This window comes from Bidens hawaiensis, unplaced genomic scaffold, assembly GCF_021521415.1.
Source record: "Bidens hawaiensis isolate Kalapana, Puna unplaced genomic scaffold, B.hawaiensis_p1.1 tig00001206_1, whole genome shotgun sequence".
Lineage (NCBI taxonomy): Eukaryota > Viridiplantae > Streptophyta > Magnoliopsida > Asterales > Asteraceae > Bidens > Bidens hawaiensis.
Window position 1 is genome coordinate 4,502,739 of NW_027491069.1, and position 72,089 is coordinate 4,574,827.

The 72,089-nt window shown below is 37.1% G+C and overlaps 3 pseudogenes across 2 annotated transcripts; 1 reads left to right on the plus strand and 2 right to left on the minus strand.

Moving 5' to 3' along the window:
* Window positions 1-25,471: 25,471 nt before the first annotated feature.
* On the plus strand, window positions 25,472-26,538 carry LOC143565141 (zinc finger CCCH domain-containing protein 20 pseudogene; annotated as a pseudogene).
* Window positions 26,539-33,076: 6,538 nt separating this feature from the next.
* On the minus strand, window positions 33,077-34,596 carry LOC143565436 (small ribosomal subunit protein eS30z/eS30y/eS30x pseudogene; annotated as a pseudogene). Its single transcript, XR_013141073.1, has 2 exons — window positions 34,452-34,596; window positions 33,077-33,232 (listed from the first exon to the last, which is right to left on the minus strand). The product of XR_013141073.1 is annotated as a small ribosomal subunit protein eS30z/eS30y/eS30x pseudogene (transcript).
* Window positions 34,597-36,929: 2,333 nt separating this feature from the next.
* On the minus strand, window positions 36,930-50,592 carry LOC143565151 (uncharacterized; annotated as a pseudogene). The gene is made up of 2 exons (XR_013141009.1): window positions 49,971-50,592; window positions 36,930-37,649 (listed from the first exon to the last, which is right to left on the minus strand). The product of XR_013141009.1 is annotated as an uncharacterized LOC143565151 (transcript).
* Window positions 50,593-72,089: the final 21,497 nt, after the last annotated feature.

Sequence of the window (72,089 nt, forward strand, 5' to 3'; positions counted from 1 at the left end):
TGGCCAGCTGTGACTAGCTGATCACGTTGCTTTCCGTGTCCTATACACTTCCCTTTATGAGTCTCTTTGTGCTGGTTCTACTTAAGCAGTTAGTCAAATCAAACAATCAATTATTCCTATCCCTGCCGATCACATATCTTTTCTTTCTCATTAACATATATCATTTAATCATACACTTTACCTTTACTGATCTTGCTTAAGCGACACATGGCATTCTTGAACTGGCATCTTCTTTCCTTTCTTACTTAAATCCCATTCTCTGTTCGAGTCTAAGCATGTAGGATGCTTAAATCTCTCGAACTTTGCTCTGATACCAACTTGTAAGGCCCCGAACCCGGTAGCCCTACTTTCGCGTCGGATTTACTCATAAACACAGTTCTTACAAATCAGAGTTCATTAAAACTTTCGCGGAATATAAAAACTTTCATGAAACGTTACAGCAATCCAAAACTTGCCTTAATTAAACATTCTTGTCTTTCAAAATAAACGTCAATTACAATAAACATTTTGATTCTTCATATGCCAGTCTCCTATTCGCCCACCATGTTCTACTCACCTGCGTGCATACTAAAAGTCAGCTACGCTGAGTGAGTTCTAGTTAATCAAGCAACTTATCATACAACCACTACATGCATCATATACGTGTCCGAAGACACTTAACCCACTGTCTAACCCGCTACTTCTTAACCACTTAATTATCCCTACAGCTTAGCCAATTAATTACCCCTACAGCTTAACCATTGATGACACTTATGCCACTTTATGCCACTTGTGCCACTTTATGCCACTTGTGCCACTTTATGCCACTTGTGCCACTTTATGCCACTTGTGCCACTTTATGCCACGTTAATAACGAAGACACGCATAGACTCACTCTACCACGTGCTCACGTTATGCCCCTGACTCTATTACTAGACCCCTATCCACTTCTATCACACTATACTTCTACTTGTCTATAACCCACTTCCTATCAGCACATTATTTACGTAATAAACAAGTCACATCATAACATTCATACACACTATCAACCACTTGGAATTTACTATCCTTGGCGATGCGTGCAATATCCGAAGATCGTTCACGCACCAACAAGTATTATATAATAGCTACCTCGTATAACATCTATAGCATACACTTACCACTTAAGGTAAGTGTATTCACACTTCACATCGAGTATGCACACAGCCCCGAAAACATAACAAGGAAATGGGGTTAGAAACTCACCTGAACTCTGCTTCTTCTTTCGATAGTTGTAAATCCCTTCTTTAACTGAGCTCGGCTGACTGTATAAGTTACACGTATCAATACTCGTCTGATCTAATATGGCGGCCTAGTATTAGCTTACTTTTACTTATCGTTTATAATTTATTTTCTAATCGAACTTGGCTTTAGGCGAAGTTAAACCTTAGGCGAACTTAGCTTTAGGCGAAGTTAAACCTTAGGCGAACTTAGCTTTAGGCGAAGTTGTCGTCTGCAGCTACTGTTCGTTCTTAAATCCCTTAATCACCTTTGTTTCTTAACTAAATAACTCGATTTAGGTACCCACGGGATCGTTTGACCAGCGCCTTCAAACCCCAACCACTAAATCGACCTAACATCGATATTAAGGGGTGCGATTTAGGCATCTAGGTTACGGGTTCTTTTATCAATCGATTAACCCATCAAATCTTAACCATTTTCAGTAAGATTAGCTTTGTTGGATTCGTTTTTACCATACAAACTCAGATCTATCATTTCTCAAATCAACCCGAACCTACACGAACGATTTCTAACTATAAACGTACCTTGAACGAGTCGAACTACGAACACGGTTAAGCCTTGATGTTGTTTTGGTCCGTCACAACGTTCCAGCACCAACAAGCTCGGGTTTTCGCCTTCGGATCTTGGTTCGGGTCGTGTGTGTATGGAATATGTGTGAATGAGGATTAAATGGTGGTTAATGGTATTTATATTTAGGGATCATGGGCTTAAGCCCATGGACTCTCCTTCCTTCTTTCATAACCCAAGTCCATAACCCATATCCATTACCCAACACTAGCCCGACCCATACCAACTCCTACTCTATTTATTTATTTCCCGATAACCCGAGTAAACTTTCCCTCTATTATTAAGTAATATAATTAATATCATTTTGGAAATTTCGGGATGTTACACTAACAGTCTGCTGATTAGACCTCGAGTCTGCTGAACTGAATCAGACTTCAAGTCTGCTGATCAGACCTCGAGTCTCCTGAACTGAATCAGACTTCAAGTCTGCTGATCAGACCTCGAGTCTGCTAAAACTAAAACAGACTTAAAAGTCTGCTGAACAACACCAACTAGGTACTTATGCATACCTATTATGAATATAGGTTGATAGCATACTGAAGCTAAGGATTTTGATATTCCGACTGATATTATAAGGTGAACACGTTAACCTTTTACTGTCTGAACTGATTTTACTTTTGTAATAGACTGGTTGTTTATTACAAAGAGTCTGATAAATGTTTACATGAGATATAATCTCTAAAATCGTTATAATACAAAATAGATAATAAAAAGCAACTCAGACCGAATTCACATGTGTCTGGATCCAAACAAAACTGATAATTGGCATACAAAACCAAGTTAGTCATAACCAATTCTCCATAAGGGTTACATAGCGTAGGGGAAGGTTGTCTCCGAACAAGGGCTATGTACTCAGGGAACCTTTGAATTGTGTGTGTAGGGCAGTGGTACAAATCCCGGGAATGGACAGGCATTCCTGCTGAGTTTGTGAAACAGAAAACTATGTTTATATTTAACGACTGTTATAAATGTTTTATCGAGTCAACATTTCACCAGCATATAGCTGACGTGTTTTTCCCACCCTTGCAGGTAATTAGATGACAATAGATGGTATACAAGGATTGGAGTCATAGAAGATCGCTCGAGATGGCTCGTTTTTGAATATTATAAATCCTTGTATTATTAATATCACTGTTTTGTAAAACTGAAAATCGGGTGTTTAATTCCCGAGTAATTTTGATAATGTAAATTAATATTTTAATATTTAAAGACTTCCGCTAAAATGAACTCGCTACTCTGATAAATTTACAAAACAGGTACCAACTGTTGGTCACACCTCTAGGCCCTGGATCAGGGTGTGACACTTTGCACTCAGGTCCATTTGTATCGAGTGGAAAAGTGACCTCACATCCAAGTACGTTGGTAGCCCCAACTGGAAAGGACCTTCGTTTGTTCTTTACACTCAGGTCCATTGCATCGAGTGTAAAGAACCCGTATTTGCTTATTTCACAAGTTTCATGGAATTGTATGGTTTTTGTACGTATTATATCAAACTGTGGGAATCTCACCAGCTATGTTCTTACCTGACTTTATTTTATACATATGTTACAGGTGTAAGGATACGAGGATGAAAGTTAGAAGACACATAGCATGCTTATAGGATATTCAAAGAACAAATTATCATTTTGGTTATTTATTTGTTACAACTTGTATTATTTAATAAACTTGCGTACATGATGATTTAAATGAAATAATGTTATTATGGTCACCTAATAGTGTCACGTGTGTTTGAGCAATCTGTACGTCACACTCAGGTGTTTCCGCTTTAGCCAGGGTGTTACAATACATCTTTGTTACTAGACCAAGCTAGTGGTTGAAGATTACTACTACCTTTAATCATGGTTCATAAGTATATCGTTATCTTTTTCCATCTCCACTTTTGTGGGATGATCAAGGAGATTTTCCCTAAAGGTCATTGGTTCAACTCCTGAAAAAGAGAGTTTTATCAATACCTCTTACAGAATTAGAATTAGGGCGTGTTCGTTTCATAAAATGGAATGGAATTAGAATTAGAATTTGCATAGTATTTGGAATTGCAAGAAATTGGATTTGGAATATGAACATTCCAATAGAAATTGGAATTTGAAGGGATTAAAATCCAATTCCATTCTTGATGTATTCGTTTGACAAATGATTTGTAATCTATCACCACAAATGAATTGGAATTGTTTTTTAACAAGGATAACGTCAGAAACAATTTAGTTTTTTTTAGATTTTTTTTATATATATTTTGCGTTTTGATTTTTTGATTTTTTATTTTTTTGGATTTTTAAGGGTGGTCTATCAGGATCAAAAACCCCTAAAAAAATATTCAAATTGGTTCATCAATAGTGTTCGGCCAGAATCCCATCCTCAAATGGATCAGACAAGTATGTTTCACACAAAAATAGATCTTTTTAGCTGCCATATTCCCTATGTCTCTACTTTTTTTAGTGCTCTGCCAGAGAAAGCAGTTTGATCCAAAGTCGGTAGATTCATAATTTAATTGAATAGATGTATCTAGGGAGAATTCACTTTGAAGCGACTATTCCCTAGATACATACGTTGTGATATTTTATTTCACAATTGAATCAATTTAAAAAAGACCTGTTTTGGTTCAACTATCTTTTGCTTTAAAAGTTCTAGTTTGTATCTTTCCTATTAACTCAAAATATAAATGAAAAACAAAAAAAAGTTAAAAAAGTAAAATGTTTTATTCGTTGTCTTCGTTCAAAAAAAAACTCGAGAAAAGATTTCAATAAATTTACTTAAAATCCTTCACATTTTAGAAGGATTTAGAATCCCTTTATTTAAAGGAATTTGAAAGAATTGAATTTCAATTACAATTTTTTGACAACTGAACACACCAAAATGGAATTAAGATTCTAATTCCAATGAAACAAACACGTCATGCCATGGGATTTTAATTCCAATTCCTTTGAATTCCTGCGAATTTTGTGAAACAAACACGCTTTTAGAATTAGAATTGTTGGTTGCTAAAAAAAGTATATCTTTCTTTTATTTATATAACAAGACATTAGGATGGGCCAGATGAAAAAAATCATGATTCATGAATTGATTTAGACATCATTATTGATATTGGAGATCTATGATTTGAGGGTAAAAATGACTTCTTTGGCTTTTATAGTTATTTCAAAGATGTCATATATTAATTTATACGGTCTGATTTTTTACAAAGTAATCTTTACGCGTATATATACCAGGCGTTCAGATGAGACAGAGTAGGAGACGACATTTACATTCGCTAAATTACAAGTGGTTTTATACACATAATTATAGTTTGCTAAATCAAATATATTTATTTAAAAAGTAGAGATTACAAGTGGTATTCATACGTTAGAGCTGGACATTTTCGACTTGTTAGATGGATGGTTGTATTAGTTTAAATGCACCGTTGCAACTAGGTTAGACATATTGTTTTAATCACAATGTATCAATATTATTTTTTTTTTTTAAAATTGCTTTTAAAAAGGTATGACAATACTATAGCCAAGAATAAAAATCCCGACTTTAATTTTTTCTTTTTAATAAAATAGTGTATAAAGTTATTGGAATTTAAAAAAATTTAGACAAAACATCTAAACGAAAAGAAAAAAGAACCCAACAATAGAGATTATTTCATTTTGTACTTTCAGTTATTTTTTACTTCATATTATTTACAATCTTATTAGTTATTATTGTCAGCCACTATAATAATAATCAGTAGTCCAATGCACTTCATATGCTTTGTATTAAAGTACCACTAAAAGTGAGGGTGACTCGCAAGACAACAAAAACAAGCTAGAGCTTTAGGCCCACATTTAATTAAGGTCTTCAAATTTGAAAAAAAAAAAAATTATATATAAATATATTATAATGGGTAAAGTAAACTCGAAGTAATGTATTGGTGTGGTAGTAGGCTTGGTTATTACAAAAGTATCGGTTATGAGTTTAAAATTTGTAATAAGCAAGTTTTTTTCCTTAACAATTATCATGAAAAGGCCATAAAATCTTATTTCAATTTAGGCCTCCGTATTCATTGAGCCGGCCCTGTCTAAAGTATGCGATATTGGTTATATAGTTTGTAATGTCCCCAATGATCTTTCTGAAACGTGTTAAACCACTTTTTATTGAAGTATATGGATGAGCGCACGACATTTTGATTGAACAATTCAGAAAAATAATTCAAAAAAAATGAGAATGTATGTTTATGGTATAAAATTGTACCTGAAAAAGACTAAAGTGTCCGCTTTATAGTCCTAGAATCATCACAATAATTTGTTAAAACAGAATGCTTCGTTAGTTTGGCAGTTAAAACGGTTACTAATTAACCACACAGTTATTGGTAATCAATTAGTTACTGTTGATCAACGACTTCCTCCTAGAGGATCGATTCTCACTTCTACCACCTTTAACACCGTTAGGATACTTGTTGTGGCGGGCCTTAAAAGTCAAGTTAAAACGCCACATCACTGTCACGTAGATAGCGATACATTAACTAATACACTCATTTAACACTGGGTTGTGGTTTAAAGCTCCATAATAATAAAGAGAGTAAATCTCGGTAGATTTACTCTCTTTATTACGTTACATGTTAAAGCCCCACCATTATCTTGTTAAATAATTTGAGCCCCACTAGGTCACCATTTCCTTGTTAAAGACCCGTTACCACGTTAGCATTATCTTGTAACTCCACCTCTATCGATGCACGCCAAATATGCATTTAGTTATGTGTGTGGATTTGTTTTGAAGTGGGTTAACGGTGCTAATCAAGTGCTTTAGTCACATCTATAAACATCGTATTCAACTTTCTTTTTTTTCCATTACACGTGACATCAATTTGTAGATCCTACTTTATTTATTCAAGGTTTATTCTATTATTGTACTCTCAATCTACATTTTTTATATATAGCTACAAAATTCATAGTAGTAATTATCTTTACAGAATTATGTTTTAAATATCTAATATCGTTTTGATATGATACGATAAACAATCCCAAAAAACGAGTCAAATGATAAGACCAAAATGCGAAATTGTAAATAAAACCTTAATACACGTTATTTCTGACATAAAAATATACTTATTGTTAAAGCAGAGGCCATATCCGATCCTACATACTTGAGGTGGCAGCGATGGTGTAGTTAAGAAACCTGATCAAGAAGGCTTTACCCGAAGAACGATCCGACTACTTTTAGTTTTTTTTAGTGTAAAAAGGTGGGTCCACATGCACTTGATATTTTATTTATGTAGTTGTATTTAACACTAAATGCATTTTAATCGTTTCACGTGCATTTAATTGAACAAATTAACGCCCATCTGTTTCTAGGGACTATCCGTGTAACAAGTTACACTTTATAATAATATGAGACAATTTGTGTAATTTCTAAAGTTAAGGATCAAACTTGCAATATATGTATGCCACATGGACCATAGTGTGATTAATTTTAAACAATAAAGATATAATATAACATAAAGAAAGAGAATTTTTATATATATAACCAATTTAATGTAACACTTTAACAAATGCGAAATATTATGGACTTTAACAACATATGATGACAGAAAATAGACGTGAATTACATGGTTATATAAGTATTACACTTAGACTGATAGATGTTAATTAAGTCTTTTTAGTATATGGTTTTATTTTATGCATTAGGACTTGTACAATATTTCTGTATGTAGCCATCAAGATCAAGATATTCAAGTGATACATTAATGAGAGGGACCGATGTGTTGACTCCAGGCGTTTAAACAAACGGGACACTATTCACTAAGATAGTGAACTCATGGCACACGACCTCCATGCCGACATCCATGAGTGAACAACCTTCGGTAGTTCGGTTGTTTATGGTCTTATTCAGATGTACATTTCAAAATCCTAGTATTACTTTAATGATTTTAAAGTATGATACTTGGTTTTAATTTTATTGTCTGTTTGATATATACTAAATAAAAGTTTTCATCTTATTATCTGTTTGATACTAAATAAAGTACAATTGACCGTGTCAATTATATATATAAGCATCATTATTTAGTCATTTAGTTGCTTTCGGTTGTAACCCATTTCCCAAAAGAAAATCTTGAAAAGGCTGTAGGGTATGTTTGAGATTGAGTTTGAAAACTGTTTATTGGTATATTGGTGTTTTCAAAAAATCAATAAGTTAAAATGTGTTTGTCAATCACCAAAATTCTTTTTATTTTTGTTTTTTGAAATTATTAAAAAACAGTTTTCTAAAAACCTCAAATCCTAACTTTTCAAAATAGTTTTTTGAAAAAGCCAATAAACGAATAAACATTTTTCAAACTCAATTCCAAACATGCTCTTAGTCTCTTGAGTTATTTAAAGATGCCATTTGTAATTAAGATGTAAAATAACTCCTGAATTTGAGTCGTTTAATTTCTTACAAACCGTTAAAGACAAAACAAAAGCTATTCACACTTAATTTGTGAAAACGAACAAAAAGTGAGTTGTGATCATTGAGAAATAATCAAATATGCTATAGCATCAAAGATAGGAAACCCTTAAAAGGCCTTAAAATAGAAGCTTCAACTTATTTCTTTTTTCCTTGTATTCGACTTATTGTAACTTTAATGAGTCGAACAATGAGTGATCGAATTACAAAATGACGAAGCGTATGATTATTTTATTATAAGAAAAACTAAGGTAACTAGCCAGAAACAACTCTCTAATAAGACCATTCGTAGTTGAAGAGATTGAGAGGGCGAAGATGCCTTTAAGAAATGAGAGAAGGGGAGCAATCAAGAAATATGTCTTGGTCTAAAATGTGAGACCCACCTGACTTTTATTAATTTTTTATTCAAATCATTAAAATTGTGACACTTCTATCCCAATCTCCCTCGTCACTACACCTCTAAAATACAATCAATCTTCTTGCTGAGTGCCACTACGTGGCACACTTCTCTCGACATTCTCCCCATACTCATGGTCTAAGTGTCAAACTTAACTGCAGGAACTTGAAACTTGTGGCAGATTTGGATAACATCTTTAGTGATTGGTTGACTAGTGATGATGGAGACAGTGGAGTAAGGAACAAGTAATTGAAGTTGAAGGACACTACACTGGTTGTTCATTCGTGTGGAAAATACGTGGCCTGAATAATTGCACGCCACTTCCAAAATCACGGAGCGTAACTATTGCCAGGGTCCAATTTGGACACTAGTTCCAAAATCGTAAACCCACACGCAAGTTAGAAATATCAACCAAAGTACTAAAAATATTAAAAAGACAAATGAAAACTAAAAGTTGCAGGTAAGTTCCTATGGATAGTCAGGGCAGGTAATGCGACTTTGCGAATTGTGACGAAAGATCAGTAGACGTTTTGACACAGATTGAAGATGAAAAGAATTTTGTTTCGAGTCTTTCCGGTCATTGTCGGTTGAGAGCAAGTTGATAACGAACGAACCAATAGTGAATATGCCAAAATCATCATCATCGTACTCGGTATATCCCACTAATAGCAAAGCTATGGTAGGGTCTGATGAGGGTAAGATGTAGACAGCCTTACCTCTACCCCGTAAGAATAGAGAGGCTGCTTCTGCTGAGACTCCCGGGTCGATAGTAGTTTTACATCAAGCCTTGGACAAGGCACATAACACTCAATCATCGGGACACCGGCCGATTGGTGTATGTACCCTTGTCTTTCGACTATCAACGCCACCATATGATGCCTAATTAACCTTCCGCCACTTTTAACGTTATTTTCACGAGATTAGTAAAATAATGTCAAAATTAGTGTAATTTCAGTTTTACCCATCCGATGGTTCACATATATATACCCTATATGCGTGGACCGCAAGCAGGGCGCACATGCCTGGATTTTCACATTCTTTGTTATATATCACCTCGAGAGATGAATATGCCAGAATGTTTATTAGATATACTCTCGAGACATGTCTGGATTTTCACATTCTTTGTTCTCGATCTCTCACTGACAATAATGTTTATTGTGCGTAATTGCATATCACGGGACTAAAATCTTTCAAATGTAACATTGAATCCTTCATCTATGGTAGTGAGAACTTTATGTGTGAGTACATGTTGTGTGAAATACCAATTTAACAGTAGTGTACAATGAAGGTGATCTCGAAATTGTAATCGAAGATATGCACACAAATGTAAGCCGAGCGGAAATTTTTGCTAGAAAGGATGGTTCGAAAATAAAATTGACCACATATTCACATGCATGTTTTATTATTTCATATGTGCTGATGTGCACATGCAATGCAATATAAGAATTTCATGTGTGTAAACAATGCTCAAGCATTTGAAAGCCCATTGTGTCATAGTTTCTTTTAATTAATATTAATTTGTTTGCCTACTTTAATGAAGCTTGTAGTTTAATACATTACAACAATATTTGTATTATGTTGTGTGACATAAAAGTGTAATGTAGCACAATAAAACTCGTAACGCATTACAATGCCTATTAAAGGCGTAACGATAATTTAGTAGATGTATATTTAACATTAGATCTACAATGGGTTAAGCACAGTCAATATAGGTGAATCATAATTAGACATATATAGTTAATCTTCTTGATGAGTCGGATCAAAATTAAACATGGAGACGGACAACCTACAAGAATCAATTTGATCTTTTATAAGTTGTAATGAGCCATTATTGGCCTTATAATCCATAAGGTCAAATAAACCCGGAAAACTTCACTTTATTATTCCCAGACCAATTACTCTAAGTCAGATCAAATAAACTACAATTTGAAAAACAATAACAAGAACCAGATGCTCAAAATCAACACCATAAACATGATAATTTTACAATCAAGACTTTAAAGAACTAGGGATTCGACAAATGAGACGAAAATACCCTAAAAAAGACAAAGATGTCGGTTTTAGATGTAGAATATTTCATGTTACGGCACACAGTTACAAAACCTTATATGTATTTTAATTTGCAATGATTTCACAGGTGTTTATAATTTGCAAAACAAAAGGGGGCAACATGGGCGATTAGGAAACATAAATTATAAAAGATTATTTTTTTAGACTCGAAGTTGTATCACCATGACACATTCAAAAATTAAGCATACACGAACTTTAATACGTCGGTTCAAGATTCATCACAAATAGTTCTTTTATCATTCAACACCAAACACACATTTGGATAAGATTAAGCTTTTTAAAAGTTTAAATATAGTAAACAACAAAAGACTATTTTAACACTTACACGGGAAATATATATATAACTTAATTTTATTACTTCATGACCGGCCGTGAATATTATCATTATATAATAAAAGTAAGGTAAAACATGATATAGTATCTTGTTTTGTATAGTATCTTGTTTTGTATTAAAACATGATGACATTACATTATTTTCTTAATGTGAATTGTCATAGACACCATCAAACTTCACAAATAAGGTTTTTCATTAAATGTTGAAAAACTAAAAAAGAGAGAAAGCACGTCAATTAATTACTGCTTCTAAGTGTAGAAGCATAAAGACAAGTGTTGCAAGAGCTTTCTAATAAAAAAATATGAATTATGTAAGTTCTACGATTTTGTTAAACGCATTCTTGTTCAACTATCACTCGTTGTATTAATTGGCAATGGATACATCAATGTGATTTGAACTTAAATAAGTTATATGATCATATCTATCATTGTTCGTTAATTTTCATGTATATCCAACCATTGAACCGACGTTCTTCATCTACAAACTGACATTTATTTTATCGTTAACATTCAAAGGAATATTTTTTGTACCGAGAAAATGATTTTTATATTAAATATATTTTACTATAAAGTTACTCTATAGATTGTTTTTTAGGTAAGATTAATATCGTGGACACTATGTGCACAACTGCACATGCATTTACCGGCGACAAAGCAAACACTTATTTGCTTTTTTTTTTTCTTATGATTTTTTATGTGTTGATTCTTTTCAAATATAATATAGCATTCTCAGTCCGTACACTGAAAATATGTGAGGGAGATTTGTAAATTATATGGTATGATTATGAATGGTTGTGATTAGAGAAGAGAGAAAATGTTATAGGGGAAAGTTAAATTTGAGGTTTCACTGTTCATACCATATAATTTCTTAATAGTTTCTAAAAGTTGTTGTAGGTGAAAGAAAGAGAAAAGATAATAATAAAAGTATAAAAAGTATTATTAATTGAACAGCAAAGAGAAAATACAGTGATTTTTAGTGTAATTATATGATATATGTGAATATATGGTCGGGAATAGGCTGAGAAATAGGCTGAGAATGCTCTAACAAAACTAAAATTAAAATTCTACACAGATTTAATAAAAATAAGCAGCATCGAGGTGAAATAATCTAATAATATATGGTCCGTTGTTGTTCACAACTCGTAACAATTTTTGCATGCTATCATCAATATTCAATAAGGGTAACTTCCATAGCAGGAGCTCAGTTGTTTGTTACCTGCACACAATTAATATTGTGTCAACCAGTCGAGTACAAGACCGAAGAAAGGTGTTGACTTTTGACAGATCACCACATCGATATGGTGTCTAAAAGCTTGACTCTGGTTAGGAAGACGCAGCTAGAGCAAGGTGTTGTAACTTCTAGCATGGGTGGTCCGACGTAGGTGACATAGGGGATATAGGTGAAAGAGTACATAAAGAGGAAGGGGACGTGCTTATAATTTCATTTTATTATTTTCAAGTATATTTCAAGTATAAAAGGTACAATAGGTAACTTCATAATAAAAACTTACTAGAACTCTTTACTAACGGTGAGTTAATATATATTTTTTTAACGACACATCAATGTGATCATAGGGGTATATCTATTGGCAAAAAGCTGCTCACGTTCGCAATCGTAGACAACACTGGTAAGTGATAACCTAGCCTGTCATCAATTCTAAGGAAACCCATCATTCAAAGATCTACTGCTGGTAAAACCTTTAACTTGCGTATGACATTTTATCAAGAACAAGATTCAAACCGACGACTTTACATAAGGAAAGCCATAAGGTTACCAATAGAACCAATTGATCTTTGGTTTGTTAAGAACAGTATAATGTTACCTTAGAGTGCAATACAATAGGTGTCCTTTAAAATTTTTAACAATAATACTATCATAGTAGTATTATTATAACTAAATAAAAAAACACGTATTAGCTTAAAGTAGACAACACGGTACCCTACAGATCGGAGGAATCCACAAAAATGCATAAAGAAATTGTTTGCTTTATTTAGTAAATAAACCTAGGCTCGAGTATCTATGAAACAAGTTCTAGATACGCCCATCACATGCTGATGCCAATCTTTAATGCCCAAAAAAGCATTAACCCACACGTGTCCCCTGCTCTCCATCACAGGATCATCCATTTATGGTATCGTACCCATAATCTTGTCCAATAGGGACGCCTGGCATGCCACCACATCACAATTTTTTACTTATTGCACATGCATCCCTTTTGTTTTCGGTCGGTGGATAATAACCACTGAAATTAAATCGCTGTTATAAAAATATTTGTCTATTCTGATTCACATTAAAGCTTGTTGGTTTAATTTGACTTTTGAGCCGTTCTGTAATTCGGTTGGTCAAACCGTAGTTCTTCAGCAATTGGTTGTTTGACAGAGTAAACTATAGTATATCAATTTAATAGTATTTGTTGGGGGGGGGGGGGGGGGGGGGGGGGGGGAAATTGACCATAAATAAACTCTAAGGCTGAGGGGTGTGGGGGGCGCGAGAGGGGGCGCGAGTGGGGGCGCCAGCCAATAATATTGTGACGTGTGGCAGAGAGAGAAACTTGATAAGATGAGTGTTGGTAGTGGTGCTCGCGCCCCGGGGCATGGTGTGGAGGGGCGCGAGAGGGGGCGCGAGCGGTTTTTTTTTTTATTTTTTTATAAATGTATTAAAAAAACGTATTATTAAAAAAACTCATAAATTATTTAAAAAAACACACATTAATTAAAAAAACACATTAATATCTAAAAAAAAAATTAAAGTACTAAAAAAAAACATTATTCTTATTCTTCGGCTTGGTCTTCTTCGATCAACCTCTTCCGGATATGTTCCTTTTGTTTTTCCATCAGCATTTGGTCGACCGGATTTAGGTTACTGAAGTCTCTTGTAAGGAATTCCAAATCTCTCATTCTTTTTTTTTCCTTTTTGTCATTAGAGACCACCTCCATGGTTTTGTTGAATTTATTGAGGGATTCAACAAGATCGTTGATGTTTACGGCTTCCCCCTCAGCCGGTTTTTTGCCCCTGGCGTCCCTTCCCAATGGCCGCCTCCTCGGCGGTGAAGACGTTTCCTCCCCCGCAACGTTTAGGTCGAATCCAACCCGGCAATCCGACCCGGCGGAAGTGCTGTACGCTCCAGACGAACTAGTTTTAGTCCGTTTCGGCCCTACTTTCGCATCAACGTCCGGCGCCACCAGCTCAACCCACTTAGAACACCTTCTCAACCTCTCCCACACCTTTACATCGTCCCACGTCTTCACCGTCCCATACCTCCGCAGGCACTCCTGCCTCCACTCTTCGACAGTGAAATTATAAACCGCCAAATCGTCACTGCCACTTGGTCTCATACGACCGGCGTTCCTGTTGAACAGATTAGTAAACAAGCCGACAAATTTTCTGATTTCGGTCCACCGACCCGAAATCATTTCGGCGTTCCGCTCTGTACTCCCAACGAGCGAATAGAACGTCTCCCTAACCTTTGTCCAAAAGACCTTGCTCTTTTGGTAGTCCGCTGCAAAATGCATAAATAAATTTGTAAGTCATTTAACTTTTTTATTTAACTTTTTTATTAAAAATCATTTTTAAAAACGTTAAAACAATTACCGCAACGCCGATCCTCAGAAGTGACTATCCAAGCCCGACACAGGGCTTCCTTCTCATCCGATGACCACGGAGTGATTTTCCGTTTCGTCCTTCCGGTCGAAGCCGAACCCGACCCGTCCGTTGCAATTTGTTTTTTCCGGTGGTCGCGTCTTCTTTGTCCCGCAGCTTCACCTTCTGGTTCTTGTGTCTCCGGAACTACAAAGTTAGGAGACGGTTGTATGTTGGATGGTTGAAAGCCGGATGGTTGTTGCGACCCCGAATAAAACATCGCTTGGTCCGGTGCCGACCATAAATCGTCGTAACTGTAATCTGAATCTAGGTTTGGGTACCAATTTCCAGCCATGTTTTTAAAAAAAGGTTTGGAATATGGGGTGATTTTGGGTTTTGGGTGTGGTATGTGATATTGGTATGTGATATTGGTATGTGATATTGGTGTTGGTTTGGGTTTGATATAGGTTGAATAGAGAGAAAAAATCGTGTTTGATTTTGGTTTGATATTGGTATGTTATTATATAGAGTAAAAAAAATTTTTTTTTTTAATAAAAAACGAGCCCAACGGCTCTTTTCACGCATTACCAGACCTCCTTCACGCTCCCCCAGCCGCTAGCCCACCCGCGCCTGCCTCTTTTTCCGCGCTCGCGCCCCTTTCGCGCCCCTCTCGAGCCTCGGTGGTGTGGTCCTCGCGCCCCGGGGCGCGAGCGGCTCGCCTCTTGCGCCCTTTCTCGCGCTCCGCACCCCTCAGCCTAAGGTGTCTTTCGGAAATCAAATTCTCTCTCGAATATTGACTTATTGAACCAACGTTTTAGTAGGCGCTAGTCAAAATGAAAACTAACATCATATGTAGCGGAGTGATTTAAAAAAAAAAAAAATGGGGGCTTTAGTGGGGGCTCCAGCCAATAATATTATGACGTGTGGCAGAGAGAGAAACTGGATAAGGGGGGTGTTGGAGGCCCCGTTGGAGCCCCTGGCCCTGGTGTGGAGGGGCTCCAGCGAATTTTTTTTTTATTTTTTTATAAGTATATTCAAACAACGTATTATTAAAAAAACCTATAAATTATTAAAAAAACACACATTTTTTTAAAAATTCAAATTACAAAAAAAAAACATACTAAAAATTAAACAAACAATAATACTTAATAATAACACTAATCTAATACAAGATCATCGGGTCGCCTCGCCCACAAATGTTCAACCAACTCATGTCGAAGATCCCCGTGTATCTCACGGCTCTTGATATTTGCTATGTTATGAAGTCTTTGTTGATCACTGATTGTGGACGGTTGTGGCGGAATGTCACCTTGGTAGTTTTGGCAGATAGCTTTGCCCTCGTCTTCTAACGTCATGTTGTGTAGGATCAGACACGTGTAGACGACGTCCGTTATCCTCTCCCGAGTCCAATAACGTATCGGGTTCGCCAGAACATAATATTGTTTTTTTATAGCTCCAGAAGCTCTTTCAATATCTTTTCTAGCAGACTCTTGCTTCTTCGTAAAATACTTCCGTTTGTCGGCGATTGGATCTGTAAAAGCTTGAACTAACAAAGCCCATTCGTTGTAAATACCATCGACCAGATAGTACCCGTACTTGAAGAGTTCTCCATTTGCAACAAAAGATTGAGGTGGTTCAACCCCGTCGATAAGGTCGTTGATCAAATGTGACTGATCGATAACATTAAGGTCGTTATTTGACCCAGCAACACCAAAAAAAACATGCCAAAACCAAAGATCCTGTGACACCGCCGCCTCAAGTATAAGGGTCGGCCCTTCATGATCACCACGGTGGAACTGACCTCGCCAGGCCGTTGGACACATAGCCCATCCAACATGCATACAATCGATGCTACCTAGCATCCCAGGAAAACCATGTTTTTCTGCGTGCACCTCATATATGCGTTGGATGTCATACATTGTAGGTTTACGCAGATATCTCCGAGCGTAAGTCGATATGACTCCTACGTATATAAAATAATCTATAAACATATAATATATATTACAAAATGTAATAAATATTTAATAAAAAGTAAAATTAATGTTTTTTACCTTGGCAGAAAAAATGAAGGGATTCACGTGCAACCCTTTTCGACATCTGTAAATACTCATCCAAAGCGTCCGACGAGATGCCGTACGCTAATTGACGGATAGCAGCCGTGCATTTTTGAAGAGGGGTAAAACCGGGGAGACCCCTAGCATCCTCCCTTTGTTGAAAAAAGGGATACCGTGCCTCTAAATCACTTGCTATACGCATGAACAATTGTCTGCTCATTCGGAAACGAGTTCGAAAATCCGACTCCTCATATACCGGTTGAGGGCTAAAATAATGCCTAATCAAAGTATCGTTAGCACCCGATCGATCACGATCACGAGGTGGTGCTCTAACCCTCGGGAGTCGAGGTTGATAGGCTTGATTTTGCAAGAGATCGACCACGGTTGCGGTCAAAACTCCCCCTACATGAAGAAGCAAATCATCCTCTTCGGAGGAGTCGGAATCAGACGAGTACGACGACATTATTTTTAAAAAAAAAGTTGGGAAGATGGGTTGATTTTGGGTTTTATTTTGAAGTTGTGGTGATTGATATGGGTGAAATGGGGTATTTTATAGATGAAATGGGGTATTATTTAGGTAAAAAATATATATATTTTTTTTTAATTTAACCGTGTCCCAACGGCTATTTCTCCATTCCCAACGTCCATTTTCTCTCTCTTCTCCCGCGACCAGGCTCACGCCTGCCTGGATTTCCGCGCTCGCGCCCCGCTCGCGCCCCGGCTTGCGCCCCGGTGGTGTGGGGTTAGCGCCCCGAGGCGCGAGCGGAGGGGCTCTAGCGCCCCGGTTAGCGCCCCACACCCCTCAGCCTAACATCATATGTAGCGGAGTGATTTTAAAATTTTAATTAATAAAAAGTATGGTAACATTAAATGTCACATAGATGACGGGACATTCACTAGCAAAACTTCATATTAGTCTAACCAAGTGTCTTCCTCGAACAAGATTACGGTTATGATACTATAGATGGGTGATCCATTGCACCGCGTTAGTGTCACACATATGTAATTGCTTAACTAAAAGCATAAGTTAAATATTCACTTATTTTTTTTATAGTAACTATGAATGTAAAGGGTTTGACTGGTTAGAACTTCGAACCACACCCGACCCCACACTCATTCACTGTGTTGGCACTTTACACTTGTGGCGCCCCTTTGTTTGGATGTAATGGTGTTTGGCGCCTAGGAGTGGTGATGTGGCACTGCGTAAACACCCATTACAGATGGTCTTAGCGAATTCGTGTTACTACTCAATTAGTTGAATCGGTTTTAAAAACCGAATAAGATTTAAACAAATTAACGAGATTTTGATTGTGTTAAAAGCAAGTATATAGACAAGAGGCTTGAAATCAGGATGTCACGAAGACACAAAGCCAAAACCTATGCGCGTGGCGCATATCACATATGCTCACGCATATCACATCTGCGCGTGGCGCATATCACATATGCTCACGCATATCACATACTCACGCATATCACATCTGCGCATGAAACTTCTGCGCGTGAGAATAAAGAGAAGACCTTGCGCATCCCTGGGATAGGCGCATAAAGGACAACACAACAAATGAGACAATAGTCTAATCCAAATCAGGATAAGGACAACCATGATTATACTCATCAGACAACCTTCCAGAATGTATCTTTTAAGGAATAAAGAATGTGCTGATGTTGACAGCTGCCAATGAAGGGTGGACAACTCAGCAAAACCCATGTGCCACCACGTGATGGCACATGGGTCAGGTAAAATACCTTGGTCAGAGAATAATCAATGAAAAAGCACCAGGTGTCCTAAGTACACGTGGCGCGAAGCAATAGGAGGAGGCCAAAAAGGCCCTAATTGGGTCTGAGCCCAATCATTGGAAACCCTAATACTATAAATACCACACCACCTCCACAGTTGGAGGGAGGGCAAGAAATATATTCTGAATCCTTTACTCATTTTCACATTCTTATCTTCTCCTGCAATATCTTATTCTCACACCGGAGGGTTACCCCAAAGAGGACCCCCCCTGTCCCTTTCTGAGGGGTAAGCTCACGGTGCTGTTCGTTTTGTAGGTGGAAGAACTCGTATCTCGGAAAACCATCGGTGATATAGCACACTCATACCCGAGGGACATAGATCGTATACAAAGTAAGTCGATACACGTTTCTTCAGTAAGTTTAGTTGTTGGCTTCAATAAGGGCGATTACAAGTACTCAATTGAACCTGTTGCATAGACGGTTTCTAATCCGGTTGATGAGCCCGGTCGGATTCTATAAACAGCAAATATCAAATTTAAACATATGATATTGAAACTGGCTTTGTGATGTTGATAATTAAATAATTATGGAGTAGTTAATATAGATAATAGAGTCGTGATCGAAACAGGTAACTAAAATGACAGGCCATGTTACTTATATTGAAAATGTTGATATTATCTTTACACGTACACTATTTAAGAAATAGAAAGATTAATAATTACGTGAAGAATATTATTGTTATGTATCTTCTTTTTCAATCAACATTCGGAGAAGCCCCATAGCATTCCTTTATTACAAATTACCAATATGTTTTTTTTTTAAATCACACTCTTGATCGAGCACATCAACATGAGATTCAACAACTTGTTCGACTCTTTTTGTTATTATAAAATAAGGTCAAGTTATTCTACAAAGGAAAACAAAAATAAGAATGTTGAGAAAAATTTATAACCAAAAAAACCCTTAAAAATAGTGAAAAATTAAATAAAAAAAATCATAACTCAAAATTTAATTTAAAAAAAAAACAAAAAATGTAAAAACACAACAATGTTTCCACCGTCTTCCTCGTTCAACAAAAAAAACAATGTTGTGGAAAAAAGATCAATGTGTCTTTTTATTTATCATTGTGTTTTTATTTATTTTCGTCATTGATTGTGCATTTTTCCATTAACATTATGTCTTTTTTCTTAATATTGTGTTATATTATTCAATATTGTGTTATATTTTGTTCGGCCTTGTGTTATATTTTGCGACATATTATATTTTTTTTATTTATCATTGTGTTGTTTGTGCATTTCGGCATTGTGTCTATTCGTTTTTTTTGTGTGTTTTGGAATTGGAATGACTGGGGAAACATTTTTGTTTTTAAAATTTTTTCGGTTTTTATTTATATTTTGAGTTATATATATTTTTTAATTTTATAGAGGTTTTTTGTGTGGTCACGGAATTTTTCTCACACTTTTCATTTTTGTTTCCCTTTGCATTTTAATTTTTCTCTATAAAATAAAGCACTTGTCCATAAAATACAATAGCCCTAAACCATCTATTTATATAAAAACTTTAACTTTCTCACAAAGCATCCTAATTAGACTCAAATTAGGAAATCAAATAATTAACTTAATAAAATCTTATACCTAATTAAAATAGAAAAAAACTCGGTAAATAATTCACCAAGAATTATCTATAACCTGTTTGATCTTTTATCTTTTGAATTCAAGATTAACGTCTTCATTTTCCCCCTAAATCTTGAATTTGACCGTTTCTTCACAACCGTAACATGATCAACATATTCAATCCCTCTTCTGGATCCTATAACTATACTGTTCTTGACCACTGATCATAGAAAAAACAAGCTCGCTACTTCTATTGTTTTCTTCTTCCCTTACTAGGCAAGACAACATTCAAAGCATCATGCTTTGACGAATCTTCTTCCGCCCGCCTACCCGCAAATCTCTACTGAACGGATTCAACCCATCTTTGATCGTAAGTTTACCTCCTTGTCACACTTTTCCTTGATATGCACACACTAATATCAACCACGAACAAACACATTAGCACCCCATTATTCCGACTTTTAGGTCGCCAAACGAATTCCGTAGCTCCCCGCTCTTTCATTTCTTCTGCGACACGCCCGTTAGTTTTTCGCCATAAAAATCAAACTCCCAGCTGCGATTTTCCTCCACGGCTAGAAAGAGTGTCCGACACAATTAAACACGATAAATAAAACCCTAACTACCCGCTACGGCCTAAACAAAAAACTTGCAATTTGTCACACTTAAACAGACAACACACAAACAAAGAACTATGTTTTTCTTTGATCATAACCAAATCACCACCGTCATATTCGTTGGTTCATGCGACCTTCACCCATAACACAATTTCTTTTTATGCATGATCAATGGACCCACCAAATGAATTATTTTGTATAATAATTCCATGCAAAAATTAGAAGCTAACCTGGACTTGTTTCCTCACAATTCAACTCCACGTTCACCACCATCATTAAACAAATGAATAAACACAAAAAGAAAAACAAAGCAAACATGAACCCGGAACACCTCTTTTACATCCCTCGATCACCATCACCAGTTTCACGGCCATTGCAACCCCGCGAGGAGCTGCTCCCCCTTATCGAAAAACGACTCTCAAAATCGCCAACGTCAAGCTCTGATACCAATTGTTGTTGAACAAAAATTATCTCCTTAGGTCTTGAGATGATTAAAGAACTCGTGTTTCGTTAACCGAGCTCTGATACCAATTGTTGCAAATCAGGCCCTTGATCGAACACACCAACACGGATTGAGCAACTTGTTCGATTCTTTTTATTATTATAAAATAAAGCATTTGTCCGTAAAATACAATAACCCTAAACCATCTATTTATACTAAAACTTTTACTTTCTCACCAAGCATCCTAATTAGACTCAAACTTTAACTTTCTCACCAAGCATCCTAATTAGACTCAAACTAGGAAACCCAATATATATCTTGAGGCAGCTAATGGGATTGGAGCTAGTAAATTTCCGAGGCTGAAGTTAGTAAATAATACACCCTATACGAAGTTATACATTGAATGTCATATATACTTAATGTTCATATAATAATTGTATGGCTGTCGTAATGTCAAGGTGGTTTGGTTAATATAGTTCACAATAAAGATAAAGATGTTGATGTGCGTGTTATACAATGTTAAAAGAGTATATAGTTGGATTGTGATCGAAGGTGATGTAAAGATCCTATAGTAGAACTCATAAAGTTGTTGAAAGTTGCATTTTATTTGTAGTAGTTGCCAAATGTTACAAGGGTGTATGAGGATTAATGTATGAATGAAATATGATCACATGTTGTAATAGACCTATTATGTTTCAAATGAAGTCAATGTTGTTATTTAACTCATTTGGTTACAAATAAAGTTCTAAACTATCACATTGTTAATTTGTAAATAGAGTGTTTGAATCAAGAAATTAGATATACGATTAACATGTGTAGTTGGAACTTACTACCAACTTGCATAGTTTGCCAATGTTGAGAATAGAAATGTATGACATGTTGTGCGGGATTAAAATGGCTTGTTCGAAAATATGTCGCTCGAGTTGTAGCGGGAGTATAATATGCCACTTGGCGTATTATATGCCGAACCCTGAAGGATACTTTCAGTTTACTTAAAAGGTAAGAAAAATGCGTTAAAGAAAACTAGGTGGCCGTAAGATATGTCGTCTGATGTAATTACATACACCGGTTGAGGTTGTTTTTCGTGAAATTTTTGATAGTTTGATCCGATTTGTGTAATCTAAATGTGCATGTGTGTTATTGCACATCCATACTATTCGTTTATGTTGTCAATGTCTTAGGAAAGGCTCAAACTGGATAGTGGAAATATCAAGACCTTGGATACGCACAAGCATCACGTTTTACATGCAAGTGTATTCGGTATATGTGTCGATAGATATAGAGTTGTTGATAATCTTGAAATATAGCATCTGGATTTTAATGTTTTGTAAGTATGTGGCAATAACACTTGGATAATGGAATCGAACTTATGACGTTATGATTAAAATCATTTTTTTTGGACCAACGAACTCTTCCAATTAAGATGCATTGCCGAGTCCTTTTCAATGTGATGTAGTGGTAGGAAGTTTGGATGGAGACCCAAGTTTAATTCTTACTTACAACACTTTGGGGGGACATTGGTGGCTCAATGAAGAAAGACTGAGATCTTTGTGATATCCAGTTCAATCCTAAGTGCATACGGGTTTTACCACCAGTGGGCCTTCGGGCGGGTGGGTTTTTCCTGAAACTGGAGATAATTTGGAGGCGCTTAAAGGCTTCGTACGGCTAGGTTGGGCCAGTTGACGGTGACCTTTAGCCATTGGGTCACTCCGTACGAAGTATCTAGACATTCTATGTTTGTTGGCCATTCAAAAAAAAAAGTCGATAAATCACGAATGTTTAAAGAAAATATGAATTTGAATCTTTGAATAATTACCAATAGATAAAAGAAGTCTTTTGAGGCAAAGTGGCTTTTTCTTAAAGAAAAATATGAGTTTTCTAAATATGGAAGCTTACCCACAATATTCACTTAAAATTATAAAGTAACATTTTACGATATGATTCACATCACTTCACAACCCTACGGGTATCTTTGGTATGAGATAATGAAATGAACGAGAAAATGAAGTAGACGATGTAATGAAATGGATAAAGAAATGAAATAGGTCACTATCAATCCATTCTTGTTAATTTGGTTAACATATAGAAATGAAATTATTTATTACTTTCTTATTATTTTTTATTATTTTGTTTAAAATGTAAACCACATGCAAATACTATTTCCGTCGGTTAGAGGAGGGGAAATAACATAATAACAATATAATAATAATAATTGTTATATAATAATAGTTACATCATAATATAAAAAAAATAATAATTGTAATAAAATAATAATTATAATATAATAATAATAGTAATTATCATCATCATCATCATCATCATCACTACTGGTGGTGTTTGTTGAATTTTTTTTCATTTTATTTTTCGAAGGAACGAAAAAAAAACATCTTTTTTTAAAGAATTAAAAATATTATAAATTAGAAGAATTATATTTTTTTGAAATGATTTATTCCATTAATCATAACAATCAAACACTTTATTTTATCAGTTTGAATGGTCAATTCCATTCTATTATCCATTTATTCATATCAACCACTACCTATATATTTAAAACATGTGAATTTGAATGCATGTTAAAATGTATTTACACAATTCATTTAAGTTTGTACACTAACCACTACATAGCGGTGTGTAAACTATATGTTGTAAATATAATTACAAATATCAACACAAATAACATATATAGTAACTTATCAAAAGAAATGCTGTGGCTAATGGACTAGGGAGTATACTATACCTGTGTTATGACATTAGCTTATGTGTAGTGGGGGGACTGAATTACGGGTGATTTTCATTTTAGGATGAAGTGGTGTGTAGCCTAATATTACTTCATCACAACACCACATCAATTTTTTTTCTTTTTTTAAGAAAATAAACAAATAAAACTTCATTACACTAAATAAAAATAAACTAAAATTATAAAAAAAACATTATTATAAAAATATACATATAAAAATAATAACTTATGGCTCGTCTTCGCTTTCTTCGTATTGTTCATCATCTTCGTCTTCGTTTTCAAATGGACGATTCCTCCAAACTTGTTGAACCAAATCCGCCTTAACTCAATTATGCATCTTACGTACTTGATGTGAGCTCATGATGGTTTTGTGTTCGCTGTTCTTTGATTGATTTAGAAAATTCTTCTGGAACACTCAATGGTATATAGTGTTGGCATATTGTTATGCCATCGTCTTCTAAAATCATATTATGTAATATGATATGTGTATACATGGCGTCACTCATATTTGCCATAGACTATACACGACAAGGGTTTTTCACATAATGCCAACGACTTTTAAGAACCCCAAAACACCTTTCAATATCCTTTCGCATAGACTTTTGCTTCCTTTTAAAATATTCTCTTATTTCTTCGAAACGTTTTCACGATGATCGAGTACTCTAGATACATCCCGTCTCCCAGATAGTATCTGTGTTGGTAGTAGGTACCGTTGGCATAAAACGATAAGACCGATATGCTACGCTGATGGAATACTCTAACACGAGCGACGCGTTGAGAACGTTTATGCCGTTGTTGGACCCGACAGAGACAAAGAAGGCCGACCAAACCCAAAGGTCATGTGAACTAATGGCCTGAAGACTAACCGTTGGTACTTCATATGGCCTGTTTAGTAGCCTCTTAACAATTATTAAGAGGCTATCTCTTAATGTCTCATAACCTTTTAATGGTTAAGAGATAGCATTAAGGGCTGTTTAGTAGCCTCTTAATGACCATTAAGAGACTACCACTTAATGGTTCATAACATCTTAATGATTAAGAGATAGCCTTAAGTCTGAATGGTTAAGGTAACCATTAAAATGTAGCCTTTTTACCACCATTCAGACTTAAGATTACCTCTTAACTATTAAGAGGTTATGAACCATTAAGAGGTAGCCTCTTAATGACCATTAAGAGGCTACCAAACAGCCCCTGTTTGAATGATTAAGATGTAACCAGTAAAAGATATCTTTTTAAACATTCAGACTTAAGATTACATTTTAACTATTAAAATGTCATAAGTCATTAAAAGATAGACTTTTAATTACTGTTAAGATGCTACAAAACGGGCATTTAATCTTATATGCATTTGTGCATCAAATATTGAAAGAAAACAACGACCAATTACATTTCCAAACAAAAAAGTTTAACACACATAAAAAGGATTGTACTCATGAATTAGGGAATCTCAATATCGGTCACACATCCAAAACATAAACAAGTAGAAAAAGTACTACTTATGCTTTTTGAGTTATTAACCATGCTTTATGAATTATGAACCATGGTTAAAGTCCCCCACCCACCCCACCATAACTACCATGTCCCAGCGGTTTATATATGGAGAGAAGCCTAGAAACCACAAACACATACAAACCTGCACAACTGAAACTACCATAAAGAACCAACAACCAGCAAAACCTAGAAAACAAAACCTAGAAGACACCGAACAAAACATGGTCGGAGACCAAAACCAACACAACATGTTGGCCGTGCATGTTCCTCCATGGACAACATACATAGACGATCAAGTATTCTCACCCTTCTCTCCACTCAGCCCCAATGCCACCACCATTGAAGACTACGCTTACTTCCTCCGAAACGACGCCGCTTTACGCCGTTATCTAGAAGAAAACCTCGACGGCGACGATGACGTATCTGATACGGACTTTGACATCACATCTGAGGCTTTTGCGTGTGATAGTTTCCGGATGTACGAGTTTAAAGTTATTAAGTGCGCACGTGCTCGGTCACATGACTGGACCGACTGTCCGTACGCTCACCCGGGTGAGAAAGCTCGCCGGCGTGATCCCCGGAAGTATAATTACTCCGGCACTGCCTGCCCCGAGTTCCGTAAAGGAAGCTGTAAAAAAGGTGATGGTTGTGAGTTTGCTCATGGGGTTTTTGAGTGTTGGCTACACCCTTATCGGTACCGTACACAGCCGTGTAAGGACGGGGTTAATTGTCGCCGGAGGGTGTGTTTCTTCGCACACACGCCGGAGCAGCTTCGAGTGTTGAGTCCGAGAACGGAGTCTAACTTTCCGGCGATGTTTTCAACTTCGTCGGAGACTTCCACGCCGCCGTCAGAGTCTCCACCGATGTCTCCGTTAAGTCGGTCAGTTGGGTCGGTGACGGTGAGTGATATGTTATCGTCTCTCCGGCGGTTACAGCTAAGCAAAGCACCCGGGTTATACAGTATGCAAATGGGTCGGGTTGTTTCGTCTCCTAGATCTGGGTTTTACAGCCTGCCGTCGACTCCGACCCGACTCGTGACCCGACCGAGTCTCGGGTTTTCGGAGATCTGGGAGGAACCGGTGATGGAGAGAGTGGAGTCGGGTAGGGATTTGAGGGCGAAGATGTTTGAGAAGCTGAGCAAGGAGAACTCGATGCATCCGGATAGGGTTGACCCGAGTCCGGGAGAAAGTTCAAACCCGGATGTGGAGTGGATCTCGGAGCTTGTGAAGTAAATGGTATCCACAAACACCCTAATACCTTCCAACTTCCAAGTGTTAGTTTTTTTAATAATTATTACGGATTATATGGTTAGTTAATGCCTATCAGTATTTAGTTATGACTTAAGACTTAAGAGGTACAATTAGTTATGGTAAAACTTAAAAAGCCATTTTGTGATTTGGTCCATGTAAATATGGGTATCGTGTGAGGGGGTGAAGTGTATGAAGTATATTTTGTTGGGGGTGAAGTGCAACGTTGGGGGTTACTCTAAGAAAAGAGGGAGGAAATGGGGTGGAATTATTGTTATTGTTATTGTTATTGTTATTGTTTTTATTATTCAATGTGATTTTTATGTTATGCTTATTCTTACTGTTTTTACCTTTTACCATTCAATGTGAGTGTTATGTACTTGTGTTATTGTGATACTAATGTCAACTTGCTAAGTGACTTTTAAGGATAGAAGTTGCGCGTCTTGTATATGCATGACATAATCACAACTAGAAATCTGTTAAAATAAATTCACAGACCCCTCAAATTTCATGGACTGACAATAACCCGAGTGACCGACAAAGTTTGAAACGCTCGAGGTTAGAATCTATCGTGAAGGTTTTGGGATTGAACCACGTTGCTTTAAGACATGTAATTTACCTCCCTAATGTTGGTTGTGGAACTGATCAGTAGGGGACGTCCAATGTGGCGTGTATCATACATTACTTGATAAAGTTGTAAATGCGGGAATAACATAATCTGGGTAAAGGGTCCTTTTTGATGGAAAGGGTGGTCTATGGAGAAGTTTTAAGTTCGAACAATGGTTGCAGCCACTCTAAAGCTCCCTTTGAAAGACCAGTTATAAAGGTACGTGACTTGCATCATGATTAACCATTAACAGTTAACTTAATTTTTCATCCACATAATTTTCTTATGACACTTCTGAAATGATATTGTTCATATATCTTTAAACTTTCTCCAACAGTTTTCACGAACAAAATGGTCTTATTTGTTATCAACTTTGGCTTGTACACTTCACATGCCATAAGTATGTTAAATGACTTGATATCTAAGTAGTTTTAGTGGAAACTAAGATGTTGATCCTTTACAAGCTCGTGTGTATAAAATTATGTTTCCAGTTAACTTTATACTAAGTGTCTTACCTACTTGTGCATTGTGGAGTTTGCATGTGTAGCAAAGACTCCATTGATTAGAATGAGCATTTAGTTAGTGAACAAGAATGTAACAAAGGGTATGATTAGCGAGAAATTATGTGTTAAGAAACCAACTTTGCTAACGCATGAAAGATGGAAAGCACGCGCGCAGAATGAGCCATTTTATATGAAGCGCGCACGTAGAATGGGTCTGCGTATTTTATATATGCCAATGGAAAACACTCCCATGTGTTGATCACTTAAATACGTTTAGATCTTCGTCTTTACTTTACTTTGTTAAGATTTACGTGTCTTAAAAAACAAAATAATTAATGCACATTTCTTTCTATGTTAATGGCCCATTAGCGTGTGCGATAGACTAAAGTAACAATAATGAGTTGATTTATTTATTAAGGGGATAGGGTTTATGTAACCTCGACATTATTTTTTTTACTTTTTTAACTATGTGTAAATTGATGGATTAATTAAAGACATTATTTTTTTTTACTTTTTTAACTATGTGTAAATTGATGGATTAATTAAAGTGGGAATAAGCCATCATCCTTACAAATGCATGAAAAAGATTAATTGCATCTTTAACAAATAAATATGATAACTAAGCAAAGATACAAAAGGCATTTAAAGATCGAGGGTTCAGATATAATATTAATTGGGTTTTGATCAAATACGAATTACTTTTATCGTGAGAAATGTGCAAATAACTAGAGTAATTATGCTAACACTAGAGTGATTACTATTACACTATAATTTTTGAAATAGAGTAGTTATTATTACAATATATTATTTTTTATAATATAATTACTCTAGTTTCAAACTGTAATTACTCTAATTATTTGTATATTTAGTAGGGCAAATATTATAAAAAACCAACATACTTTCTGTTTTTTTTCATAAAAGTCCCTTAATAATTTTTTGCATATAAAAGTACCTGTACATGCTAATTTTGAACATAATCATAAAGAAAAATAATCTAACTTTCTAGTTTTTTGGAGTTGATTATTTTTAATCAATAATACGAAACTAGGACACTCCTTGTTAAGTTGTCACAATTGGTATCACTCTTTGTTTACTTTCGAGTAGAAGTCAACTGGAAACAAAAAAAGAAAATATATATATATATAGTCCATGGAACTTAGTAAGTCAGCATGAGATTTTGTAGACTAACAGCTTAAAATGATAGAAATGTTAGATGAATTAAATCGTGAGAGTGAAATAATATAAAATACCGTTAAAGTAGGTTAAACTGATGTTGTTTTTACTTTACAAGACTAAATGTAAATAGCTAAATACTTAAAAAAAAAAACATTCAAATCATACGGTTTGGTCCGGTTTTTATAAAGCCAGTTTTTGGTATAAACCGTAAATCAAACCAAAACCGTTCATTAAGGTTTGAAATTTTATAAACCGACCGAATGAAATTTAGGAAAAAAAACTGACCACAAAAACAAATCGTTAACCGATTTGGACGGTTTCACGGTTTTAAACCGAAACATGAACACCCCTGACGATAACTAAATCCCTATTAAGTTGGTTACCTTTTTTTCATTACTGTAATCAAAATTAGTATGTACAGTGACTTTTATGTGCAAAAAATTGTTGAGGGACTTTTATGAGAAAAAAAGAAAGTATACTGGTTTTTTATGGTATTTTATTTAGTATGTTAATTTTATTTGTATCGGATTCCACCTCTTGTTAATAAACCTAAATAATTATGATATTTTACTCGGTTTTTAACGTTACTTGTAAAATTTGAATCCTCGTCACTTGGAAAGGGCAAAATTGTATCAAACATCTTCGTACTATTAGGCCCGAAACGAAGGACACACTTTCTCTCTCGAACTTTCTCATCGAACCCGAACAACTTTTTGAACCAAATCATAGCCCCGTGCCGGCTTCATCTTTATCGCTGTCTTCTTTGTCTGAACAAGATTTTGTTGGATTTTACAATTAAGAATGGAGTAACAATACTTCATACGATAACATTGTTTTTATGTGGAAAGGTGGTTTCTTCACAGGAAGCCGGAAACTACGAGACAGGCAAACACCTTTTTACGCTTTTTACGGTCGAAAAGTACTGATACAAGGCGGTCGGCCATTGAATAGTTATGATATTTTAGACAAAATAAATAATAACGTATCACTTAATTAATGATTCTAAATATGGGCTAATTTATTTCACACTCACATTTTCAAAATTTACCCTTTATTGTGTTATAATAATTCTCAGTCGCTATGATCAACAGCTGCCATGACATCGCCCCTCTATCACCAACGGAACCATAGTGTTAAAAATAAGCAAACATTGTATTGTGTGCTCATTGGTCTTGTATATTACTTGGTTGGATTGTTTTGTTATGGTTTTGGGTGTCTTTTATGATTAGAGTTAGATTAAACTTGAGGGGTTGCAGTAGTTATTGCTTGTTGCTTGGATGGTTGATGACTAAACCTGTAGCTACTGGAACTTGAAGAGCTGAGTTGATATTTTGGAACTATAATAGAAATGGTATTAAACTTGACTTCTTTTATTGCAAGTAAAACATGGAGCACTTAAGCAATGCTATTGCTATTAGCTTGAAAGATAAATATGTTGATTTAATTTAAATACAAAGTTTATACATAAGAAGTTCAGAAAAGATGAGTAGATCTCTCAAAAGTAAGAAAATGTATGGCAATTTTGTGTTGAATTATTAAGAGGTCTGACTGATTAAGACGTAGTTTTTGAATCATTCAGCATGTCTTTAAAACTTAACAATTAAGGGCTATGAAACATTATGACTTATTTTTTTAGTGAACCAAATACACTCTATTTAGAGGTAACCTCTTAATGGAATCACTAAGAGACTACCAAACAACACTAAATATTATATTTTATACGATTAGATCTCTCAACTATGTAACTATACATTTTTTTCACAAATGATCAAATTTATTTTATCATTAAAAATAATTGAATTATATGTTCATGAAATTGATATTCTTAGGGTTATGAGCTAGATGCTTTAATTTATTTTATAATTAAAATAAAATAATTATAAATTATTTAACTGAAAACAACTAAGCGATGCTATGATACTGAATTCACAGTAATAATCAAACGGCTCAAGAACGGTTAGTTAATCAAAGACCATATTTGAACTATAGGTTCCAAGAACAGGGTTCTAGACAAAAGTTCTAATAATCCTATTTAAAAATAAAAATAAATATTTGGGTCAAGCCGACTTGATTGACCGGATGCTCCCGCATCATGTTAACAGGAAAGTTGCGAAATGGTTTGTTCTGTCAATGAATCTAGTCGTTTTAAGGGCCCTATTATGATGGATTTTGCTTAAATATGTGTGGATCATATACAACGGAATGGTAAAAGATTACTTTCATATTTGGAATTGGCCCTCAAATGATATTATTTTAGGCCAGAGCATAACTAACCAAGGATGATTAACATCTTGCATCAATATACTACAAAAACTCTAATATACATGTTGAGAAACAATCGATCTAGTTAAAATGCTCAATTGTTATGACGTTAGGTTATAGATACATGATTATGTATGTACGCATGTCTTCTATGCTTTACAAAAGCCGAACGCTTTAAACCCTTCAAGTTTAACACACCTTAGGAAAAAAATAATAATAATAAGTAGTAAGGTAGACTGGCAGCCTGTATTAAAGACATTATATTTTGGCATCACTTTCTTCGTTTAGGAATGTAAGATGAGAGTGTTTTATACATTTTTATTGAAATCGCCTTCTCTAATCGAAACATTTTTTTTTTTTTACTTATTCAAGGATGTGGGATATTAAGTTGTATAACTTTTAAAATAAATTGGTTATGAAATGTTTTTTTTAACGCCCGAAATAAGTTATGTGGCCCTCGTCTAGTTGTATGTATTAGAGGTGCACAAATCGGGTTTTTCAAATACCCGGGTTCGGGTATGACCGGGTATTGGAAAATCGGGTATTGGTAATACCCGGGTCGGGTTCAGGTCCGGGTATTGTCTCTAAAAACCACACCTTATGCATCGGGTTCGGGTCGGGTATAGAACCGAATATTCTAAAACCGGGTTTTTGAATACCCTATTTCTGGGTATCTAAAAAACCCTATGTTTGGGTTCTTTTTGGGGTTTTTTCTGGGGTTTTTTGGGTATAGTTTGGATTTTTTTGAAGGAGTTACGATTTTAGGGGTATTTTCTCAGGTATTTTTCAGGTAATTTCGGGTATAGATTGGGTATTTGAAAAACCCGGTTTTAGGTATTGGAAAAACCCGGTTCTGGGTATGGAGCCGGTTCCGAGTATTACAGGGTATAAATCGGGCCCGATTCCGGGTACAGGTTTTAGTACTAAAATGCATACCCTATCCGTACCCTATGGGTAGGGTCGGGTATTAAAAACCCGGGTATTGTAAAAACCGGTTCCGGGTATTTTTTAGGGTCCGGTTCCGGGTTCAGGTTTTTTGTGCACCTCTAGTATGTATAGATTTGGATCATGCATGTGTTTGGAGTGAAATATTTTGCCCAATTCCAGAGCTATACCACAGTACAACTTTGTTTATTAGCACAGTGTTCTTCCTCAACATTCTATGCCATCCGTACGGCCCCGTGTTTGAAATCGTATAAATTTAACATATTAATAGAAAATATAATGATTCAATTACAATACAGAGACATGTAAGCAAACATCAAGCTGCGCCGCCATCCTCTTTTGAAAGTCAAATCCGATCCTACTCAAAACAAAGTTATCGTTTTTCGACGTCGATAAGTTATTGTGCATGACCCGTTAAACCCTTTTTAGAAACGTAGCAGGATCAGGGTCAAGAGACCCAAAGGTAGCGAAAGCGAAAGGAATGAAGGAGTGTTGATTCTCGTCACAAATCTTTTCGTGCATAGCAATTTTTTCTGATTTTACTTTTAGCATGGCCTGCCTAGCAATAAACCCGATATCCCTCCCGACAAGAGTGGACACTCCAGTAGGCAGTAAGGTCCATACAACTATACAAGCATGCTTCTCCCCGCCAATCCAAATACAAGAATGTCCGTGGGTAGAAAAGTAGACCATCCAAACACAAGAATCATATAGACGAAACATAATCAATTTAAAGTGTGCTATAATCGCAACGTATCAAGGCTTTGAAGATTTTTTTAAGATTTCGAAGCATTCGACCAGTCAGAGACCGAACCGACAAGGGAGGCTTCTATTTATGATTTTATTCAGTTGGAATTAAAATCTATAGCCTATATCACTCATCTTGATACTAATTCAGATTCAACAGCGACAATACATGAACATTCGGAGTATATAAATTTTTTTTAAATATTTTGAATTTCAGTATTCTCCCAAGTATGAAAAACCACAATCAAAATCCTACCTCCTATTAAAAAGTAAATCATGAAATGTTAACACAATCACTTCATCTGAAAGTTACTACCACTTCATAAAATTTAATAAACATAACAAAACGTTCATAACATCAAAACCAAAACAAATTAATCATCAAAAACTGAGCATGATCCAGCACTTTACTTCTCTGATGAGTTAGGTCCTCTCTTCTTTCCAAAACCAACAACTGCACAATCACAAAACAAATACTTAGCCATAACTTTTATAATGCATCAACGTCAAAATCTTAACAAGCACAATACAATATTTATCAACCCATGTTTATTCACATGTGCCAATCCAAGTGAAATTAATTGACTTAAAAAAACTACTTTGAAACCAATAATTTCATGACACTAAGAATACAGTTTAGGGCCAGCAGACATGACCTATTTTCTTAAACAGGTCAACCCAAGCACGACCAACCGTTTCCCGTCTAACAGTTTTAAAGCAGTTAATATTCAGATTTTAGAGATAAAAAATGTTACACTTATAACATAAAAAACTGCCTCTTAATTTTTCATAAAAATATCAACTTTTATTGTAAAAGTAATTTCTCTCCTAAACATTTTTATCTATCATTCACTTCCAACATTAAACCAGAACATATTCTGATTACTTCCATTAACAATAAGAAAAATAAGTAAATCATAGTAATTAGCTATGCAGTCTATATCGCCGATATATCAATGATATATCGGTTATCGGTCCCTTGGCGAAATATCAGTCAGAATATCGGTACCGATAATATTAGCGATATTGGACTGATATTTGGCCGATATATCACCGATATTCCCGATATTTGTGTTTTAAGTCTTAATTATCAACTTCTAGTGTTCAATGTTAGTGTTTTAAGTATTAATTAATTCTTACTTGCCATGATTGTTGGTCTTTTGCAAATTGATAAAGGTTAATTTGTTAATGGTAGGAGACTATACTGAATTATAAGTGTTAAAATGTTATACATATGAATTTTACATGATATTAAAATTACCAATATCCTACCGATATCTCACTGCAATAACCGATATCTGAGATATCGGTCCCTGACTGATATCCGATATTTTTTAACATATCACCAAGTCCCTAGATATTACTCATTTATAAAAAAACATAAACTGAGTCAACCTGAAACATGACACGATTTTATGCAACTTGAACAGCACAAATAATTATATAAATCAAGTGATAGTCAAAAAAATCAACCCACTTGTAGCTGATGAGGCTCAAACGATCTAAAACGTAAGATATCAACTTTACAGACACCCAATCAAAAGGCTATAACTTTCAAGCATTTTAAGTATCAAATTATAGCATGACAACAGGATCAACGATATGATTAAAACAATCTAAAATCCAAACAAACCAATGGTTAAATAAATAACAGTTAACAGGCGGATATTTACCAGCGGTGACGAATCGGCGGTTGTATTGAATGCGCTTGTGAGCACGGCCACGTGGCTGTTTCTTCTTGTCTTGCTTTGCAACCTTTGGAGTTTGACCTCTCACCTTACCCGCACGGGCCAACGATCCATGAACCTTTCCTGTAGACAAAATTCAACCATTAACAGAAACGCGATGATCTAACCGATGAGATTATAAGTAATTAAGCTTACCCATGTTAAATTTGAGATTGTTTAGCTGGATCTGGTCTTCGTTTCGGCTGGATGCAGTGAGCGAATAGCAGGAACTTAGGGTTAGGGTTGGGAGTGGCCTATATATTTAAAGCTTAACAGCTCAATAAAGGCCCAGCCCAAGCATTGGTGAGTTTGGTCTTCACTCTTAGCTTTATTTGTCAATTGGGCCTTATTTTTAATTATTGATGCAAATAATAAGTAGGGTGGTGGGATAGGTAATACTAAAGAGTAATTATTTTGGTTAGCTACAACAAATGTTGTGGTAACTAGATATAATAAGCTCTTATTTATATAATTATTTATTTGTACACCTCGCACAATAGGGTTCTTTGTATTTAATCCAACCACTAATAAGAAAATAGTCACTCAATTTCTACTTTGTCTATTCAAGTTTTTATAAAGCTTTGTCTTGATGGCTGGTTGCTCAAAATACATAAGTTTTATATCTATGATGTTTGTGTCGATGGTAGGTTGTTCAAAATACTTAAGTTTTATGTTTATGATGTTTTAGTATAAATAAAGAGGGTTAAGATACAACATCATTTAGATTTATGTAAAAGTTTGATTTTGGAATGAACAAGTACACGGAAAAATGTTTAGTCATTGTATAAGTACACGACCATCTGTTGGAGAAACTCAATTGGATTTATGTAAAGTTTGATTTGGGAATGAAAAGTATATGAAAAATGTTCAATTATTTTATGACTATACGACCATATTTAGTTCGCGTTCTTAACACCTACATTACTTCACATGAGGCAACAATTTTGATTTATGAAACAGATTCTTATATACATACAGGGATCCCATGAGTCCATGACTATGGTTTACGGCTTATCAATTCACATAACCATACTCTCATTGACTGCTCTTATGTTGACTGACTAGGGTGGATATCCATACTCTTAATGATCTAGTTTAGTCGTTTAGGTTACTATGCTTTCCTCATATTTAACTTAATTTCATGGTTATCTAGACATCAACATATCGTCTCTCGATCAAATGTCGAACCTGAATATAGAGGGGTCTAAAATGTGGTCGCCAAAACTAGTTGGTCGCGCATCCTGTTCCTGAGTTGCATGCACCTCTATGTAAGGCCATAGTTTTCCATAATGCTTAGGCAATTTTTTTTTGTCAAAGAATTCAGCTCAACATCTACAAACAAAGCATCTAGAGATTGATATTCACTCTGTCCACAAAAAGTTCGCATTGGTCAGACAGGGGTTCCTCATGTCCCTTAATCGTCACGGTGTTAAGACATCTTCACCAAGGGCCGAACAGTCTTATGTGCTAAACTTTTCAATCAAAATTGAGCGTTAATCCTATTACCACTCAAACTGAAAGGAATTATCTTCAAGAGATATAATCTCTTTGTACTATGCCCAATGTTGTAAAAATTGGGACTAAACGGTGGTTAGTCGATGAGTTACTAACTAATTTTTATCTAATTGGTGGCATTAATCCGGTAGTCGGGCCCAAAGCGAACATTTTTTTAAATTTTATTTATATATTTTAACGGAAAGGCAATTGAACATTGGTTTTAACATGTTAACCTCAATTATTGTTTCTTCACATTGATTCTTTATTTTTTGAAATTTTATATATATAATTTTGAAAAGTTACTTATAAAAATGCTTATCGTAGTGTTGTCAGGCTAGTTAAGCTGAAGGATCTTTACGAGGCTTGAACTCATCTTGCTTTGAGTTTTTACCGAACGTAATCTTGAGTATTTTTTAAAAAAGGCTCCACACATCCACACTCACATGAGAGCATATCTTAGACAGTAAACAATATCTTTGGTTAAGTGTTTTTAACTTTTTATTAGTTATATTGGTTAATCTGTTCAGTTATATGGTTAATTTCATGATTGAAACTCACATTCCAATTATTTGGTTTTAGGTTATACAAATCAAGCAATTTTAGTTCTAAATTCAGTGGTCAAGTATAATTAAGAGGTGAGGATGACAAATTAACTCGAAAGAAAAGAAAAACATTTTCTCCGATTAAACATTTGGTTACTTGCTCAAGAACAATTTGCTTCGATCACCAATTATACATATTTTGTTAAAATAAAAATCTTTCTATTCAGTATCATCCTCAAATATCAACATCAAAAGCATCGTATACATCTATAAAAAAAAGAAAAAAAAACACTAAGCCGCCCCATAAATATTTTTTAAGCATGAAGGAAAGAATTGGCATGCTCAATCCAAATTTAAGTCACTAATTTCATTGGTTATCATTGCATATGATTACATTTAAATATAAGAAGAATATGTTTTATTTGTTTGATAAATGTTAAAATTGTTATGAAAGAAAATCTTGTTCATCTTGTAAAAACTCTTTTCTTAATTTGCGAGAAAAGAGCACGCAAGCATCCATACTGAGATCAATTGCAGCTGAAAGCGCGATAAAAAGAGCAGCATCGGCCATACATGTTACATGTTGCACACCCACTTGCACCATTGGCTTACTAGCTTGTCCTTCGCCTTCAACACTTGAACTCATAACAAACCCTTTGATGTTTGACAATGGACTAGCTCTTGAATCTTTTATTGTTTCGTCGATGCAAAATCTGCCGCCTTTCTTTATATTCATCGTGCCTTCAGAAATAGGAATCCCTCTTGTCATAGAATTTGTGACAAGTTCAAATTTATAACCTAATCCGTCTGTTGGGCCCCTTTCACGCCAAGCTTCAAGTCGACCCCATGGCTTCCAGTTACTAATTGAGGCACCGTAGGGTCGAAGGATAAGCCAAGCCCCAGGGTTTGACCGAGAAACACGATCAGACCCTTGAGAAGGAACAAAAGGAGTGATCATGGATGCGGCAGCTTCGGATGAACCAGACAGATCATGGTCACGATCATCCATCCTTTTCGTTCTCTACCATGTTTCTCTTTACCACTCGAAAACGTTGTCATCCATCCTCTATTGATATTGTTCATGGTAAAATCTGATGGGAGCGAACTGAAAATTTAATGAATATCAATATCATACTTAAATTAAAATCACTTTAAATATTACTAAGATTTAACTAAAGTCAAATGATAAATGCACCAAACAAAAATAATTGAGAGATGGGTGTGGTTAATGGTTATTCATGGCAAATTGAACTGACACCAAAATCCTGAGCACATGGAAAAGAATCAAGCTGGTAGTCGTCTTTGACAGTTGTGACTTGTGAGTATTATTTATTGGCCAATTACATCAATTATTATGTATATTTATCATTATATATTGGCAAATTAAATTATGCTATTTTGTTATATTTTTCCGTTGGTAAAAACTAATTATGGATATAAAATGATTGTCGTGACATAATGCATAGAGATTGAAGACAACATTATCTTAAAGGAGAAGCAATTAGTGGTTCACCATCATGGGCGGATCTAGGGCTAAACTACGGTGGGCCCGTGCCCACCGTCCGCCTGCCGGAGTTCCGTTTATGCAGGTATGCATTCGTATATAACGAGTCAAAAGTCAGTCAATGCCCACCGTCGGTTACCGTCAATAACATACGCAGGGATGAATGCTTAATGAAGAGAGAACGAGTTCAAAAATGTTGGTTCATTGATTTTCCGGCAGCCGGCGATGGCTAGCGGGTGCTGCATGTAAAGATGCCTTGGGAAGGAACGTGAAAATGATGTTACTGCTTTTATTTTATTAATTTGTCTTTTCTGTTTTTAATTGTTTTTTTTCTTTTTGAAACTTATTTTTTAATTGTTTGTTGCTTTTTGATTATTATTATTGCTATTAATTTTTAATAAATTTGTTTACCAGGAACGCAACACAACTAGCAGCAAATTATAATAAAATTTATTATGTTTTAAATTCAAAGATATAAAAGAAAATAAACTTTATTATATTAAATTTAATATATAGTTGTTTAACTTGTTTTTCACTTTTTACTTAAATAACTTATATAATTTAAAGTTTAAATATTTCACATTTCGTTTGTTTTATTTGATTTAGGGTTTAATTTTTAACAAAATGCAACCAAACTTTTAAATAGTGTGAAAAAGACCAATTTACTATTTCATGTGTCCCGAAAGTTTATTCTGCTCCGGACCTTAAAAAATGTTGATAGGCCCGTTCTCTTTGAGCCGACCCATTTTTCACCCGATCCATTTGTGCCTCCGTAATGAAAATTTCTGGATCCACCTCTGTTCACCATGAATATTGTTTTACACTTGTAAATTATTCGACTTATTAAACATATTTACCGATAGTTAAATAAACACCTGTTCATTCCTTTTGCCTGATATTTTTAACTGTTTAAGGAAACTTATATCAATGCAATGGAAAGCATTAAGAAAACAAGAGCGATTTTGGCTTTTAATAACTGCAACAAACATGCAATATGATCTTTCCTTTTCGATAGCTATCCACATGCAAAGTCAGACATGAAAATCATACAATATGTGCTTGCACGGTGAAGAGGTAGGTCCCAGCAGAGCCCAGTTGGTCCCGCAAGACTCACCTTGAACAGGGACGTCTGCGCAAAGGCCATCTGCTCCCGCAGGACCCACCATGCTCAGAGAACCTTACGCGCAGTATGCAAGCTGTACACGCAGGGAAAGCCTCCCAATGGTGAAGTACCCCGCCTGTTCCCGCAGTTGCGGATACAAGCCATCAGGGAAGGCTACCCGCAGACAGCAGGGCTACACGCACAAGACAATAGACACTTCAGTAGTCACATGAAGGAATGAGCAAGGCGGGAACAATCCCGCCAAAATGAGCCAGTCCGTATGATTCTGAAAGATCTGTACTATACCTACCAAGGTATGGATAGGACAGACAATCTGACCAGAACAGCCCATGAGCCAATCACAGGGTGACAGCTCACCGACAACAGTACGAGGAGGAGCACCCTCTAGTACTGTTTGTCACTATTAGCCGCTGCCTACTCACCAACCCTTACTGCGGGGCGTGCGCAGCCTACAGTTGGTGAAATAGTGTTACTATTGGCCGTAACCTATTCACCAACCAGCATGGCCGGCGTATAATCCACAGTAGGTGGGACGTGCAGGATCTACAGTTGGTGGAATAGTGCAGCCGACTTTGTTACTGTTGGCCGTAACCTATCCACCAACCAGTATGGCCTGTGCACAGTCCACTATTAGTAGAACAGGAATACTATTCAGCCGGCTGTACCTTCTAGGAAACCTACCTTCGGCTATAAATACTCCAACATCTTGGAATGGTAAGATCATCGGCTATCCAGTTATCTAGCAATCTCTTAATATACACTTATATTCAGAGCAATCTAGTCAGATTCTCACGCCGGAGGGTGGTCACAAGGAGGAACCCCCCCCTTCTCAGTGACGAGCTTACGGTGTTTGTTTTGCAGGTCTCCTGAAGAACAGCCTTCTCAGTTAGACCTCATCCGTGGGAAACATTACTTAACCCCCAGATTATCTATAATCTGTCCAGGGTTCACTTAGTGTTTCTTCATTGGCGCCATCCGTGCATAAAAGCTAGAACTATTTTAGTTTTTTCACAATTTCTGAAGAAATGGTTAACGTTACTCCGGTCCAAAGGCCAGTAACCGACCAAGAAACCCCGGTAACAACCCCAGCAACTGGGGGGAACACCGGCGGTTATACAATCCTTACGAACACTACTCCGACTTCCAAAGCCGGAGCAAGTGCAGTAAATATTCCACTGGGGTTCACCGACACCCAGTTGGAAAAACGAACAAGGGCCCCTCGCCAAACACTAGATCAAGTGAAGGCGTGGGCCGAAGCACGGCAAAGAGAATTCCAAGCCGAATTGGATGAACGCTTGCGTTCAGCTCAACAGGCTGACGAATTCGGCAGTACTCGCCAACACCTCAATATGAGCAGTGACTGCGAGTACTCAGACGAGTTGGAGTCCGATACCGACGCGAACCCTCGCCATAAGGCGAAAGGGAAGCGTAAGGAAACGGACGTCCAACCAAAAAGGAATTTTGGGGAAGCTTTTAAACCAATCGCGGAGAGAAACCCGCGTGACTTCTCCAAAACCTTTAGACCAACTGCTACAAATGCAGGAAAGTCAAAATTCGCAAGGGACATTGCGGAAGCAATCGCCCCGAGAAGTGCCAAACAAATGTCCAACATTGGCACTTATGATGGTCTATCCGACCCAGACGACCATTTGAACAGGTTCATTGCGGGGGCTACCGTCAGCAACTGGACGGAACCCACGTGGTGCTACATGTTCCAGATGACTCTGGTCGGAGCGGCCAGGGCATGGTTCGATCGTTTACCGATCCACCACATATATGACTGGGCGGACTTTCAGAACAAGTTCAGCCAGCACTTTAGCCAACAGAGGAAGTACACTGAAGAGCAGTGGACGATCCTCAACTGCGTAAGAGAGGAGGATGAATCTGTACTAGACTTCATCACCCGCTTCAACTCCAAAAAGCTAAGTCTCGGCAGCATAAGTGAGGATCTGGTTCGCGCCGCCTTCATCCAAGGCGCCGAATACCCAGAACTTATCCGCACATTGACGGGTAAGGATGGCATGCCATCAACTTGGGATGCCATCATGACGGCGGCAAAGCGCTTTGCCGAGACGGAAAAGCAACTGGGAAGGGATCTTCCCCAGAGTACACACCTCTACACGCAGAGGACAAGGGAGAACAACGTTAGGACCGCCCGGCAGAACAAAAAGAGGCGGCTAGGTATTTGGCAGTCAAGGGTAAACTTTGACACCTCATCCAGCTCTCGCCCTCTTGTTGGCGGAAGGGACAACACACACCCTTCAAACCGAAAAAACCGGTGGACGCCACTCACCAAGAGCGTCACGGAGATATTTGCCACGGAAAAATTGCCATGGCCAAAAGCCCCATTGATCCGGCAGAAACCTAATGCGGATCAAAGCAAGTCCTGTGATTTCCACGGGACAAAGGGTCATGGTACTGAAGAGTGCACATCCTTGAAAGACATTGTTGAAGCATTTGTCAAGGATGGAAGACTTGCACATCTCGTGGCATCAATCAGGAAGGGAGGAAGGAGTGACAACCGGTACAGAGGTAACGGACGAAAGCCCGTCGATATCAGCATCAACATGGTTCATGGCAAGGTCGGAGGAAGAAAAAGACGAATGACATAACCATGCGCGTGGAAGGAAGCTGAGGTGCGCTTCCCGCGAGTGCCAGGAGGCCCCAGCAAAGAAGGCCCCATCGTCATCAAAAGCCAGCTGGGGCATTACATCACTTCCCGCACTCTTGTTGACAACGGCGCTTCGTCAACAGTGATGTACAGGCAGTTCTTTGACAAGCTGGATGATGAAGACAAAGAACGCCTGGAAACGGTCTACGCTTCAATGGAAGGGTTTGACGGCAGTACAGAAACCCCCCTGGGTATCCTATCTTTCCCCGTCACTCTTACAGATGGAAAACACTCCCGCACAGAAGATGTGGACTTTGTCGTGATGAGGAAGCCACACCACACGTACGACATCCTCTTCGGGAGAGACGGGATGGCAAGATTCAACGCCGTGGTATCTTCAGTCCACGACATGATGGGATGGCCAACAGCTGAGGGTGTAGCGATGATCACTGGCATTCCCCAGAATTTGGTGAGCGATAATGGCACCAACTTTGCTGACAAGAAGCTACAACAGTGGCTAAAAGAACTTCAAATAACCCACACCTTTACCTCAGTGGCACACCCGCAAGGTAATGGTGAGGTGGAAAGAGCAAATAAGAGCATCGTCGAAGGCATCAAGAAGAGACTATCGGAACACAGATCCGGCTGGGTGGACGAGCTTCCGCACGTCCTTTGGGCAAACAGAACGCTGAAAAAGGCCAGTACGGGAGAAACCCCGTTCAGCCTCACTTATGGCACTGAAGCCATGGTCCCGGTCGAAATTGGTCTACCCTCACCAAGGATCTTGAGTCAGCCAGAAGACAATGATGCGGAAAGACGGTTGGATCTTATGCTAACCGAGGAACGCAGAGACTTAGCCGCAGTGCGTGAAGAGAACTACAAACGACAAATGCAAAAGTACTACAACACGCGGGTAAAACTCTGCAACTTCAGTATAGGAGACTACATACTGCGTAACAACGAGGCTTCAAACCAAGAGCGCCCAGGAAAACTGGCCCCGGTCTGGGAAGGGCCATACATTATCAAAGAAGTCCTGGGAAAAGGCGCATACCGGCTTGAAAGGCTCGATGGTACCCCCATCCCAAGAACATGGAATGGAGCTCAATTATGCAAATGTTATATGTAGATCAATTCCAAACTTGTAAAGAAAAGGCCTAGAGCCACTTCTAATGGAAATGATTCTCCTTTCACAATGTGTTGATAGCCTTACCTTTAACTTATGAACTTCACATGTGCCGGTATTCACCGCATCAATGTGTGAAGTAGTTGCGTGTGGAAGGCGGAAAAACCCGCATAAACAACGCTAAAAATAAGGAAAACCTACACGCAGGTCAGATGTAAGTAAAGTTTAGCCATCCTTGTAAGTGCAAGTGACGGTCTTACCCGCACAATCACGAACAAGGAAGCAAAACTTCAACCTATCATCTACCACGTTCAAAGGTTAACTTATACTAAAAAAGGATAAGGAAAACCTACACGCAGGTCAGATGTAAGTAAAGTTTAGCCATCCTTGTAAGTGCAAGTGACGGTCTTACCCGCACAATCACGAACAAGGAAGCAAAACTTCAACCTATCATCTACCACGTTCAAAGGTTAACTTATACTAAAAAAGGATAAGGAAAACCTACACGCAGGTCAGATGTAAGTAAAGTTTAGCCATCCTTGTAAGTGCAAGTGACGGTCTTACCCGCACAATCACGAACAAGGAAGCAAAACTTCAACCTATCATCTACCACGTTCAAAGGTTAACTTATACTAAAAAAGGATAAGGAAAACCTACACGAAGGTCATATGTAAGTAAAAGTTTAGCCATCCTTGTAAGTGCAAGTGACGGTCTTACCCGCACAATCACAAACAAGGAAGTAAAACTTCAACTTATCTAGCACGTTCAAAGGTTAACTTATTCTAAAACACTTGGAAAATTGCTAATTTAAAATATGCAAGTCATATAAAGCAAGGAATCCAATGAAAGAAGCGGTCTTAGCCGCACAAAGATTTACATTTCATAATTGTTCGTTACAAGAATGGCCGGGTAACTACCCGCCTACAAAGAATCTATACAAAGTCTATCCTAGCAGCGGGAAGGGATCTTCAGAATCAAGCTTCAGGACCACTTCCACTTGGACCCGCCCCATCAGTAGAGCGTGGCGGTTCAAGGAAAGCCTTGAGGATAGCAAGTCCATCATCAGCAGCAGCGACTTCCTTCACCTTCTCCACCACCGGATGCGGAAAGGCGGCATATTGGTTCACCGCTTGGTCATATGCAGCTTCGGTATCCACATCGAACAAAGGGAAGTTGGAAGGCGGGAAGCCTCTCTCAACGAACCCTAGACCAAGCAGGAAGCCGGCCTTTTCCCCATCCTCATGAGAAGCGTTGAGGGCTGCGCTCATGGCATCATCGTAGGTAGTCTCTGAGAAGACCCGACGCACAACCTACAAAAAAAAAAAAAAAGATACAAGTGTCAAAACACCTTTTCTATGAACAAAGGAAAGCGTGAAGACGTAAAGATTAATATACCTGAGACAACGCTTCTCGAAGAAGCCATTCCTTGGCAACCAGAGCTTCTTCAAGGGCGGCTTGAGCTTGGGTGCAGGCGCGTTCGGCTTCGCTTTTGTTAAGGTTGGCAAGTAACACTTCCTTTGCGGCAGCCTCTTCGACGCCCTTAAGCTTCCGCTCAGTGTGGTCAAGCACACCCCTCTGGTCCAAGATCTCCTGGAGCTTCTTGGCATCTTCCATTGCCAAGGCATCATGAGCACGTTGGAGAGCCTCTAATTTGGCCTTGAGCTCCTCGTTCTCCATGCGTAAAGGCTCAGCAACGGCTTCAGCCTTGGTGGCCCTCTCGGTCGCGTTCCTCGCAGTCTCCTTAGCTAGCCGAAGCTGTTCGTTAACAGCTTGGGCAGCCTTGGAGCGGGCCTCGAGTCGCGCTTGAACCTCGACCTCAAGGGCCTTGAAGGCCTTCTCCTTCTCCGCAGCAGCTGCGGACAGTTGTTGGTTCTCCTCCCGAAGAGCCCGCGCTTGAGATACGTCCTTGGCGCGAGCTGCTTTCAACTTGTCGTTTTCACGACAAAGCAGCTCGACGCGCGGCTGCATCCGGGCCTGGAGAACCCGAAGCTCATTGGTTAGCCTACCCTCCTGGTAGCTAGCCATGGCTTCCCCCAACGCACCATGGGGAGCAGCGTGGCGAGCCCATTCCACGCACTCCACAGGGGTACGAAGGGTTGTTCCTCGGCGGATGTTCCATCGCGGAACATACACTTCATTGGAATCCGACACTGCAAAAGAAACAAAGCAGTTAGGAAAAGATGAATGAAAAAAAAAAAAAAAAAAAAAGCCAAAAGAACCCTACGCACCTGTAGGGTCGATCACAGGCCGATAGCCACCGAACCCATCGCCTGAACCTAAGGGAAATCCATCCAAAAGGTCGGGCAGATGGGAAGGTGGCAAAGGTTGGCGAGAAGCCCTGCGCGTACCTGATGGGCCGGCCGTCGTTGCCGGTGGCGGAGGCATAGTAGTGGCCGCCGTGGTCGCCGTCGGGGTCGCCGCCGCAGAATCTGCAGCAATCGTAACCGCCGGCTCGGTGAAAGATGCTGTAAAAATCGCACTTACCACCGGCGGTGACGTCATCTCGGCTGGAACAGTCGGCTCAAAGGGGTGAGCAACTGATCCAGCGGAAGCAGGCGCAGGCGCTTGGGTCGTCGCCTCAGGTAGGCTGACCGAGCCTACCGTCATCGGCGGAGAGGTACTCCCCTGCGCTCCACCCTGGAATGCGTCAACATCCACGCCTGCACAAGAAGATAAGTGTCAAATAAATTTATAAAGTGAAAACTACAAAGATAAGAAGAATGTTTGTACTTACGGGTTTTCTTGAGCTTGAACATACGGACGGGCGGGGACGAATCCGATGGAGCCGGTCTCTTGACGCCGGCTGCCGTCGTCGCAATTGGTACTCCGGAGGTAGCAGTCGTAGCCTCCGGAACACTGGTCTTCTAGCCACCAGGGTTCCCCGCCACCTCTTCATTATCTGACTCACTGTCAGATAAGACCACCGGATCGGCCGTGGAGGCCACCTTTTCCTTCCCTTTCCCACCGGCAGCCCTCTTCTTCCGCACCAACGGAGGACCATCTGAGGATTCCTCAGAAGAAGACAGGATGTCAGGAATTCCGGCAGCGGGTACAGCATTGAGAGGGGGAGGATAGAATAACGCCTTACCTGGCCGCCGGTGGCTCAGGATCTCGTGGCCCAGCGGATAGACCTCCACAAACCGATCCGCTGTTTGCTCCAGGATGGGCAACTCGTTCTCGTCTAGAGCACGAGTACCCACCCGCACGGGACCGTCAGCTTCCCGCGGGTACAGGAGCGACTCCAAATTGTTCCCCTCTGAAAGAAAAGGAACAGTTAGAAGACAAACTCAAATCAGCAAAAAAGACAAGACATACCGTAAGGAATAGAATTCAAACCGTATTCGAGAAGGATGGGGAACCGAGACGCCTCCTTCCATACCCGGCTCATCCCCAGCATTACCATCCCGGACTCCGGAAACCGGTAAACCGGAGATTGGACAAGAGATATCTTCGCGAACCATTCCGCCTCCTGGTAGCTGGAAGCGTGAAGGCTCGGAAGCGCTTGCCCCTTCTTAAACTTCATGGCAATGGGGATGGCGCGGGCAGAAATGTAGAAGAACTCCCGCTTCCACGATCGGAGACTGCGCTCGGTCGCGCAAATCTTCAGACCCTTGATCCGGGTCGTCAGGGTGTACCACCCCTGGATGCACCTCCAAGTATAGAAGGTCATCAGGCGGTCCACATAGGGCTCAATGCCCAGAATTCGGCACACCCACTCGAAGTGCCGAACCTTGGCAATCGCCATCGGGTGCACCTCGGTCAGGTGCACACCGTGCCTCTCCAGGACACGGTACACAAACTTTGTCAATGGGAACCTAAGGTTCCCATAAACAAAGAATGCAGCATATACCCCGATCTTGCCACTGGGGGCATCGTACACAGTCTGATGAGGTTCAGGAAACTCAGGCTCAAGAGACTCAAGCATGAATTTCCTGAACATACTGGTACAGATCGATAGGTAGAGCACACTGGCACTCGCCAGCAGTACTCCTATCGTCGACTACAGCTTCAGCATCATGAGAAGACATTGCAAAAGAAGAAACGATTTCGGAGGAATGCTCAATTAAATAAGAGAGTATTCACCAGAAATCGCCTTAGAGATGAAGAGAAGAGGTGAAGATGTGAATTACAAAGGACCCTCTCCCCCTTTATATACTAATCGCAATTAATGCGATGAATTTAATGCGGAGGAGAGAGAAATCGAAGGTGCAATGAAACTATGACACGTGGCAAAAAGCAGGCTGGCAACAGCTGTTGACAGGACGCGTACCATTAATTTCGCGGCCACGCGCCCGAAAAACAACGCCCACGCGCCTGAAAAAGCGTCTGGAATGACCATGTACTGTCACGTCACCATAACTTCCTGCACGTCCTGACACAGTCAGAAGAAACCGTCGCACGACGTTTCAGATATTTGGACTGTTCCTATCTTTCCACCAACTCTTCGAATTTCGAAATTCAAAATTCAAAAAAAGATTCAAAAGTAAGCGGGAAAATACCCCTTACCTTGGCAAACAAATAACCGTAAGACGGATGCGGGTACAGTGTTAAGGCAAAACCCTTCACATACCTAGCACCCGCAGGGAATTGAAGCCAAGAATACCTTGGCAACCAAGTAACCATAAGCCGGGTGCGGGTACAGTGTTAAGGCAAAACCCTTCACAAACCTAGCACCCGCAGGGAATTGAAGCCAAGAATACCTTGGAAGTAACCGTAAGACGAGCGCGGGTAGTGTTAAGGCAAAACCCTTCACATACCCAGCGCCCCGCAGAGAATTGAAACCAAGAAGGATCTTCTGGGCAATGCTTGCGGATAGAGGAGTAACATCCCCGCATAATGGGAACGTCGAGAATTATATTGTTTGAAACTCCGTGATGGAATTGATGGTCTTAGCATAATTGATCACTATGTTGAAAACCACCAAGACCCCATGGAGACTATATACAAGTAAGACTCAACGCTCCTGACTCGCGAGAAGGTTACATACCTACCCGCATCATACCCAAAGATCAAGCAAAAAAATCGGGAATTTTTGCAAGTGACATTAGGAAACCCGCGGGAAGAATCCCCACGGAGAACCTTAAAACTAAAAACCTTTTCAAAACCCCTTGCTTAAAGTCCAAAAGTTCACCTCACTTTATTGAACATTCATGAGAAGAACATTGGACTGGGGGGACTTGAAGAGGTAGGTCCCAGCAGAGCCCAGTTGGTCCCGCAAGACTCACCTTGAACAGGGACGTCTGCGCAAAGGCCATCTGCTCCCGCAGGACCCACCATGCTCAGAGAACCTTACGCGCAGTATGCAAGCTGTACACGCAGGGAAAGCCTCCCAATGGTGAAGTACCCCGCCTGTTCCCGCAGTTGCGGATACAAGCCATCAGGGAAGGCTACCCGCAGACAGCAGGGCTACACGCACAAGACAATAGACACTTCAGTAGTCACATGAAGGAATGAGCAAGGCGGGAACAATCCCGCCAAAATGAGCCAGTCCGTATGATTCTGAAAGATCTGTACTATACCTACCAAGGTATGGATAGGACAGACAATCTGACCAGAACAGCCCATGAGCCAATCACAGGGTGACAGCTCACCGACAACAGTACGAGGAGGAGCACCCTCTAGTACTGTTTGTCACTATTAGCCGCTGCCTACTCACCAACCCTTACTGCGGGGCGTGCGCAGCCTACAGTTGGTGGAATAGTGTTACTATTGGCCGTAACCTATTCACCAACCAGCATGGCCGGCGTATAATCCACAGTAGGTGGGACGTGCAGGATCTACAGTTGGTGGAATAGTGCAGCCGACTTTGTTACTGTTGGCCGTAACCTATCCACCAACCAGTATGGCCTGTGCACAGTCCACTATTGGTAGAACAGGAATACTATTCAGCCGGCTGTACCTTCTAGGAAACCTACCTTCGGCTATAAATACTCCAACATCTTGGAATGGTAAGATCATCGGCTATCCAGTTATCTAGCAATCTCTTAATATACACTTATATTCAGAGCAATCTAGTCTGATTCTCACGCCGGAGGGTGGTCACAAGGAGGAACCCCCCCCCTTCTCAGTGACGAGCTTACGGTGTTTGTTTTGCAGGTCTCCTGAAGAACAGCCTTCTCAGTTAGACCTCATCCGTGGGAAACATTACTTAACCCCCAGATTATCTATAATCTGTCCAGGGTTCACTTAGTGTTTCTTCACACGGTAAAAAGTGAAAAAAAAAAGTATCACATGTTCGGTACAATACAAAACTCTAAGATCTCATCATCCTTGTCACCTTTCTGTTATCTTACATTCATATCCATCTTTATTTAAAAAAAAAAGAAAAGAAATTCAAAATTTTATTATTGTGATCTTCCCATGAAAAGAAATCTCATCAATAATTTCTCCTAGGCTAATTTAATTAAAAATTCATTTTAAAAAATATGGACTGTTGGGCCATCGCCATTCACCAGTTAGCCACCATGATGAACAACAGGGCCGGCCTATGGGTGTGGCTGGGTGGTCGATGGCCACATGCCCGACACCCCGCTAGGCCCGAATTTGTTTTTTTTGGAAAAAAAATATATGTATTTTGATTAAAAACAATATGTATATTTAATGTTTAAATATAATTACATAATCACTTGTTTGGTCTAGTGACAAATGAGTATTACTCACAATCAAGAGGTTATGGGCTCTATCCTTACTTGAGACATGTTTAATCCTTTTTTTATACAAAAGTTTTTTACATAACCCAAATATAAGCAAGTAAGCTCATATAAAAATTAGACTGTTTAAACCCAATAAAATACTTCTTTTACTTAAGGGCCAAAAAAATTTTCACATTCAACCCAAAATTTTTTTGTTTTTTCGGAGCCAGCCCCGATGAACCGGGTCCAACTAAAACACAACTTAAAATTTGTGTACAACTAATCACCGCATGGGTCCTGTATTGGTTATCAAGTGACATTGACATATACAAAGTTACTTAAACACTAAAGATACTGGTTTGAGTTTAGGCAAACAAAATAAATTTGTTTTTTAAAAAATAAAATTGATCACTGCATGGAGAAGTAAACTAACCGCGATCTCGAATTCCGGTCGGCACTAAACTTGCAACTAAAAACCGGCTGCCGAATATTCCCTTGCATTTGAAAAACCACCGGACTACTCTCCGGTTCACCTCCAAACTGAAACAAAAACCTCGGATCCGGTTCAGTCCGGACCTTCAAATGCAAACTAGCCGCCGGTTCATTCCCAAGTTTTACCCATCCGTTCTGAAACACAACCGGTTTAGTAACCGACCCATCAATATTAATCACCACCCCGACCCGACCCATCATTTTCCCACCACTAAACCTGCAAGTCCGACCCATCCGACCCGTATAGATGGACACAGTTAACACCACCGGTTTGTTTTGTAGACGCCGGATTGCGGCGGGATCAAGGTGGAAGTTGACGGCGGAGGAAGTGTTTTCCGTCAAGGATGAGGTTTCCAGAGAGAGTGGGATGAGGGCTGTTTGTGGCGGGAAGTTTTGAATACGGAGCTTGCAGTAGCATGGAGTGGCGGCTGAGTGGATGCCGGAGGTTGAACCGACTGGTTTGGTGGTGGGTGGGAGTTTGAGTGATAATGATTCGATTATTAAGCGAACAAATGGGCATGGATCCATTGGTGAGAAGGTTCGGAGAAGAAGAGGGTGTTTGTTTGTTTGTTTGATGAGATTGATGATGATAGAATAGTTAGTGTTTATAGCTTCGGAAACATCTATATTTCATGAATGTGTGTCGGGTATGTGACAGCTATGTCTGTGTTGGTCATGTTTGTTTTTTTGGTAATTAAATTAAATTATTGTTATCCTGAATCTTATAGTTAATCTGCATCGGGTTAAGATGATGACACGATGCTAACCATTTTTTATGTTTTAAGTGAAGTGAGTAGTAATTTACTTTATTATGGTTGTTCCACGTAAGAAAACATGAGTTTTAAATTTTAATAGTTTATTTACAGATAATATATGGCAATTATGACACGTAAATTTTAGATGTTTTGGGATTATTTAAGCTCTTCTTAACTTATTGACTTACTAGGATAATAGCCCGTGTTACACACGGGAAGAAAACATATCAACAAACAATATAAAATATAAACTACGCATTCAGTCAACACAAATATTTGACATAAATTTTTTACTCTCAGATGTTATAAAAGATGTTAAGCTATATCTATAATATAAAAAGAAAATACTTTATAAATAAACAATGCAATGAATAAGAAATAATATAACATAAATAAACTATTAGACCTGAAAAAAAAATAAAAAAACACATATTAGTAAAAGAGTTTGTAATATTAATTGAAAACTAAGTTTACAAATACATACCAACTTTAAACTGTATCACATTAAGTTTTCGAAAATCTCTTTGTAAACAGCTTTATTTAATTTTTTAAAATGTTCCTAATTGTTTTAAAGAACATTTTTTTCTTTTTTTCTTTTAGAGTGTTTTTTATAAATAATTTTCAGATATATCTATATTTTTATAGCATTTTTCATGTCATTTCTTAATAAATAAATAAAACTTAAAGAACATTAGGTTTGATCACCATTCACCGGCTCTTCTTCTTTCCTCAAGAGTAAATTAAATCATTGAAAAGGTGGTTATTAATTGGAATAAATAGACTTAATCATGGAGTTAATTGCATTAATTTGAATAAATAGATTTAATTACAGAATTAATTGAATTAAATTGGAATGCTTATTTTAATTTAGTGGATTAAAAATAATTATGAATATGTGGAAATTATTAATATGGAAATGTGATTACATGGAATCCTATGTGGATAGATTAGAATAAGGACATGTGAAGAGAATCATCTTGCTTTAATATATTAGTAAGATTATTATTATTATAATTGTTATTATTATTATTATTATTAACTTTTTTAAAAAAAGTTAATAACTTAATAAGATGTTTAGCAAATCAAGATATTATGAATTATAAGTTAATGCCAATGAGCTTATGGTTGAGTGTTAAGGAAGAGACTTAGCGTTTCATGTGACACATGCTCGATTTCTGTTCCCATCATTAGTTTCGGCGGCACTAGGTGATGATGGGAAACCACGCGAGTATTGGATCCTTAAACTAAACGGTTTTATTCTCACCGTACTATCATGCCTTAGAGCGAGTGTTCACGGACGTTGACATTAGGTGAGGGTTTTCCCCATATCGGAAGACAAGTGTATCCCGATGTGATTAATTTAGTCAGTAGCTCACTTAGAAGATTCGTTGGTCGTTTAAAAAAAAGGAGTTATAAGTTACTAATTCAGGATATTGTGACTTATTAACTTTTAGAGAAAAGTACTTTTGCATGTAAATAAGGAATTCCAAACACCCTCTTCACTTTTGTTTTCACAAACAAATGAGTTTAACGGGTTAACCCGGTCGGGTTAACACAAACATGCCCGCTTTGTCAAAATTGAGCCCTAACTCGTTAGACTTGCGGATTTCATGTTACCTTCGTTACATGTCAAAGATTCACAGCCTAGGAAAATTTCTTGTGAAGCGCTTTAACTTGTTATTTTTTAAATGTGCTATTTTGTTTATGTACCACCTAAGTTGTGTGACCTTTTTTTGAGTAATTTTGTTAGCATTATTGTTAGTGACGGATCTAGCAGAAAAATTTAGGGGTGCTAAAAAAACTTTTAAAAACCTAGTGGTAAAATACTATTTGCTCAGGGGTATCCGAATACATAAAAAGAAGAAGAAGATGAAAAAGAAACTTGCACTGATTTTGCATTTCATCTTGAAAATTGAGGGGTATCCCAGGCACCCCTCAACCGCCTTATATCCGCCCCTGATTATTGTGATAGTTAAGTATATACGCCATGAGTTGAGAACTAGTGGGTGAAAAAAGGTTTGAGGTGCCACATGATTTATTTACCATATACATTCTATAGTTTTGACGCGCCATATGTCATGCCATCAGGAACTATAGAGACTTATATGCCACGTCATCACGTCATATGCAACTCGCAACAAAAGTTAACTAAAAGTTAAGAGTGCCATTTGATAAATTAAATCATATTGAGAATGACTAGTTATAAGTTACATGCCATGCATCATGTCATATTCTTATGTGATCAATTTCATAAGATACATGTATCGTAGATTAGTAGTCTAAAGATTGATATAATTTTTTTTTAATATTTTAAAGCTTTAGATTAGTAGTGAGTGAGGTAATATTTTTACATTTTATAGCTTTGCCAAAAGGCTAGCATGTAAACGTTACGGTTATGAAAATTGAGATTGGGCACATAATATAGATAATTTTTTTTTTATTTTTTTTTTCAGATTTTCTTGCTATGATTGCTCTCTGTCTTCTAGAGTTCTTGTGTTAATGTTAACATGAAAATATTCATCTTATCCCTCGAGTTTCCACATTACAGGGGATTGTGAACCTTGTGAGAAATGTTGTAGACGAATATTATAATCCTTTTGACTCATTTTGCAACAAACTTCATGTTGTAGGCATGGCTCTTATCTTAGTTTTTCTAAACCTACATGAATTTGGGTTCTTCACGCATTCGTGGTACTTAGCTTTTCAAAGTTTTAATAGATTACTAATTTTCAATTGATGTTTATCTTTTTCTCACTCACACATATAAAACTATGTTATTGTGAGACCAAAAAAAAATAAATTTAATTCATTTAAAATTTTAATTCAGTGATTCATATTGTTAAAAATTATTTTTGTACAGATTCATATGCTTGTATAGATAAAATGCATCAAACTAATTTTTTCATATGTTTTTATATTTTTAATTGTTTACATACACATATGTGGGATACATACATAAACAAAACTATGCTCATATTTTGTTTTTGAATTCACGTGAGACAAAAAACATTGCATCTTTATCGTTTTTTATTTTGAAAATTTTAACATTGAAAAAATGTAATGTTATTTTTATATGCGTTTCCTCACAATGTTTAGTTTTCTGCTTAGATATATAACCATTTTCAAGGTAAAGAAATGATATATATTTTTTTAATCTAACTTAGATTTTTTTTTTTTATATTTGGAAATTAAAGTAAAGAAATGATATTTGTAAAGCTAAAGTATAAAAAACGTTTGGCGTGGTTTTATTCTAATGTTGCAATTATTATGATTTGATGGATTTCATTGGTTTTGATTAATTGATTTATAATTATGTAATGCCTAAGAATATAATAACTATATATATACACTAGATTTTATCCCCCGTATTACGGGGGTTGTTTTACATTATTCATTTTTAATATTTATATATGTATATCTGGATTTTAATTTTATTTACTGTAAGAAAGTTAATAATTAATATACTTGAGCTTTGATGATAAAATGGTTTCACGAATAAATGATATGATATAATCCGGTTTAAAAGCTATATGGGTTTGGTGATACCTATTACCCATTTATTTTCTTTATTATAAAATTATTTATTAATTATAAATAATATCTTTTTTTAAATAAAATAGGATATTAATTTTTAGTATATCCATATTTTATAGGATTTTCATATCAAATATTTTATGAGATTAATTTTTAATATAATAAGATGCTATAACTCGTTTAAGAGCTATTTGGGTTTGGTGAGACCTTTACCAGTGAATTCGGGTCAAATGCGTGAGAAACCTTCATTTACAAATAAAGTAATCTGATAGCTTGAGGGAATGGTTGTTTTACATTTTTCGTTTTTTAATATTTATTTTTTGGATTTTAATTTTCTTTATTGTAAGAAAGTTAATAATATACTTAGGGGTTGATGATGAAAAGGTTTCATAAATAAATGATATGTTATAACCCGTTTAAAAGCTATCTGGATTTGATAACCCATGACCCGCTTATGTTTTTTACTATAAAATTGTTTATTAATTATAAATAATATCCTTTTTTTTAAACTGGATATTAAATTATAGTATATCCTTATTTTATAGGATTTTCATATCAAATAATTGGTAAGATTTATTTTTAATTTAATGAGAAGTTATAACCCGTTTAAGAGCTATCTGGTTTTGGCAAGACCCATACCCATGAATTTGGGTTAAATCAATGAGATGCCTCTATTTAAAAATCAAGGAATCTGGTGGCTTCCATAAAAGAGGGGGCGACCACATCGTGACACGTACGATTTTTGGGGTTTCGTTATATATTATAGATTATAGATTATAGATTATTATTCTTGATATTAATTAACTTTGATAATTTGTTAGATATTCTATTTACATATTGAAATTCCTTTGATATTTTACTATGGTATTTTTAAATAAATTAAAACTATATTTAAAAAAAATATGGGTCCAGTTGTGATTCATTGACAAAGAAAGCAGATGATGAAGTGAAAACTATTTTGATCGGTAAATTTTCATGAATTCAATCCTAGAGTAATATAAGAGTTATTTTATACATATTCAAAAATTATTAAACAATTTTCCACAAATAACAAAAAGAAAAAAAAAAGCAAAAATAGTAAGAATATGTGAAAACTCGACTCAAATGTGTTATGGAATAGCCTATATGTAAATGAAAGTGTGACTTTTCGAAGAGCAATAGTGATTGTTCATCCAACACACGAAGTAATTGCAAACAGTCAGGTCTGTTAAAGGTAAAGAAGAAGAAGAAGAAATATTCAATAGTGACAGGAGCACAATCTTCATATAAAATTATGTTTTCATTATGTTATTAGAAATTAGAAAAGTTATGATTTTTCATAAAAAAAATTATGATCTTATCAGAAAATTAGTTAAGGTATGCGATAGTCGGACACCACCTCCTCACTTAGACACCAGCCTGCCATCTTCTATACTAGTCGTATACGACTCGTATTGTTTTTTCGTACACAACAACGTTGCAAAGTTGTCGCACCTATCGTTGACTAGAGTTTTATATGAGTGTATACGTATATGGCAGATATTCGAGAACATTAACAAGCATTGCAAGCAAAACTTAGTTTCATAGTGCGATTTGGAAGACCTTATTCTTCTATGGAACTTGATAATTAAGTTTCCCACGTCCAATGCATATGAGTACGGTCACACCTAAGGCCAACTGGCATACATCAGTGGGGGTGCCCACTGGTTTGATGTGGCAGCCTACATGGCACCCCTTACGCGCAGTGGCGGACCCAGGATTTTTTGTCAATGGAGTCCCAATTTTTCCGGTTTACAAAATTTTTCGGGTCGGTCGTTATTCGGGTCGGGTCGAGGCGAGGAACACAATAAAACACGGAACTATGGTGTCATTGGAAACGAGTAAGTAGAAAGAATCTAAATTACAAACTAGATGAAACATACACTTTTAATTCATACCCGAAAAACATGAACATAATCTATATATATGGTCTTACATAATTGACCAAAACATGAAAAAATAACTCTAACACAAATAAATGATTAATTATAATATACATATACAAGGTAAATAATAAAAGAATATGCAAAATCCATGTTAACATTATATATGTTGCATGGTGATAATGACTATATGAGAGAAACTAACAAAAAGCACAAATACCCTAATTGAATAACTAAGACTAGGATATTAAAAAAACAACAAAAAAGGAGTATGGTGGGGCTTGAACCTACAACCTCTCACAAGTAAAACAAAGGACTTTCCACTGTACCAGTTCAATCTTAATAATATGGGTTCCAAGTATTAATTTTTATGGGGTCCTTACAAAATTTAATATACCGTCTCTAAGTAATTTTTAAAAAACATCGGTGTCCCGGGACCCCGATCGGACCTATGTGGGTCCGCCCCTGCTTACGCGAGAGGTCTCCCTGAAACACCCCCCCCCCCCCCCCAAATGGTCATGCTTGACCTGAGGGTACTGACCACCGTTAGTATCGTTATTAACACACCCTTTTCTTCTTATTTAAGGGTAAACCAATCAATGTTTTTTATGTTTTTTCTGGTCTATTTCTTTCGTTGACGCGTGAAGTTGATGTTGAGTTTCAGTGGTGATCAGTCAAAATTTTATTTATTAAAACCGGTTTAATAAATGTGGCAAATAATAAGTAATCTTATTAATTAATAAATGCGTAGCGGAATATAAACGAGTAATCAGCACCAAAACAAAACCCGACAACAAATCATACGAGCACAGTTACAACAAAACCAATTATATATATATGTATAATATTCAATGTTTTCAGACCCGGCCCGGAGGTCGACCCGGACGCCTTACCGGGTCAAAGGTCGGACCGACCCGGGAGGGCGGACCGGTGTTTGACCCGGATGACGTCATAAATAATTTAAATATGTATTTACATATATATATAACTCATATACATATAAAAAATAATAATAACCAAAAATAATAATAATAATAACAAACTTTAATGTTTATTTATGTTTTATAAATTTTTTTTAAATATATATGATTTATGTTTGATCAATAAAGATATCAATGAAGCTTGGTTGGTTGGCTCATGAGGTAATTATTAAAGCTTCTATCCTGAAATAACCCAAGTTCAAATCCTAGTATACACATTTCATTTTGGATTTAACAAAAAATGGGTTTTACCGGTCCACCCACCGGGGCAACCGGTCCAACGGGTCCGGGCCGACCGCCACCCGCACAACCCAGCCGGGTTTTTAGAAACGTCCCAAATACACTGACCTGGCCCGGTATAGGGACCGGGTCCCGGTCGGACCGGGGCGGGTTTCAAAACACTGATAAAATTTTACCTCGGTTAATAAATAACCGGTCGAGACCGGAGAACTAACAAGCAACGCTAGGTGACAAACGAGACCCGACGTTGGCGGTGCACTAGGCAGCGACAGCGGCGGAGGACTATGGTGGCGGTGGCAGCCTATGAACAGAAGCTGCGGCAGCAGCGGAGAAGCAATAGCAGCAGTAGTGGGGCACTCCGGGACAGCAGCGGCTAGGAGGCCGCCGGCTGTTGTGGGCTCCAAGGACAGCAGGCGGCGGCGGCTAAGGGCCGGCGGTGGTGGCGGCTTGGAGTTCTTGGAATAGATTATTGCTTAAGGTGGCTAGGGTTAGGATTAATGATAGGTCAACTGGTTTATATATAAACTAGTTAAGTTAATACGAGCCACCAAGCGCATCTCTTATATCCAAAAGCCTGGTCCATAATATCTCGTTAATTTATGTCATACCTAGTTAACTAACTTAAACGGGTTTCACGCTCGTTAACCACGGTGTAACTCTAACGGGTCAAAACTCGGTCAGTCACGTTGACTTTACCGAACCAGTCCATAAATCCAACAGTCTTCCACTTGGACGGGTTCTGGTTAAGTTCCTGAACGTTGACAGCCAGCGGTTCTCTAGCTACACATGGCTGCCCCCAACAAGTTATGACATTTTAAAGTCATTAACCAAAATATCTTGGAATGCACTATTGCAAGATAATGAGCTTATGGTAATCGTCATCATCTATCCTTTCCGTAAGACACCAATTGAACAATGAGACATGGATCAAATTCAATCTCATACGGCGTTCAATGATTACTGTTCTCAATATAGAATCAAAGTGGTCTAATCAAACACACAGTAAGTTTGGGTGAGGCCTCACACTTCACTAGTTTGAATCAACGAGGGTGCCAAGATGCCCAACTGTTACATATCATGTAAGAGTACATAATCCCATCTTGATTACATACAACTCCCACTGAACTTCAGATTATTCCCAACCAATTCCTTTATAGCTGGCAGTTATGTTGTAACACCCTGACTTAAGTGAAAACGCCCGCGTGTGACGCACAGATTTCTCAACACACATGTGACACTATTAAGTGACAATATTATCATTAATTAATTTACAAGTCAAGTACACAAGTTCGCAACAAAAAATACAAGGAAAAATGTAAACACAACTAAACACCTGGTCCATTTGTTTAAATAACCTAAGTCTAGTGTCTTCATCGAGCTTTATCCTCTAATAACGGTACCTGTAGCATATATATTAAATAGAGTCAACTAATTGAATAGTTGGTGAGTTCACACAAGTTTTATATAAGTACATAAAAACCATGCAATTCAATGAAACTTGTGAAAAGTATAACTATAGCGCATGCAATGTCGACCAACGTACTCGGATCGGGGGTATCTTTTCCACTCATAACAAAAAGGTCCTTAGTGCAAAGGGTGCGTATGATCATACTTATTGAGGCAACCATGAGCAAGTAATTCTAAGCAAGTAATCAAGTAAACACACACAAGTCCATGATATGAATTGTTTTTTTGTAAATGACTCGATAAAACATTGAATAGATGAATATATATGCTACCCAAAATGTATAAAAGCGTTGAAAATGGGGTGTGAGAAACTCACCTCGAAATCAAAGATAACTTGAAATATAAACCGAAAGCACAATAACGAAATCGAAGCAACCGAACTATAAATAAAATAAATACGAAAATTTAAAGATTAGCTAAGGGGATAACAAGAGTTAATTATATGTATAAATTTGTTAGGGGAAAATATTATTTTATTATAGTTTTTACAAATTTTAAGGCATTTGATTATTTTAATAATATTTTATGCTTTAACCAAATTACGGGCTAATATTATTTTAATATTATTTGACTAATAACTTAACGCAAATCTGAGAACGAATTAAAGTTAACAGATTAACGAGTTTGGAAGTTGATTTTTATATGGGAAATGGTGAAATATAATTTATGTTTAAAAAAACTATTTAGTTTAAAATAATTTTATTTTTGATTTATTATGATTTTTAAATAATTTATTATATATTAATTAGATTTAACAAATGAGATAAAGGTTTAAAGATTAGCTAAGGGGATAACAAGAGTTAATTATATGTATAAATTTGTTGGGGGGAAATATTATTTTATTATAGTTTTTACAAATTTTAAGGCATTTGATTATTTTAATAATATTTTATGCTTTAACCAAATTTTAACGGGCTAATATTATTTTAATATTATTTGACTAATAACTTAACGCAAATATGAGAAATATGATATTTTCAAGGCACGGGTTAACGTTTACGAGTTAAAACTAATTTTAACGGTTTAACATAATAAAAGTTAAATAATTAAAGTTTAACGAATTAGTTTGAAGAACGAATTAAAGTTAATAAGTTAACAAGTTTGAAAGTTGGTTTTTATATGGGAAATGGTGAAATCTAATTTATGTTTAAAAAAAACTATTTTAGTTTAAAATAATTTTATTTTTGATTAATTATGATTTTTAAATAATTTATTACATATTAATTAGATTTAACAAATGAGATAAAGGTTTAAAGTATTTAATCAGAGAACATGTGAGCTGACCCGGGTTCGAACCTGAGATACCCGGGTCTCTCAACTCATACCCACATAATCTTACCACCGGACTATCTTAACAGTTTGATAATAGGATATAAACCAAATTATAATTATAGTATAACAAGTTCATTTTCCAGTTTGAAAACCCTAGCATTCTAATTCTCATATTTGGTTAAGCTTTTGCTCAAATTAGTTTAGGGTTTTGGTTTATTGGTTAAAGACGATGCAAAACAATATAACAATTACCTGGAAAGATTCTGATTTGATAACGAACGGGGACTTGGCTGGAAAACATCTTGGATGAATTAAGAGAGTGCTTTAGATGAAGAAGATGATTGTAGCGAGTTTAGTTGAAGATTATAGTCCTCTTTACAGGGTTAATTGCATGATTATTAAATGACCATTATTGGGTTTTAAACCAATTTCCGGTGGGTTTCGGCCGATATGTGATTAAATTGGTCGTTATTTGATGTTGTTACAAGTTATCAATGCCGATTACGATTTTTCTGTTATGGTCTACGAGTGTTACGAGGTTTAATTGATTAAAAACGTGAGTTTAAATGGTTTTTATGGATCGCCGAATGTTTCTAAGGTCGCCGATCGCATATCGGGTTTAATACCTCATTACAGGTTGTTATTACGAGTTATTATTGCTGGTTACTGCTTGTCGTTATAGTCTAATTGATTTACAAGTCTTAATTGAATTAAAACGCACGCTATAAAGATGTTTTATGGTTGCCGAAATCAATCTGCAGTCGTCGAACTTGGTTCAACAGAAATACGTGTTGGGTTTTAACAAGATTATCAAAGTCATAAAACTCCAATTTTATGAAAAACGCAGCGGATAAAAGATTTAAATCTTGTTAGTTCATAGTGAATAAAACCAATTTTATACATGCAAAACCCAAACCCGGATCCAAATACGAAATACATACTATCAAACACATGCATGTCACTATAAGTTCATGCATGTTAAACTACCTTTCAAGTAAACCAAATAAGTATGAAGGAGATGGTGAAAAGTAGGCAAGAACTTCAATAGGTAGTTCCTCAAGCTAGTATACCCCAAGCTCCAACAACACACCTTTAGCTAGGATTTTAGCACTTGAAAAGCACCTCCTTGTTCTTCTTCTCCTTTGGCCAAAATTGGAAGAGAAAGGAAGAGAGTGAGTGTGTTTTTTTATTACTTGCAAAAATGTGTAATCAAAAATGAAAGAGAGATGTTGTGGTCATTCAAAGGCACCACCCAAAGTGCCAATCACAACATTTGCATGTCTCCACTCACTTGAAAATAATAATATAATAGAGAAAGATGGGGGGGGGGGGCACCCTCATGCCCATTTCAATTTTTATATATATTTTTTTGAAACAAGTTTTAAAATGTAAAACTTATTATGTTATGTATTTTCATTTCATAGAATTATAACATAACCTTTTTCAAGCAACATGCAAATTGATAAGTGTTACATATTGTTATTTAACCATCTTAAATAACATTATGTAATGTTCTTTCTCAAAATATAAATCATCCATATGATTTATTCATTTCACAAGTACATTGTATTTAGAAACCCTTTCCAAATAACATAAGTGTCAATATTTATTTACTTATGATCATATCATATATAAACAAATATAATCGGTGTTTGTCTAGCTTGTTATTGGGTATGACCCGACTTGGATCATAACATACTAGCCACATTAATCATAATATGTGTCTTGGGCAGACCGAGTCCAACAATCTTCCACTTGCACAAGATACATAGAAGATTGATGCAAGTAGCAAATATCGCCTAACTACGGTTTACTACCCCTAATACGCATGATGAAGTGCCATTCAATAACATCATCCCCTTCAAGTCCCTTACTTGAAATGATTTAGGTGAAACTATCATTTATCCTTTTTGCCACAGATGTCATGTCAAATCCAGAGACACAGAGTGATCATTCTCTGTTGATTTAACTTTACAGGCCTTAGACATCTTACTCTCAACGAATAAGAGGGACAAATCCCCTTTTGACTACATATGTCTTTCACAATCACTTAGTACTGTACCTGATCTTAGACTTATGTACTGTCATGTTTCAGAGCAGCGAAGAACTAAGTCAAAGCATAAAACTTGGTGAATATCAAGACCCTATATGTATCTTAGGTCGGAGGATACTATGATATTCGCCTTTTACTCAAATTTACTTATGATCAATCAGAAAGATTCCATTTACTAACATTTGAGAGCGGTTCAGTCCAATATTTATATCCCATAAATATCTATAAACCTTGGCAGCAACCTTTTGCTCTATATTCATACATTATGAATATCTACCAATCCAAGTTCATAATAGTCTTACCTTCATACTTGTTCCCACAATTATGAGCGACTACGGACATTTAGAATAATTAACTTATTCATGGATTTAAACATGCTAAAATGGAACGTAACTCAAAATGTCATAATGATAAACCATAATCATATGAATGAGTGAAAATAACAATTGTTCCGATATCCAAATACAAAATTAGATCATATCCAATCACTAGAATATCGAAGTCCTAAGGCACAAGTGTGACCTTCATGCTTTGGCCTTTCAAGGAGCTTCGTGAGTGGATCCGCAATGTTTTGATCGGTGTGAACTTTGCGAATACATATCTTTCCTTTCTCAACTTCATCCCTTATGTAGTTGAACCTCCGCTCAATGTGCCTCGTATTTTGATGAGCACGAGGTTCCTTGATTTGAGCAACGCACCCTCGTTGTCACAAAAGATTTCTAGAGGGTCCTGAATGGTACGGACCACCCCTAGGTCGGCAATGAATTTCCTAATCCACGCAGCTTCTTGAGCTGCCAATGAGGCGGCGATGTATTCCAATTCTGTGGTGGACAAAGCTACCACATCTTGTTTCGAGCTATTCCAAGAGACTGCTCCACCATTCATAACGAAAACATATCCCGATTGTGATCGAGAATCATCTCGATCGGTTTGGAAACTCGCATTCGTGTAACCCTTTATGACGAGTTCCTCCTCACCCGAACCGTATATTAGAAACATATCCTTAGTCCTTCTAAGGTATTTCAATATACTCTTGACCGCCATCCAATGGCTACTTCCCGGATTATGTTGGAATCTACTTGTCATGCTTAAAGCGCATGACACATCCGGTCTAGTGCATACCATTGCATACATGATGGATCCAATAGCCGATGCGTATGGGATCCCATTCATTTTATCTTGCTCTTCCTTTGAGCATGGACATTGAGACGCACTCAATATCGTTCCTCTTTGAATAGGTACCAAACCTCTCTTAGAGCTCTCCATCTTGAACCTTTTCAGGATTTTGTCAATGTATGCACTTTGGTTTAAACCTATCAACCGCCTTGATCTATCTCTATAGATCTTTATTCTCAAAATATAGGCGGCTTCACCAAAATCTTTGATGGAAAAACAACTTCCAAGCCATGCTTTTACACCTTCCATGGTTGGAATGTCATTCCCAAATAGTAGTATGTCATCAACATGCAATACTAAGAAGGTAATGATGCTCCCACTAGCTTTCTAATACACACAAGCTTCATCACCATTTTTGATGAATCCAAATTTCTTAACTTCTTCATCAAAACGGTGATTCCAACTTCTAGATGCTTGTTTCAATCCATAGATTGATTTATTTAACTTGCATAATTTGTTAGGATGTTGTGGATCGACAAAACCTTCGGGTTGAACCATATAGACATGTTCCTCAAGATGCCCATTTAGAAAAGTGGTTTTGACATCCATTTGCCACATCTCATAGTCATAATGTGCAGCTATGGCAAACAATATCCTAATAGACTTTAGCATTGCTACGGGAGAAAAAGTTTCATCATAGTCAACCCCTTGAGTTTGAGTGAAACCTTTTGCTACAAGTCTTGCTTTATAAGTATCCAAGTTTCCTATGCATATCGGCTTTCTTCTTGAAAATCCACTTACTTCCAACCAGTTTGGAATTAAGAGGTGGTACAACCAAATCCCATACTTGGTTGTCATGCATGGATTGCATCTCTACGTTTATGGCTTCAAGCCATTTGTCACAATCGGATTGTGACATTGCATCACGGTATGTGGTGGGTTCATCCGAATCTACCACATAGCATCCATTCATGAAAAATCTATATCTTTCGGGTGGATGTCTAATTCTACCGGATTTGCGAACGTCTAGTGTGTTTTGATCAACCATTCCGTCATTCTCAACAACCTCTTGTTGATTGCTAGTGTCAACCAAACGTGTATCGGCTTGTGGTTCTCGATCCTCCTCGAGTTCCACTGTTCTACTAGTACCTTCCATAAGGAATTTAGTTTCCAAGAACTCGGCCTTTCGAGCAACGAACACTTTTTGCTTGGTTGGGTTGTAGAAATAATATCCCATGGAGTCCTTGGGATATCCTACAAAGATACACTTAGTGGACCGACTTTCAAGTTTGTTTTGGGTGTTATTCTTGACATAAGCCTCACAACCCCATACCTTTAATATGTTAATGATGGAGCCCTTCCATTCCATATTTCAAAAGGTGTCTTGTCTACTTTCTTGGTTGGGGCCATATTTAGAATACGGGCCGCGGAGAGCAAAGCGAAACCCCAAAATGATAGAGGCAATGTGCTTCTAGCCATCATAGATCGAACCATATCTAATAGAGTTTGATTTCTCCTCTCGGACACACCATTGTGTTGTGGTGTTCCGGGTGGAGTAAGTTGTGAGATGATCCCACAACTTCTAAGATGATCTTGGAAAGCATCACTTAGGTATTCACCTCCTCTATCCGAACGAAGTACTTTGATGGTTTTATCGAGTTGATTTTGTACTTCATTTTGGAAGATTTTGAACATTTCAAAAGCTTCATCTTTGTGTCTTAACAAGTACACATACCCATCACGACTATAGTCGTCAATAAAGGTAATGAAGTATCTTTCACCATTCCTTGTCATTGCCTTAAAAGGACCACATACATCCGAATGTATAATACCTAATAAGTCTTTTGCCCTTTGGTTTGTTCCACTATAGGGGTCCTCGGTCATCTTTCCTAACATACAAGACTCGCATTTATCGAATGAATCATCACTTGATTCCAAAAGACCATTCTTTTGAAGTGTATGTATGCTATCTTTGTTTATGTGACTAAGACGACAATGCCAAAGATAAGTCTTACTCAAATCCATTTTGAGTCTTTTGGTGCTTGATTGGTACAACATGTTATCATAAGATGTGTTATCTACTAATTCATAAATGCCATTAGATGGCATTGCTTTAAAATAAAATACATCATTCATGAAAACATAAATACAATCATCCATAAACTTAAAATCATAACCATATTGTCTTAACAAGGAAACGAAGATAATATTCCTAGTCAAACTAGGAGCATACAAAACATTATTTAAAATAACTTCCAAACCATTTGGAAGCTTCAAAATGTAGTCCCCTCGAGCTTCGACAACAACCTTTGCTCTGTTGCCCATGAAGAGACTAATATCTCCCTTCTTGAATCCTTCATTTTCTTTGAACCCCTGCAACAAATTGCAAATATGAGTTCCACATCCGGTATCCAATACCCATGTGTTAGAGGAAATAATATTAAGATTAACATGAATCATGAAAGTTATACTCGAGGTTTGCCCCGCATCCCTCTTAGCTTTCAACTCTTTTAGATAGGTTGGACAATTCCTCATCCAATGCCCTATCTCCCCACATCCAAAACACAGATCCTCCGCGCAAACCTTTGGCTTCTTTTCTTTTGGTTTGAGTGGTCCCGCTTTCGCCTTTCCCTTGAACTTAGCCATGACTTGTCCCTTACCTTTGGCAACCTTTGCCTTAGGTTCCGGGTGATGCCTCTTCCTATTGCTTCCCTCATTGATCATGAGAACGGGTAAAACCTTTCTACCCATTCCCGTCTCGGCCGTCTTGAGCATTGCATGAAGCTCACCAATGCTCTTGTCCCACCCATTCATGTTATAATTCATAACAAAAGTCTCAAATTTCTTGGTTAGCCCATTTAGGATCAAGTCCGTGGCTAACTCGTTTGAGACGCGACAATTAAGGCGCTCGAGACGATCAATGTGGCTTTTCATCTTAAACACATAGGAGGAAACGGATTGGGTTTCTTCCATACGACATGCATGAAGCGCTTGAACCGTTTCGAAGCGTTCCACCCTAGCTTGTGTAAGGAACATTTCCTTAAGTTGGGTGATCAGGTCGTATGCCCCATGAAGTTCAAAATCCTTTTGAATTTCGGGAATCATAGTTCCCAACATGAGGCAAGAAACTTGCACGGAATCCTCGTTGTGCTTTACCCAATTGTATAGTTATCGGCATCGTCAATGCTAGGTTCTTCGGGAATAGGCTCGTCTATCATGTAATATTTCTTTTCTTGCTTGAGAACGATTCTCAAGTTTCGATACCAATCCATAAAGTTGGTATAGTTTAGACGATCCTTATCGAGAATAGATCTTAGTGATAGGTTGTTAACGGGTGGAATAATAACGTTAGGTGGATTGTTGATTGCGGCCATCTACAAATATAACAAAGCTCAATTTTAGTATTTTTGATATCAATAATTAATTTTAATCGTTAATACCCTTTATGTCTCCTAGACAATTAATGATTAAAATCTAGAACCCAACGTTACATTCAAATAGTAGTTAGATGACCTTTATCCTACTATTTAAATTAACAAGGAAGTCAACGTTTGACAATTGCAACCCTTTGCAACTTCTAGTTTTATGGGATCGGTTAAATATCTTATGTTTAGTTGGCATGTTTAATCCCATCAACACCATTGTATACCATGCTTCGGTGACCCTATTCACATGGTTTCCAATTTAAGTTGTCCTACTTATACACACGTGTGAGTTTACATATACAAGTGGTTAGGTGATCTTTATCCCACTTATATGGTAAACCCACCTCAAACTCCCAAGTTTTCTCCAACATGGTTAGGTGACCTTTATCCCATATCGAGTTCCCAAGTGATTCGAGTGTTGTATAAAAGGATGGTGTTCGACTTATTTTATAAAAGGGATTTTAGTTTTCTAAATTCTAGATTGGATAAGCTTTTATGTACCTTTCATTTGCATGCATTCAAATGTATGGTATTAAGTTGAAAAACTCATTTTCAAAATTCCTATTAATAAAACCCATTTTATTATGAAATCATTAAACTTTAATAAAACCAATTTTTATTACCTAACGATTTCTAAGGAACCAATTTTATGCTAGTTGTTGATTTTAAGTAGTTAGCAAACCATATTGCAATAACACAAACAAAAGAAAATCAACCATACAAGCATAAAACATACAACCACAAGTTCATAACCATAGCCTCCTAATGTTGACTACACTTGTTGACTGAAGACAAGTGTGTCAAAAAGGTCTTTCCTAAGGGACCCGAAACGACATAATTTTGTGTCGGTGAACTCCCACTTGATCCCGCATCCAAATGCTCCAAGTGTTCACCCCCGTGTTGTGGTCTCCACTTTATTTGGGCTTCTATCCTTGCATCTTCTTTTACAAAATATGTCCTAATACATTTTTCTAGTAAAAGAAATGCATCTAATCTACTTATTATTACAAACCAAATGAATGAATAAATAAATTACAAACCCAATTTTATGAAACTTCAATTTCTAGTAAAAGAAATGCATCTAATCTACTCCGTATAAGCGGCTCTTGATGCCATTGTTGGGTTTTAACAAGATTATCAAAGTCATAAAACTCCAATTTTATGAAAAACGCAGCGGATAAAAGATTTAAATCTTGTTAGTTCATAGTGAATAAAACCAATTTTATACATGCAAAACCCAAACCCGGATCCAAATACGAAATACATACTATCAAACACATGCATGTCACTATAAGTTCATGCATGTTAAACTACCTTTCAAGTAAACCAAATAAGTATGAAGGAGATGGTGAAAAGTAGGCAAGAACTTCAATAGATAGTTCCTCAAGCTAGTATACCCCAAGCTCCAACAACACACCTTTAGCTAGGATTTTAGCACTTGAAAAACACCTCCTTGTTCTTCTTCTCCTTTGGCCAAAATTGGAAGAGAAAGGAAGAGAGTGAGTGTGTTTTTTTTATTACTTGCAAAAATGTGTAATCAAAAATGAAAGAGAGATGTTGTGGTCATTCAAAGGCACCACCCAAAGTGCCAATCACAACATTTGCATGTCTCCACTCACTTGAAAATAATAATATAATAGAGAAAGAGAGGGGGGGGGGGGGGTACCCTCATGCCCATTTCAATTTATATATATATTTTTTTGAAACAAGTTTTAAAATGTAAAACTTATTATGTTATGTATTTTCATTTCATAGAATTATAACATAACATTTTTCAAGCAACATGCAAATTGATAAGTGTTACATATTGTTATTTAACCATCTTAAATAACATTATGTAATGTTCTCTCTCAAAATATAAATCATCCATATGATTTTTTCATTTCACAAGTACATTGTATTTAGAAACCCTTTCCAAATAACATAAGTGTCAATATTTATTTACTTATGATCATATCATATATAAACAAATATAATCGGTGTTTGTCTAGCTTGTTATTGGGTATGACCCGACTTGGATCATAACATACTAGCCACATTAATCATAATATGTGTCTTGGGCAGACCGAGTCCAACAATACGGGCAAGGAAGGCTGGGCTGGGCTGGGATATATAATGTTATTTTAATATATTAAATTAAATAAATTTACATTATACCTCTTGAAGTTTCATATTACTTTAAAACAATAATTTGAATTATAATTACAGTTTGGACCTTGGACTTCGAAAAGGTGATTAAAAGTTAAAATTATAGGCTTGGATATTCATCATATTATACCCGTAAGGTTTGAAAATCGTTTAAACATAAACTTTAAATCTCAGAGATTCGGTAATTGATCGAAAATAATAGAAATGAACGAACGACGAACTTAAATCCTTGTAATTATTATATTAATGATTAATGACTAATGACAAACAAGAATACATTAAAACGACAAAACCGACCGGTTTAACAAATACAAATACAAATAAAGAAAAAGAGAAATTAACGAATGTCGCATGAAATATATATATATAAATATATATAAACAAAACCGAAAATTCAAAATGGGTCGGGCATTTGGATTTGAAAAGTAACAAATGTAACATAAGCAATAGCGGTTGACACTGATCAAAGAATAGCCTTTTGTAAACGAAAGTTCTAATATGTATCTCAGGTCTAAGGATACTAAATGAGTATACCAATATCAAAACATCTTATGACTAAGATCCATGAAGATGATTTGATGCGAGTTACATCCAACGTCGTTCATAATGAGGTCTGTGAGTTTGGAAGTCAACACCTTGAGTGCAAAGTCAGAATAGTCTTAATTCATAGTCGTTCCCACGAGTCTGACCGACTACGAATAATTTAGAATACAATATTCATGGATTAACGTATTAAAATCGAACACAGTTATATTATTCGACATTTGCATTTAACCATTAAATCAAACGAGAATTCAAAAGTATAATTGTTTAAATGTTCATACATCTAAATACTAAATCAAAACAAACTACTAGCTAATCTAAGACCGATAGCATATTTGTGTTGATCATTCCTTGTCCTGAGTCATCGGTTTTGTGAACGGGTCGGCTAGGTTTTGATCAGTGTCTACTTTGCTTACTATGATGTCTCCTCGTTCCATTTTTTCCCGTACAAAGTGGGAACTTACTTAGAATGTGCTCGGTCCTGTGATGAGATATGAGCTCTTTGGCTTGATCAATCGCTCCTGTGTTATCACAGATTACGTCGACCAGTTTTCAAAAACTTGGAACCAGATCGAGGTAGGCTATGAATTTCTTCATCCAAGCAGATTATGAGCGAGAAACATCTCGGTCATTCTGGAAGCTAGTATCAGTGTTACACCTTACAATGAGCTCTTCTTTCCACTCCTCCAAACTCTAAGAACATATCCTTGGTCCTTTTCAGGTACCTTAGTATGTTCTTTATAGCAGTCCAATGGGCAATACCAGGATTTGGCTGAAACGACTAGTCATGCTCAACGCATACGAGACGTCAGGTCTAGTGCATAACATAGCATAAACGATAGAACTAATCACTGATGCATATGTAATTATTTGCATGTGCTTAGTTTCAATGTCCATTGCCGGAAATTGCGATTTATTCAACACGGTTCCTTTAGCCATGGGGACAGCTTCTTTCTTGGAGTTATCCATTGAGAAGTGTGTCATTACCTTGTCTATGTATGTGCTTTAGCTTAGCCATAGAATCCGCATAGACCTATCTCGGTAGATCTTGATTCCAAGAATATAAGCATCTTCACCAAGATCTTTCATTGAGAAACAAGATGCCAACTGGTGCTTAACTTCCTTAAGCATGGGAATGTTGTTTCCAATTATCAGTATATATCATCCACATACAGGATGAGGAATGATATAGTTCTCCCACTAGCCTTTCTGTAAACACAAGGCTCATCTTTATTTTTGATAAAACCAAACTCTTTGATTTTCTCATCAAAGTGAAAATTCCAGCTGCAAGATGCCTGTTTAAGACCATAAATGGACTTATTCGGTTTGCACACCCTGCTAGGATATTTAGGATTGATAAAACCTTTAGGCTGAACCATATAGACATATTCAGAAAGGTGTCCATTAAAAAAAGCAGTTTTTACATCCATTTGCCATATCTCGTAGTCATAATACGCGGCTATGGCAAGTAATATCCTTATCGACTTAGTCATAGCAACGGCGAGAAGGTTTCATCATAGTCAATACCCTGAGTTTGAGTAAAACCTTTCGCAACTAACCGTGCTTTATAAGTCTGTATATTTCCATACATATCGGTTTTCCTTTTGAAAATCCACTTGCTCCCTACTGCCCGACATTCGGGGGTAGCTCAACTAAGTTCCGGAATTGATTGTCATGCATAGATTGGATCTCGGTGTTCATGGCATCTTGCCATTTCTTAGACTCCTGATCTAAGATAGCAGATTTGTAATTAGCAGGTTCGCCGCTTGACTCGACTACTAAGAGGACTTCGGGACCATCTAGATGTCATAGGTATTTAGAATTTGGTACGCGGGTCCTATTACATCAGCGAACGCTTGTGTTTATGTTTGATGTATTAGCAACAATAACTTGTTGGTCAGACGTTCCAACCTCCTCAGCAGTTGTTTGTGGTTCTTGAATTTCTTCAAGATCGACAATATTATTTCCAGTTCCTCGATTGAGAATTTCCTTCTCGAAGAAGTGGCCATTCCTTCTGATAGAAATCATATTTGTATCAGGATGGAAAATTTAATATCTGCTTTGGTTATAGTATCAGACGAAAACAACTTTTGCACCGCGAGATCGAGCTTGTCATCAGAATCACCGGTGACATATGCATCACATCCCCATACTTTAAGGAAAGACAGATTGGGTTTACGCACATGCCATATCTCATATGGAGTTTTGCTTACCTTTTTAGTTGGAGCCAGATTGACAATGCGGACACGGTCATAAGGGTAAAGCTCCAAAAGGAGTGAGGTAAGTTAGTTCTACACATCATCGATCAAACCATGTTTAGCAAGGTTATATTTCTCCTCTCGCTCACGCCATTATGTTGAGGTGTGTCGGGTGGAGTGAGCTGTGAAATAAATCCATGCTCTTTTAGATGATTTATGAATTCTGAGCTGAGATACTCTCCACCTCGATCTGATCGAAACATTTTAATAGTTTTCCCGAGTTGGTTTTCCACTTCGTTTTGAAACTCTTTGAACTTTTCAAAAAGTTTCATGCTTGTGTTTCATAAGATACACATAAGCATATCGACTGCAATTGTCAAAAAAAGAAACATAGGATCTTTCATGATTTCTAGACATGGTTCTAAAAG